At 50.8% G+C, this 60,948-nt stretch overlaps 5 protein-coding genes and 1 non-coding gene across 8 annotated transcripts in view; 2 read left to right on the top strand and 4 right to left on the bottom strand.

Annotated features, from left to right (window-relative positions):
• The window catches only part of Birc5 (baculoviral IAP repeat containing 5), a 7,844-nt gene extending 4,667 nt beyond the window's left edge, over window positions 1-3,177 (bottom strand). Inside the window, exons 1-2 of the mRNA XM_032914019.1 lie at window positions 2,983-3,177; window positions 2,491-2,600 (exon numbers count right to left, since the gene is read on the bottom strand). Of these exons, the coding sequence (XP_032769910.1) occupies window positions 2,491-2,600; window positions 2,983-3,093 (221 nt within the window). The 5' untranslated portion in view covers window positions 3,094-3,177. The remainder of the gene's footprint in view (window positions 1-2,490; window positions 2,601-2,982) is intronic.
• Window positions 3,178-15,538: 12,361 nt separating this feature from the next.
• Window positions 15,539-30,484, bottom strand: Afmid (arylformamidase). Of its 2 annotated transcripts, XM_032912308.1 has the most exons (11): window positions 30,382-30,483; window positions 27,995-28,085; window positions 21,635-21,739; window positions 21,501-21,549; window positions 19,793-19,878; window positions 19,641-19,713; window positions 19,421-19,518; window positions 19,181-19,259; window positions 18,953-19,094; window positions 18,098-18,202; window positions 15,546-16,104 (listed from the first exon to the last, which is right to left on the bottom strand). In XM_032912308.1, exons 1-11 carry the CDS (start codon window positions 30,439-30,441, stop codon window positions 16,072-16,074), a joined length of 921 nt encoding a protein of 306 aa, XP_032768199.1. In that variant the 5' UTR covers window positions 30,442-30,483; the 3' UTR covers window positions 15,546-16,071. The 2 variants fall into 2 exon arrangements, with proteins under 2 accessions (XP_032768200.1, XP_032768199.1); XM_032912309.1 differs by lacking the exon at window positions 18,098-18,202 and having other exon boundaries at window positions 15,539-16,104; window positions 30,382-30,484.
• A 54-nt stretch (window positions 30,485-30,538) lies between these two features.
• Tk1 (thymidine kinase 1) lies at window positions 30,539-41,731 on the top strand. The gene is made up of 7 exons (XM_032912310.1): window positions 30,539-30,696; window positions 30,777-30,808; window positions 31,653-31,763; window positions 35,080-35,173; window positions 39,497-39,586; window positions 39,863-39,982; window positions 40,068-41,731. Exons 1-7 carry the CDS (start codon window positions 30,631-30,633, stop codon window positions 40,251-40,253), a joined length of 699 nt encoding a protein of 232 aa, XP_032768201.1. The 5' UTR covers window positions 30,539-30,630; the 3' UTR covers window positions 40,254-41,731.
• A 294-nt stretch (window positions 41,732-42,025) lies between these two features.
• On the bottom strand, window positions 42,026-46,555 carry Syngr2 (synaptogyrin 2). 2 transcript variants are annotated; one of them, XM_032912311.1, is made up of 4 exons: window positions 46,402-46,553; window positions 43,645-43,882; window positions 43,144-43,283; window positions 42,026-43,051 (listed from the first exon to the last, which is right to left on the bottom strand). In XM_032912311.1, exons 1-4 carry the CDS (start codon window positions 46,498-46,500, stop codon window positions 42,854-42,856), a joined length of 675 nt encoding a protein of 224 aa, XP_032768202.1. In that variant the 5' UTR covers window positions 46,501-46,553; the 3' UTR covers window positions 42,026-42,853. The 2 variants fall into 2 exon arrangements, with proteins under 2 accessions (XP_032768202.1, XP_032768203.1); XM_032912312.1 differs by lacking the exon at window positions 43,144-43,283 and having other exon boundaries at window positions 42,827-43,051; window positions 46,402-46,555.
• Window positions 46,556-48,128: 1,573 nt separating this feature from the next.
• C9H17orf99 (chromosome 9 C17orf99 homolog) lies at window positions 48,129-60,369 on the bottom strand. Its single transcript, XM_032914196.1, has 6 exons — window positions 60,333-60,369; window positions 59,529-59,561; window positions 54,260-54,547; window positions 49,998-50,267; window positions 49,725-49,848; window positions 48,129-48,207 (listed from the first exon to the last, which is right to left on the bottom strand). The coding sequence occupies exons 1-6, from the start codon at window positions 60,367-60,369 to the stop codon at window positions 48,129-48,131; spliced, it is 831 nt and encodes a 276-aa protein (XP_032770087.1).
• LOC116910772 lies at window positions 51,738-51,841 on the top strand. Its single transcript, XR_004389280.1, has one exon. It is a non-coding gene; the product is annotated as a U6 spliceosomal RNA (small nuclear RNA).
• Window positions 60,370-60,948: the final 579 nt, after the last annotated feature.

Raw genomic sequence — 60,948 nt, forward strand, 5'->3', positions numbered from 1 at the left:
GTATATTGTGCATGCATGTACCTGCTTGTACACACACACACACACACACACACACACACACAAAGACCTGCTAGAAATCATTTCAGTTTACAGTAATGTTTTTATAACGTTAGCACAGATTCTGAACAAGGTGCAATTGGACGGTAATCCAGGACTCTGCTAACTCGCACACGCCTGCAAAGGGACCATATCCTGGCTATGCTCTGTCACAACACTCAACCCAGGACTGCAGTGAGAACACAGCCACACAAACTCCAAACACAGGCAATGTTAAGTCTTTTTTTCCCCTTTTTTGAATTTTACTTTGGTGTATGAGTGTTCTGTGTATGTGTCCCATGTGTGCTTGGTGTCTGCAGAAACTGGACTCGGGCATCAGATCCCCCGGCACTGGAGTTGTAGTCGGTTGTGAGCCACCAGGTGGGTGCTAATCAAACCTAGATCTTGTGCAAGGCAACAAGTGCTCTTAACCTCTGAGCCATCTCTCCAGCCCCGGACCTTGCGTTTTTGACACGGGACCTCATTATGTAGCCCAGGCTGATCCACCAGTGCCTCCTGAGTGCTGAGGTAGGTGGCATGTGTGGGTCTCCATGCCCAGCAAGACATCTAGCCTTAAACAAACAGGCAAAAGAAAACACAGCTCTTGAGTATTCAGTCAGGTTGCTGTGTCTGTCTGTCATGCCTCCCATGTCCCCTCACCTTCTTTGCTGACAAAAGTGATGCTTCTATGGCCTCAATTTTCTCTCCAAGAGAAGCACCAGAGTTGTTTCTCTCTGGTCAGAGGGTGCTGCAGTTTTTAACCCCTAATGTGTCTTTTGGCTGCTCTTCCAGAGGTTCTGAGTTCAATTCCCAGCAACCACATGGTGGCTTATAGCCATCTGTAATGAGATCTGATGCCCTCTTCTTGCCTGCAGGTGTTATATATGCAGGCAGAATGCTGTATACATAAATAAATAAATCTAAAAAAAAAAAAAAAAAAAAAGAGCCAGGGCTGGAGGTATAATGGGCAAGCAGAAGAACAGGTGTGCATAAGGACGAAACCCAGAGTAATGACGAAGCGAAGACCCGAAAAGTGACTTCTGCAGTGTGTGGATTCTATTTCAGTACAGCTGTTTCTAAAGAATCATGGTCAGGGGCTGATAAATCATTTCTCTGCTGGTGAAATGAACCAATTCAAGCCAGATTAGATGATATTAATTGCAGGCTAATTGGAAGGCTGCTCTCAGGTGAATTCACTGGCCCCAAGGACAGAGGCCAGGGGAGTCACCATGAGAAGGGAAAGAGGGGGTAAGGGGAAGAGAAAGAGCGCACATAGAGAGGAGGGGGAAGAGAAGGAAGAGCAGGAGAGAGAAGATCAAAAAGTCTGGATTATATAGGGAGGAGTCTTGGGGGGGAAAGGGCAGTCTGGCCCCTGGGCTGAAAAGTTCAGGGGTGGGGGTGGGGTATGCCCGTGAGGCACCAAGGGATGCTGGGAGAACCTGGAGGCCAGGTCTGTTTTTGGTATGTAAAATATGCACCTCAGGGGTTGGGGATTTGGCTCAGTGGTAGAGCACTTGCCTAGGGAGCCCAAGGTCCTGGGTTCAATCCCCAGCCCCAAGGAAAAAAAAAAATATGCACCTCAGTCCTGGGGTCTGAAATCAAACTGGGGCCACAGAAATGGTCCAGCAGGTAAGGATGCTTGCTGCCAAACCTGCTCACCGGAGTTCAATTCCAGGGACGCATACAATAGGAGAGAACTTACTCCTCAAAGTTGTCTTTACTCCGACATCTACCATGACACCCACATCCAAACACACACAAAAGAAAAACATAAAGTAATAATAATAATAATAATAATAATAATAATAATAATATAAAAATATCTGGGACTGGAGAGATAGCACAATGGTTAGGAGCCCTTTTCCACAGATCTTCAGTTAGGTGCTTTCCCACAGAACCTCAGTTCCCAGCACCCCACATAAGGGGTCTCATAACAGAATCTAACTCCAGCCCCTAGGGATCTGATACCCACATGCACGGCAGAAATTGACATACATGTGCACATTAACAACATCGACAACAGCAAATCTTTAAAAATCTCAGGCAGGCCGGGCAATGGTGGCACACACCTTTAACGCCAGCACTTGGGATGCAGAGGCAGGTGGATCTCTGAGTTTGAGGCCAGCCTGGTCTACAGAAGGAGTTCCAGGACAGCCAAAGCTACACAGAGAAACCCTATCTGAAAACAAAAACAAAACACAACAACAACAACAACAACAAAACCTCAGGCAAAACAGTGCATGTTGGCAGCACTCAGGAAACCAAGGCAGAAATTAAGAATTCAAGACCAGTCTGAGCTGTGTAACAAGTTCAAGACCAGCCTGGAACACATGAGTAAGAAGCAGGTTCTTCTACCAAATACAAATGGTTTGTCCCAATTCCAGTTCTTCCCAAAAGACTCCCAATGGGAGGGGGGCACCAGGAAACCCTCGGAGGGTAGCCCGCGGCACTTACATAGGGTTGTCATCCGGTTCCCAGCCTTCCAGTTCCTTAAAGCAGAAAAAACACTGGGCCAAATCAGGCTCATTCTCGGTAGGGCAGTGGATGAAGCCAGCCTCCGCCATCTGAAAAGGACAGCTCGTGAGCAAGGATCAACAGTCTGACCTTATCCTAGCATCTCCAGCAATCATTCCGGGCCGAGAGCTGAGGCAGCCTCTGGGAACAATGGGAAGAGGCCAGGTCTACGGGGCCTAACAGTAGGGATAGGGCAGCCTTAGTGGTTCAGGTAGAGGATGGGGAGAGTGGAGTGGCCTCGTGGAGAACAGAGCAGTCTTTCCCCGTCCTGAGCAGAGCAAAATAGACTGGCTAACAGAGCGAAGCGAGGTTGGGGAGTTCTGATCCCGGGTCCCACCACTAAGGCACCGTCCGGCCCAGGATGGAGTCGCTTGAAGCTGGGACGGAAATGTCTGTGTACGGACGCCGAGGTGCGAGTAGGGGGCGACTCACCCGCTCTGGGGTGCAGGAGCAATCCTCCAGGAAGGGCCAGTTCTTGAAGGTGGAGATGCGGTGGTCCTTAAGGTACAGCTGCCAGGTCGGAGGCAGCGCCGGAGCACCCATGATAGCGCCGCCACAATCCCTAATTCAAAACCCGCGGGCGGAGACGCGCCGCAGAGCAGGCCGGGAGCGCCCCGCCCCCGCGTCCTCGCCCGTAGCCTTCTGGGAGCAGGCGACGACTGTAGCGCCTCGCAGGCCACGCCCTCTGGAAAAAGTCGCCTTCCGGGAGTGGACGGCGCGAGGCCAGCCCGGAAAGTCCCGCCTCATGAGCCTCCGCGCGTGGCCTTCCGGGATTGGCAGGCGCAGGGCTTGCTGGGAGTTGTGTCCTCTGCGGCGATTCCTTCTTGTTGTTCGGTCTAGTATCAGCTGGAGCTACTCAACTGCCTTCCAGAAGCCCCGGAGAGAGTCCGAGAGTGGCGGACTGGCCTAGGGTACCTCTCTAAAGCCTGTCGGCTGCAGGTCCCACGTGCTCTGCGGGTTCTTCCTCCTTCAGGGTTTGCAGGCCCTGGCCAGCTAGATAGGTTCAGTGCTCCACCCAGCTGATAGAGTGCCTCGACCCACCCACAGGCTGGTGGAGAGGGCACCCTTAGGAAGATCCTCCCTGCAGCCGCCATCCTTCCTGTAGACACCTTGGGATGGAGGCGGGGTCTGTATACATGCCTCAAAGCTGGAAAGTCAATGGGTGTGTATTTCTGAGTCCATCGGCCTAGCTCAGACTAAAAGGAAGCAGCCGTACACCTCAAGCGAGTCCAGGCGCAAAAGAAAAATATTGCTTCCTAAGTATGACTGTTGGCTGAGCCTAGTGGCGATGCGGCAGCCTTGCAGTGGGTCCGTTTACAGTGTTTCTGTTCGGGCTACCTGTGGTTGCAACAGCTTCTAAAGAGCCCCACACTACAGACAGCAGGCTGGGCACATCCCGAGCACAGCCCTGGTTGGCGTGGCAAGCGAGTGCCCAGTAGTTTGGTTTCCTCTTCAGTTAACCGCAGTAGGCTCCCCGCCAGTGGGCCTCCACTGTGGACCAGGCCACTTCACAGATTGTGAGGAAGAACAGGTCATACCGCGTATGTATGACCAGCTGGAACAAGAGGGGTTTTGTCATGTCCCAAAGAAACATGGGTCAAGTATCAGTTCCTGTACCTCCTCCCAGCGCTTCTCACCCTGCCCCCTACCCTAAAGCTCTCCAGCCCAGGGGTTGAGCATCTCTACCCTGTATAGTCCAGCCATGTCTACCACTTGCTCCCAGACTCTCCACTTCTCTCTTGGTTTGCTTCCCCTCTCTTGCCCTCTCTCATCACTTCCTCTCATCTCTCATGGCCCGGTTCAGACAGGACTCTTCCAGATGCCTGTGGTGTACTTTACATATCTACAATCAAACCCTTCTCTACCACCAAACGTGGAGTGGGCATGTCCTCATTTTCATTCATTCATTCGTTCATTCATTCATTCGTTCGTTCATTCATTCATTCATTCGTTCATTCTTAAAGGTCTCAGGCATTGCTCTTTATCCTCCACCCAGCAGTTGATTCAGGTGGTTGGACACACCCACAGCCAAACATTGGATGGAGCTTGGGGACTCTTATGGAAGAATAGGGGGGAGAGTATGGACTCTGAAGGGTATAGGGACTCCATAGGAAAACCAAAAGTATCAACTAAACTGGACCTTGGGGCTCTCAGAGACTGAACCACCAACCAAAGTGCATACACTTTGCTGGACCTAGGCTTCTCCCAGCATGTGTAGCAGATGTGCAGCTTGGTCTTCATATGGGTCCCGAACAACGAGCGGGTAGCTATCCCAAAAGCTGTTGCCTGTCTGGGATATGTTCTTCTGGCTGGGCTGCCTCGTCTGGCCTCAGAGGGAGAGGATATACCTAGTCCCATAGAGGACTTGATGTACTGGGGTACTGGGGTAGAGGGATACTCAGGGGGAGCCCACCCTCTCAGAGGAGAAGGGGAGGAGTATGGGGGGAGGATTTTGGGAGCAGATGACCTGGAGGGAGACAGTGAATGGGATGTAAAATGAATAAAAATAAATATAAACATTTGAAATAGCAACAGGTGTATGTACCGTGAGTCCCAACTTAAGTTGTCTTGAGTCAGCCCTGCACAGACAGCTCAGATTCCTCTCCTGCCCAATGTTACAGTAGTAACTTTCTTCTGAGTCCCTGACAAGGTAGGTGAGCTTGCTAATTTCATGTCAACTTGTCAAAGGCTAGCATCATCTGAGAGGAAGGAATCCCAATTGAGAAAACGGGCTGCAGTCTATAAAGTGGGCTGCAGGCAAGCCTGTAGAGTATTTTCTTAATTAGTGATTTATGTGGAAGGCCCAGCTCGTTGTGGGTGGAGCCACCCCTGGGCAGGTGGTCCTGGGTTCTTTACGGGAGCAGGCTGAGCAAGCCAGTAAGCAGCACGCTCCATGATCTGCATCAGCTCCTGCCTCTCGGATCCTGTCCTGTTTGAGTTCCTGTCCCGACTTCCTTCAGTGATGGACTAATGAGGTGGAAGCATAAGTCACATAAATTCTTTTCTCCCCAACTTGCCTTTGGTCTGTAAGAGTCTAAGATTCGCTGAAGAATGATATTCTGGACTCAAATAGTATGTAAACACAAAGAGTGTTTTATTCTGCACTAGTCCAGCATGCTGGGGCCTCCCATTACCAAGATGGACAACCAAGTGAGCTCGCAGGCTCCTTTTAAAGCACATTGGAATTCCGGGGTATAAGATCTTTAGTTTACTCTAGCTCTAGGCATTCAAAAACCATTATCAGGGCGTGAAGGTTGGAGCCTGGAGTTTTCTATTAGTAATTGGCTTGCATGGACTTGCCCAGTTCTTAGGCCCAGTCTTCTTTTTTTTTTTTCCGGAGCTGGGGACCGAACCCAGGGCCTTACGCTTCCTAGGCAAGCGCTCTACCACTGAGCTAAATCCCCAACCCAGGCCCAGTCTTCTTAACTGCCAATTCGAAGTCTGTCACAGAATCAGCCTAACCTCAGGTCTCTCAGGTCTCTGTGTTCCATCACAGCAATAGTAGCCCTAAAACAATAGGTTCTTTGTTTTATGTCCTCATCTCCATCTCCTGCCCCATCCTTATCCTCCACCGCCCCTCCCCCCACTTAGGCATAAGTGCTTGATCCTTTGTCCTAGTTCTACTTTGCTCCTCAGCCTTTGCTGAGAGATATTAACTCCTAAGGGGACTGCCAGGTGTGAGACTCCACAGCTGTAAAAAGTTTAGTAGCAAGGACAAACCTCTGTCCTTTCCAAAGTATCTGTCACTCAATCCCAGCCACTTGGGCTGAGGGTTTTCTAGAGGAACATTCCTTTCCATGTGAACTCTGTGTTTTCTAGCTGTTGACTAGAGATTCCATTGTAATCAATACTGTGACGATACAACCAGTTGTAGGATCATAAAATATTCATGTTAGACGGTCAACTTTTAGACCACGGAGTCCAACCCAATCTTTCAGGAACAAAGCTCTTTATTATTACAAAGTAACATTCGTGGTCCAGTGAAAAGCCCCTAAGCCAGCATTCCAACCAGCAGCACTAATTGAACGCAGTAATTTACAGAAAGAAGAAAGAAAAAAAAAAAAAGACACAGTGGTGAGGTGTGCAGCTGTACACCGCAGAGGCAGAGACAGGCGGATCTCTGTCAAGGCCAGGCTGTTCTGCAGTGAGTTCCAGGACAGCCAGAGCTACACAGAGAAACCCTGTCTTGAAAAACCAAAAGTAAGATACATGTGTACGAGTGTTTTGCTTGCATGTATGTATATGTTACCATCTGCCTGTGCACTGCCCATGGAGGCCGGAAGGATTCACATCCCCTGAACCGGGTTACAGGAATGTGAGTCACACGTGTGCTGGGAACTCAATGAGGGAGAGTCCTCTAGAAAAGTCATAGAACTTAACCACTGAACCGTGTCTCCAGTCACCGCTACTGTTTTCCCTCTATCACGCTTATGCTTGTGTGTGTGTGGGAGAGTGTGAGTGTGAATGTGTGTGTGTGTGTGTGTGTGTGTGTATTTGGGTTTTGTTTGTTTTTGTTTTGGTTTGGTTTTTTGAGACAGGGCCTCTCTATATAGCCCTGGCTGGAAGCCACTATATAAATCAGGTAGAGATCAGCCTGCCTCTGCCTCTTCAGTGCTGGGATTTAAAGTGTGGACTTTTATGTCCCCACCCCATCTCCCGTGGGGGGACATCCACCACTACAACTGTCTAGGGTTTTATAAGGTAAACTATACTTACTGTTTCAGAACTGTTTTAAACACAAAGGCTGAAGGCACCGAGCACATTGACATTGTTATACACCAGGCAACAGGGTCTCATGCATGCTCGGCCAGCACTCTGACAACACAGCTATCCCCCTGGCCCAGGTCAAATGTGTGTGCTTGTATGTTGTTGTAGCGCTAGGGAGTGTTGTGTGTGTGTGTGTGTGTTTTGTGCTGTTTTATTGGGTTCTTACACTTCTGCTTCCCTGCCAACCCCCACCCCCATCCCCCAACGCTAGTGAAGGAGTAAAATGAGTGTCATACTCTAATGCTCTCCACCTTATTCCCTTGAGACAAAGTCTCTCACTGAGCCTCAACCAAACTGGCTACCAGAACCTCCACAGGTCCTCCCTTCTCTGCCCCTCACAGTTCTGGGTTTACAGATACACAGGGGCGGGGCCATGCCTGGCCCTTAGCAAGCGCACTGGGGACTCAAACTCGAGTAAGAACACAGGGCTCACACTCACTGAGCCATCTCCCCAGCCGAGTCAAAACTCTTAAAGATTCGTTTATTATGTATACAGCGTTCTCCTACATGTATACCTACAGGCCACAAGAGGACACCAGATGGTTATGAGTTACCACGTGGTTGCTGGGAATTAACTTAGGACCTCTGGAAGATCAGACAGTGCTCTTAACCACTGAGCCATCTCTGGTAGGTCCTCCCTACCTGCCCCAGTGTTCTGGGCTCCTGAATGGAACACACACACACACACACACACACACACACACACACACACACACACGGCGCCTTATATTTTAATATGCCATAAACAGCTCAATGGTTGGGCCACTCCCAAACCTCCACGTGGCTAACGCGCTTTCCTGATTTCCCTGAGGTATTACTTACTGTATTTCATCTTTGTTGGCCTAGACAGGGTTGGGGGGTGGGGCCTCTCTTCCCCCGCTCTTACATGTAGGCTGTCTCTCTATCCTGATTTCTTTTTTTTTTTTTCGTTTTTTTTCTTTTTCTTTTTTTTTTTGGAGCTGAGGACCGAACCCGGGGCCTTGTGCTTGCTAGGCAAGCGCTCTACCACTGAGCTAAATTCCCAACCCCTCTATCCTGACTTCTAAGGCCTGGTCTTTACTTCTTTCCCAGCATGGGGATTCTCTCCTCCTGCACCTCCCTGTTTCTTCCCTGGGAATCCTTAAGTCCCACCCTTGTCTCCCTGCCCCGTCATTGGTCACTGGCAACTTTATCAATCAAAAACCAACTGAGAGCAGGAACCCTCATCATCTTGCTGTGGATTCTCTGGGGGAACCCAATTAACATAATACAAGTGTTAGACCAAGTCCACAGCACATCTCTCCAGCCAGAGCCAAACGTCTTCTAGCCATCACAATTTAGTGTGTAAATTTCTTGAATTTTTATTTATTTTAGCAAAATCCGCTATGTGCGATGTTCCCGTTATCTGATATGTTGTGTTCACCTCTACCACTGAGATCACCAACTCTGAGTTGGGTAAGAGGCTGGCGGACTGGATTTATTTCTCAGCTTAATCATAAAAATAAACTATGAGAGATTCTGTTAAACAGGGCTGAGATGAACAAAAGGACAACAGGGAAGGCCAAGGTTGGCTTGGCACTGTCCGGCCGCTGTTTGATGAGTCCCGATTAGCTAAGAACACTGCAGTGTCACCGCAATGTCACAACAGTTGGAGGTCAAAGCATTTGGATCCTCCTCCATCTGAGAGAATAAAACAACCAAGCAACTGATAATTTATATCAACCCAAAAGAGGCTCCTCTACTCTTCCGCAGTCAAGTGACTGCTTGATTTCTTCTCTCTGTTTTTAAAATGATTTATTCTTATCGTACGTGCATTGGTGTTTGCCTGCATGTGTGTCTGTGTGCCATGTATGTGCAGTGCTTGAGGCGAGGCCGGAAGAGGGTATTGGGTCCCTTGGAACTGGAGTTGCAGATGGTTGTGAGCCACAACATGGGTGCTGGGAATTGAACCCGGGTCCTCTGGAAGAAGAGCCAGTGCTCTTAACTGCTGAGTCATCTCTCCTGCCTCCAATTTCTTCTCACTTGCTGCCCAGGCCTGCCTGTTCTCTGTGTCCCCTCCCCAGCCGGATTATTCAGTAACATGCTCTGAGCAGCTAAGGTCGCTTATATAACAGAACCACAGTTCTGCCCACCGCTGTCTGTTGACTTGCCTGTTCCTGCTCTAGCCAGGTTATTCAATGGGTATGTGGAAACTCAGAGCTCCTGGGGAAAATCTGGAAGGTTCCTGAGGCCAGGTGAAATCAGATTCTGGAGTTAACCTATGGGCAGCTCCTGGATGCTAGGCAACCAGGCCCTGATTTCTCAGCTAGTGTCAGAGAGCAACTTGATAGGGCCTTATCTCTAAAAACCCAAACCAACCAAAAACAAAACCCCCAAGGTCTCCACAAGTATCCTAAGAGCCAGGGCACGAGGTTTGCATCTATGAAAGAACCATTTCTTGTAGTCTGGGTCAGTGCAGGGTCACTGGGGAACCAGGAAAAGAGTAGGGGCCTAGTCACTGGGCCAACTCTCCTGCATTTTCAAAGCAAGGAGACCAAGTAATGGTAAACCCTTCAGTCTATCTATAAATAATCGCATGGAAATCTAGAGAAAAAGATAAATAAAGTAATTGTTGCCTTGTCTACTGCACCAGGCTGCTGAGAGTTGTAGGACAATGTGTCTCCTGTCCTGTGAGGTACAGGGGGAAGGTAAGAGGCCATTGGTTGTCAGCTCCACGCTAGGCCACTGACTTCTTTCAGTCGATAACTTCTGGGTTTTATTTATTTATTTATTTATTTTTGGTTCTTTTTTTCGGAGCTGGGGACCAAACCCAGGGCCTTGCGCTTCCTAGGCAAGCGCTCTACCACTGAGCTAAATCCCCAACCCCCTGGGGTTTTTTTTTTTAATTTATTTATTTTTATATATATGAGTACACTGTAGCTGTCTTCAGACACACCAGAAGAGGGCATCAGATCCCATTACAGATGGTTGTGAGCCGCCATGTGGTTCCTGGGATTTGAACTCAGGACCTCTGGAAGAGCAGTCAGTGCTCTTAGCCACTGAGCCATCTCTCCAGCCCAATAATTCCTATTTCGTAAGGGGGTTGGGGATTTAGCTCAGTGGTAGAGCGCTTGCCTAGCAAGCGCAAGGCCCTGGGTTCGGTCCCCAGCTCCGAAAAAAAAAAGGAAAAAAAAGAATTCCATGCTTCCCTATTTCGTAAGGGGAAGGGATAACTTTTTACGTTTTAAAGTAGCATCTTTAATTTTTAAAAAGTATTGATTTTGGAGATGGGAGAGTTGGCTCAGCAGTGAAGAGCACATGATGCTGCTCTCCTTAAGGACCTGAGTTCAATCCCAGCACCCATACTTCCTGTTACCCCAGCTCCAGGGGGATCTGGGACCTCGGACCCCTGTGGGCACTTGCATTCAGGTGCACATACCTCCCTATATACATAAGAGTGATAAATTTTAAAAAAAAACAACCTACTGATTGTTCTTGATGTTTATGTATGTGTGATGGATGTGTGTGTGTGTGTGTGTGTGTGTGTGTGTGTGTGTGTGTGTGTGTATGTGTGTGTGCAGAGTGTAGCTCCCGTGTGGGGATCAGGACAGGTTTTTTTTTTCCGGAGCTGGGGACCAAACCCAGGGCCTTGAGCTTGCTAGGCAAGTGCTCTACCACTGAGCTAAATCCCCAACCCCCAGGACAGGTTTTGAGAGTTGGTTTTCTCCTTCCACCTGGGGATCCCAGGTGGTCAGGCTGGTTCAGCAAGGGCTTTCACCTACTGAGCCATCTTTGGCTTTGGCCAGTCTAGCTAGCCCCACCCCCAATGGCCTAAAGCTCATTCTGTTGAACTTACTATGTTCCTCCTGCCTCTGCCTGTTCGATGCTGGTATTACTGCCTAACAGGCTCCCAGTCCCTTTCTCTACGCACGCATATTTACATATAGCAGAGCACATATGTATATGTTTGTGTGTTTATTTACATTCGCTTATGCCTACTTTAGGGTACAGCCCAGGAGTAACTCAGGTGAGAGAGATCCCAGGAATGGGTTACAAACAGTCACTGAGGTCCTATGGCCCTGACTGACTTCCTTTGTAACTCCACAGTGGATTCTGGTCACAACTATCACATTCCCATCTCCCAGCTTCCAACAAGGTTTCTGAGAGTTTTGATGTTGCTAATTCAAAGAACACCGAAGTCCTCTTCCAACTCTCATGTAAAGACTCAAAGAGGGCAGGAGAGGTGGCTCAGTGGTTAAGAGCACTGACTGCTCTTCCAGAGGTCCTGAGTTCAATTCCCACAACCACATGGTGGCTCACAACCATCTGTAATGGGATCCGATGCCCTCTTCTGGTGTGTCTGAAGACAGCTACGTGTACTTATAAAATAAATAAACCCTTAAAAAAAAAAAAAAAAAAAAAAAACTCAAAGAATCCAGAGAAAGCAAGCACTCCTCTACATCTTCCTGGCACTCTACCCTCCAGAGAGACACAGAGACCTTCAGTGCGGCTCTTTCTAGACTTCTCCCTTTATATTCATTGTCGAGTGCATACAGAGACTCATGGGGTAGTGTGCTTCTCTAGTCCCAGGGGGGCAGAGGTAAGTTGATCGCTAAGCTTGAGGCCATCCTAGTCTAACTATGAGGTGCAGGCCAGCTAGGGCTGCATAGAGAAACTGTCTCAAAAACAAACAAACAAACAAACAAAAAATAGATAGATGTAGATATACAGATATAGATAGATCAGATATATACATAGATGTATAGATACATATATACATAGATAGAAGCTCAGGAATTTTGTGGCTTCCTATGACAGTCGGAGACCGTCCTGCAGCATATGGTTGAACATTTCACGTATGTCACTAAAAATGCATCTTAATGTTCCACTAGGAATCGATATCCCAAGGCAAAGATGGACTCCTAGTCCTGACCACTTCAACATCCTGGCTTAGCCCAACATACCTTAAAGCCTCTCAGAAAGCCAGGCATGGCGGCGCAGGAGACGACTCAAAGTGAAGAACACGTCCTGCTTTTCCAGGGCATGAGCTCAGTTCCCGGACCCATGCCAGGCAGTTCACTATGTAGCCCAGGCTAGCTTCAAGCTGGCAGTGTTCATTATTCCTTGGTCTCTCTCCCCAGTGGTCGGATGACAACAGGCAGGCGCTCCCATGCTTGGCTTATGTTTGGGGCTGGAGAAGGAATACATGCCAGCCACCTATGCGGTACTAATGGCAGCCGGAAGAGAATGCCAAGAGCTGGAGCCACCTAGGGAGTCCCCCAGCGTGTGCTACACAAGGCCTTGCCTCAGGTAATGAACAAATCTGTTCAGAGCCCTCACACAAGGCTACAGCTGGCAAGTTCACAAACGCAAAGCTTAGGGAATGAATGAGAATGTCCCGGTAACTTACAAATACCGGAAGTGAGAATCAGAGCTCTGTGGCTCTGCTACGGGGCTGCCCATACTCGATCTTGCTATGGAGCCCAGACTTGAATTCATGGCAATGCCCCGGTCTCAGCCTGGCTCACTTTAAATATTCCTGACTACTAGGTACTCAGAGAGAAGCCCAGGCTGTGGGGTGGCCTGGACCGAGGTGACATGGCTGACTCCGCACACGTGACCCTCTCGGGATCTAGGAAGCCTCCCTCCTGGTCTTTGGACGCTAGAGTCAGCAGCCCCGTGCTCCATGCCTCTTCACTACAGTGGACTCCATCTCTGCAAACCGAGTCATAAAATAGGCCGTCCTTGAGTCGGGAGGTGCTTGGAGTTGAGTCCTAAGAATGAGAAATTCATCCACTATGAACGCCCGATGTCAGGAGGGACCCAGCCCAGACTGAAGCACAGAGAAAAGCCTTCGCCGGGGCCAGACTGACTGTGTCGCAGGTACCCCACCTGCCCCGGAGCACAAGGGCCACCATGAACAAGGCCATGTTCCAATACAACTTATTTGTAGTCACCTGAATCTGAAAGTTTATGTGAAAGATTTATTTGTACTTTGAATCACTCTGCACAGTGCCCCCAGAGACCAGAGCGGTCCTGTCCTCCTGGAACCGTAGCTACAGGCAGTTGTGGGTGCTAGGACTAGAACTCAAGCCTGCCACAGCCAAACTGTGCTTTGAACCGCTAAGACACCTCTCCGGCCCTGATGTTTGACCCTTTCTAGATGGCTGTAGTTAGCTATCTCCTCTAGGTTGAAACATTCGCTCCTGTAGGGAGCCAGAAGGCTCAGCAATGCTCAGCTCCGAACCACAGGGGAGCTTCGAGGTCTGGCTCCTAGCTTATAAAGTCAGTAAATGCTGAAAGGCCTGAGCTGACCACACGCCACCCATGCTGTGAGGGCTTTTCAGGGACACAGCTGCCCTGAGTCAACCATGTCCCCTGTCAGTAATAAACACCCTGGGTACTAGACTCAATGGGACCTTCCTTTGGTCTGTTGCTGGTGCCCTTTCTGAGGTAAGTAGATGCATTGTTCATATCCTCTCAGAAAAGTCATATGATACCATTGATACCCGGATAAGGACAGACAAACCCCAAAGTAGATGGGGGAGAACTGGTTACACAGTCCCCAGTGGGTGATAAGACACAACTAGGGCTTAGCATGTCTGCCCACAAAGGACTCGCACACAAAGGAGCAATGATAGAACACGCAGATACTCCACATGAATTCTCTGCTCAGCATGAGCCTCCGATTTGGCAGGAAAGAATGGGAAAGGGGAAGGCATGGAAACTCGGCCTTTCTGCTGCTTACAACCTTCAGGATGTAAGATGTTGTAGATGGTGTCACCTGTCAACGTCACACAAACCTGAACACACATCCAGGCAGAGAAACTGTCAGCTGAGGAATTGCTCATCAGAGTAGCCTGTCGCCATGTCTGTAGGACTCTGTCTTAACTACTAATTCATGTGAAAGGGTCCAGACCACCATGGGCGGTGTCATTCCTAAGCAGGTAGGGCTGGACTGTAGGTGGCTGAGCATGAGGCTGGGAGTGAGAGTACACAGCCTTCCTCTGGTCGTTTCTGCCTCAAGGTCCTGCCTTGGCTTCCTTGGATGACAGACTGAAACGCGTAGGATGCAATGAATTTTTTCCTTCTCAAGTTGCTTTGGTCATGGCCTTTACCACAGAAACATAAAAAGCAAACCAGACATAGAGAAACCCATCACAAATTAGACCTGAGCTAAAGAGCCCTCAAGTGCTGGGATTGCTGGCAGGCCCCACCAGGCGTGTTTGAGAGAAGCTTTGGAAAGGAAGCAGGAATGCCCACCGTAGTGAGAATTTTTTATTTCTTTGAAAACCCAGTTGTGTGACTGTGCTTCTGTTTTTGATCCCAGGTGTGGGGTATGGCGTTGCTTCAGACTGTCCACAGCAGCGGTCATTCGTCTTGTGCCCTGGCAGAGGCGTCGGTCAGCCAACTGCACATAGCTCACGTTTGGAATTCTGGGGACTTTTGAGGGGGTATAAAAAGGCTAGAGCTCCAAGAGGAGGTGGCTGCTGCATCCCCTGCGGCTGATTTTACTGTCTGATGACTTGCAGGTCAAACTTGCTGCCTCAAGGATCTTGACACCCCTAACCAGCAGGGCATCTACTCCCCCCCTTTCCCCTCTAACCTTCCTAGTGCTGGGGGTTGGGAAGGGGTTGGGGTAGGAAAGGGTGGTAGCTACAAGAACCCAATAGAGTATCCCACACCCGCTGTTTCAGAAGGACCAGTGGCTACGGGGTGTGCTGCAGAAACAGGCATTAGGTCTGGGGAAACCTGCCACACACAGGTCTCAGTGCAGGCGGCCTCACTGGGATGGTGCAGTTCTGAGGAAATCCTTGACGGTTCACACAGCGGGCACAGACATGGGTTCTTTTTTTTTTTTTTTTTTTTCTTTTTTTCGGAGCTGGGGATCGAACCCAGGGCCTTTCTCTTGCTAGGCAAGCGCTCTACCGCTGAGCTAAATCCCACCCCGACATGGGTTCTTTTTAATCGTCATCATGTATGGATGTGTGTGTGTGTGCTAAACACATATACATGGCAGACAAGGGACAATGGGGGGAGGGGCATGGTTGTTTGCTTCCGTATGGGTCCCCAGGACCCAACACAGGTTGTGAGGCTCAGTGCCAGGCACTCTGTCCCACTGAACCATCTCTCCAGCCACTTTTCTTTTTTGAGACGAGGTCTAGCGTTGTAGTCCAGGCTGATCTTGAACTCACAAGCAATTCTCCTGCCTCAGTGCTGGGATTCAGATGTCCACTGGGCATGCTCCCCCCACTCACCTTTTTCTTTTCTTTTTTTCCTTGTTAATACCAGGTTTCCTTGTTAAAACCCACGATCCTATGCGTGTTGGCTGGTCATTCTACCAGTGAGTTACTGAGTTACATCCCCCAGTGGTTGGCCGGTCTGGCCAGTCTGGCCTTCTGGCTTCATCCCTTCTCCCCACCCCACCCTCTCTTGCAGCAGGAGATAGGCAGAACTCCAGCACTCGGCTACAGCCTCAGCCGCAGCCAGTCCACACTGATACTGCTAACTCCCATAGAAAGCCAGCCAGAGGGTGATTGCCACGCCCTGTAAGCAGGCTCGGGGTGGGGCTGGGGGGACAGACTTGGCCAGGTGGTGGCTGTGTGTATCTCCCAGTGACAATCTGCAGGCTTTCCCCGGAGTTCCATCTCGGTGGGGCGAAGAATGGCGGGAGAGGAGAGTGTGTTCACAGCAGGGAGACTATACAGGGTGGACAGGCAAGCCAGCGTGAGGTGGAACGGTCACTTCATTTTTGGAGGCTCTCTGAGGTGCATGCAGGCTGGGGACTGGGTGTCCTCACAGCTTCTGGAAGATCATTTTCAAAATGATCTGCACGGGGAAGAGAAGACAGAAAAGCCCAGGAATGGATGGCTGTGTAAATAAACGGTTGTTGGTGCTGGCACACAACTTTGGTCCCAAAATTTGGGAGGCAGAGGCAGGTGGATCTCTGGGTGTGAGGCCAGCCAGGCTACATAGTAAAACCATGTTTCAATATAAATAGACAAGCAAATAAAAGGTCTAAACTAGTCCAGGAGTCCACAGGATGTGGAGGCAGAAGGATTACAGGTTCAAAACCTTAATGAGATGGCTCAGCGGGTAAAGGTGCTTGCCACCAAGTTGACGACCTGAGTTTGATCCCAGAACTGTTGAAGAGAATACTCAACTCCAGCAAGTCAGCCTCTGACCTCCACACATACACAGAGTAGACAGGCAAGTGTAACAGAAAGGTGTTTTAAAAGTCTGTCAGGGTCGGTCCCCAGCTCCGAAAAAAAAGAATTTAAAAAAAAAAAAAAAAAAAAAAAAAAGTCTGTCAGGGGCTGGAGAGATGGCTCAGTGGTTAAGAGCACTGACTGCTCTTCCCAAGGTCCTGAGTTCAATTTCCAGCAACCACATGGTGGCTCACAACCATCTGTAATGAGATCTGATGCCCCCTTCTGGTGTGTCTGAAGACAGCGACAGTGTACAGTGTACTTATATAAAATAAATAATTAAAATTTTAAAAACATGTGTCTGAAGATGCCTCATGTCAACACACACACACACACACACACACACACACACACACGTATATACAGTACTCAATCCCCAGCACCTGAAAATAAAATCAAGCCAGCCAATCCTATCAGCAAAAGGAGAAAAAAACCAAAAAGAATTATCCCTGTCAGCTTTCTGGCAACATTTTTCTATTTATCCTTGGCCCCTCTCACCTCAAAATGTTTCTCTGGGTAGCCCTGGCTGTCATGGAACTCTATAGGACCAGGCCAGCCTCAAACTCAGAGATCTGCCTGCCTCTGCCTCGCCAGCATGGGACTAAAGGCATATGACGCCATGTCCAGCTTTATCCTTGGACTTTTACTTTTTTTTTTTTTTTCTTTTTTTTTTTTCGGAGCTGGGGACCAACCCAGGGCCTTGCGCTTGCTAGGCAAGCACTCTACCACTAAGCTAAATCCCCAACCCCTATCCTTGGACTTTAAGAGGACTATTTATCGTATGTTCACACAGCATGGCACGCATGTGGAGGTTAGAAGACAACTTGCGAGAAGTGGTTCTCTCCTTCCACCACGTGGGTCCTGGGGGTCAAACCCAGGCTCTCCGGTGTGACAGCAAGTACTTTTTTTCTCTCCAGGAGCTGAGGAGCGAACCCAGGGCCTTGCTCTTGCTAGGCAAGCGCTCTACCACGGAGCTAAATCCCTAACCCTAGCAAGTACCTTTCTTTACCCAGTGAGCCTTCTTTTTTTTTTTTTTTTAAGATTTATTTATATATATATATATATATATATATATATATATATATATATATATAAAGTACACTGTAGCTGTCTGCAGACACACCAGAAGAGAGCATCGGATCCCATTACAGATGGTTGTGAGCCACCATGTGGTTGCTGGGATTTGAACTCAGGACCTCTGGGAGAGCAGTCAGTGCTCTTAACCCATGAGCCATCTCTCCAGCACTTAGTGAGCCATCCTGCTGGCTTCTCTGAATTGCTCATGGTATTCTCTGTGTCAAAGTTGTAGCAAGCCTGATATGGTTGTATACACCTCTAATCTCAGCGCCCCAGGAGACTGAGGAAGGAGGATCACTACAAGTTTGAGGGCAGCTGCATCTATTTAGAAGGGCTATGTAGTGAGACGTTGTCTCAACAATAATTAATAAACACTAGCCACATGCCCTTCTGTGGAGCTGGCCTTGGCTTTTGCATCTAGACACGGGTCAGTGTTTCTCCCCTGCTCTTGCCGCCCTGGCCACGGTGGCCATGTTAGGGAGTGGGATCCACGCAGTCCATGTAGAAAGACTGTTGCAGGGAGGGGTGAGCCTCACCTGGGTGAGGACATAATCCTCCCGGGTCAGATTCTCTATGATGTCAAAGTGATCCACACCACACAGTTCCTGGAAAGAGGCCTTCCATCCTGCAAGGCGTAGTGTCTGGATAGAAATGGGGGTGGGGCGGGCATAAGAGTGTGGCTGGGGAGGTGGCTCTCAGTGTCTGGTGCACGGCAAGTTTATTTGGATGGTTTCATTGAATGAGAAAATGACTGTCCTGGGGTCTGGGTGGACAGGATTTGTGTTTATTACAGTCCTTGGGGGATTCCACCAGAGCCTGGCTTATGTTTACCAAGCCCATTATCACCGAGTTACACCCTAACCTCTCTCTTTTCTTTTAATATTTTTTAAAAGATTTATTTATTTTTTATACACTGTAGGTGTCTTCAGACACACCAGGGCATCAGATCCCATTACAGATGGTCGTGAGCCACCATGTGGTTGCTGGGACTTGAACTCAGGACCTCTGGAAGAGCAGTCAGTGCTCTTTTTTTTTTTTTTTTTTTTTTTTTTTTTTGGTTCTTTTTTTTGGAGCTGGGGACCGAACCCAGGGCCTTGCGCTTCCTAGGTAAGCGCTCTCACCACTGAGCTAAATCCCCAGCCCCACAGTCGGTGCTCTTAACCATTGAGCCATCTCTCCAGCCCCGCCCCCTCTTTTTTTAAACTTTGAAACAAGGTCTTACTAAGTTCCTTAGGCTAGCCCTGAGCTCTCTTTACAGCACACCCTGACCACATGACCCTCTCGCCTCAGCCTCTGGAGTAATTGGGAGTACGTATGTGCACCACCAGGTCCAGAGAGGGAGACGAGATCACGCGATGCTGAACAGGGGCTAAGCTGGTTGTGGGTGGTACCTCACAGAACTCCTTGGACTGTCGGTGGAACTCTGGAGAGTCGTGCTGAGCCACAACCACCAGCACAGGGTAGGCTGGAACCACAGGCCGTGCTGGAGCCATCTCCAAGAGTCGCTGCGGACTGTTTCTCTGAGCATCTTCCCTGGGATGGGACAGTGGAGGTCAGGGCAGAGGGGAGACAGGCCTTGGGGTGGGGGTACTGGAGGAGAGGGAGGGCAGGTGACTCACAGGGTCATGTGCAGAAGGTCATTTTGGGAGGTAAATACGAGGGGCTCCAGGTCGTAGATCCCACTCACCAGGAGAAGGCCTGTGAAGGAGAGGAGCTCAGGCCCGGGGCTGGGCCTAGACGGAGCTGCCCAATCCTCCATGGCTCCAGAGAGGGTAAGAGCTGTCTGGCCAGCTCTTCCCGTACCCACAGAGCCCTTATAGGTCAGATACCAGATTCTGTTTTGACAAACAATAAGGAACCTTGGATGTTGGGTGTGACGCCATGCTCGGTCCAGCTGGCCAGGAGCATCATGGCGGCCAGTTGAGCTCCCGCAGAGTGTCCACAGAGGTAGATTCCCCTGGGTGAGACAGAGACTTGGATTACGGCTACTTCCCTAAGGCATCGGAAGTCCCAGTCCGGGTCGGGCTCCACAGATCTACCCCTCCCTTGGTCTACAGAGGGCCTCCATGAGACACCTACTCATTGCTCGGATAGCGTCTCTGCAGAAACACAACGCTGCGGCTCACCTGGTCCACCATCTGGTCCAGTGTGCCTGAGAGCAAAATGCTCGGTCAGAATCCACCGGGGAGGGGGGCTCTGGCCCCCAAATCTTCAGGGGCCACCCTTATTACCTTTGGGTGCAATGTCATAAGCCACGACGGCCACCACAATTCCCTGTGCCGTCAGTGGGTTTACCATGAACGCCGAGTCATCTTTACTGTGGAAAGACAAAAGCGGCCAGGGGGCTGGAGGCTGGCCCGTGGGTTAAGAGTGCTGGCTACTCTTCCAGCGCGCAAAGGTTCATCCCTCAGTTCCCACATGGACGTTCATGAACATCTGGAACTCCTAGTTCTGCAGGCACCAGGCGGGCTCGTGGCGCCCACACACACATGCAGGCAAACACGCTACACACAAAATGATGCTGATGCTGATGATGCGTATAATATGTACTTGGGAAGGAGAGGCAGAAGAATAGGAGTTCAAGGCCACCCTCAGCTACTTAGTGAGTTTGAGGCTAGCCTCAGCTACGAGACCCAGTCTCAAAAAAACCGAAGCAACAGAAAATGAAAGATAAAGACGTGATAAGTGGAGACAACTTGACTGTGACGTTGGGTCCCTCAGGTCCTGGACACACACGCCCTGCGGCAGATAACCCCATGCACACAGGACACTGTGCCGAGGGAAAGAACAGGCTGTGCTCACTACGGACTTTAATCTCCAGGCTGGCTTCCTCCCTTGGAAAACAGGACAATTATGTTCCCTGTCTTTGCAAGTTGTGAGAGTTGAAGGTGAAAAGCACAGCACAGTGGAATAAATACAACGGCCAAATAAGACGAAAAATTAAAGAGATGAGTGCGCTGTGGGGCGGGAGGGTTCCCTTGACAGGCATCTCAGGACGGTCCTCAGAACAGCGGTGTCCTCCGAGACCCCAAACACCCTTCTTCTCAACACAGGGACACCAAGTCTATCCATTTAGTGTGTATGCAGCATGCGTGAGTAGACACAAACTTCCTGTTTTCTGTATCCCAGCCTGGCCTCAAACTCCCTATGTAGCCCAGGATAACCCTGATCCCGACCTCCCCAGCTCCCGAGGGCTGGAATCGGAGGTACGTGCCATCATGCTAAATTTGATTCAGTACCAGCAATGCAACCCAGGTCCCACTGACCCACTACACCCCACCTTGCTTCGTGTCTACTGAGACAAGGCTGGTCTCGAACTTGCTGCCTTAGCTTCCCTGCTCTTATTTCCAAAGCACCAAACACTCCAAGTCCCTTGCCCACCGGGCCATCTTGCAAATTAGAAATTGATCATCTTGAGATCATCTAAATAGGGATAAGGACATCTAAATCTAAGACGATGCCTTTTTAAAAAACATTTTTTGCTAGCTTTTTATTTATGAGTACACTGTAGCTGTCTTCAGACGCACAGAAAGGGGGCATCAGATCCCATTACAGATGGTTGTGGGCCACCATGTGGGGGCTGGGAATTGAACTCAGGACCTCTAGAAGAGCAGCCAGTGCTCTTAACCCCTGAGCCATGTGTCCAGCCCTGAGGTGGTGTGTTTATGAGAGGGAGCTCTGGGACACACGCATCAGTAACCATGTGAGGACGAAAGCAAAAGCTGAGACAGGGCCACAAGTTGAGGAACACCCAGCCAGAGCACACCACTCCCTTTGCACCTCTAGCCAGGCCCCTCAGCACCTCGATTCTGACTTCCTGCCACAAGATGTGAAAGGTCGAGCTTCTCTTCTTGCAGTCTGGTAATGTGTCAGCTCCGGAACACTGTCCTGGGGAAGGGTGACTCATGCTCACTAGTCAACCTACATCTTCCAACTCACCTTCCACTCTGCCAGTATCCTCCATGCAAGAACATGAAGAGGGGGAAAGCTGTAACAAACGGTAGGGGGCGCTGGTGAGCCAGACACCCGGCAGTCTCCAGGGGACCATGGGCCCCGCACCCTGCCCATCTCACCTTTGGAATCCTCATCCAGAAAGTAGATATCCATTTTCTCCCCTACACCATCTCCATAGGAGACATCCAGCTGGTTCCTCCTGGTGGCCCGGGCCTTCTGGGTGGCTGCAGAGGCAGATGAGTTGCTGTCAGTTAAGCCCAGATACTGCAAGCTCTGGGCAGTTTGCAGCAGCCTCCTCCTCAGCGGTTAAGTGGTCAGCAGAGGCAGCTTCCGCCTGGAGCCCCGCCCCCACCCTGACATCTGCGGGCAAGTGACCCCCGTGGTCCCAGAAGGCATTGCGGCTGGCTGCCGCCACTTCAGTGCCCTCTGATTCCGTTCGCCACTAGATAGCACACACCTACCTAGGTGTTGGGAAAAGCGGCGTATTTTCTAAATTATTTTTATTCATTCAGTGTGCTTGTGTGTACATGTTAAGGTGTCAATGTGTCGGGGTATGCTTGTGCAGGTCAGAGGACAACTTAGGGGAATTTATCCTTTCCTTTCGTCCCCACGGTTACTAGGGATCTAACTGAGGTCAGCAGAGATCTCGTGTGTGTGGAGTGTGATTGCCACCAAGTCTGAACGCAGGTCCTCACGTTCGACCAGAGCACGTCATCAACTGAGCCAGAGACTCAGTCTTTGCCTTACTTTTATTTATCGATTTAAAAAGTGTTCGATGTGGGGGTTGGGGATTTGGCTCAGTGGTAGAGCGCTTGCCTAGGAGGCACAAGGTCCTGAGTTCGGTCCCCAGCCCCGGGGAAAAAAAAAAAAAAGTGTTCGATGTGTGTGTTTCCAAGACAGGGTTTCTCTGTGTGGTCCTGGCTGTCCTAGAATGTGCTCTGTAGACCAGGTTGGCCTTGAACTCTGGGATCGGCGTGCCTCTGCCTCTGGAGGGCTGGGATCAAAGGTGTGCACCACCACACCTGTCTCCCTGTGGGTCTCAAAAAAGGTCCATCAAACTCAGGTTACCAGGCTCCCGTGGCAAGCACCAGTTACTCACTGAGCCATCTTTGTCACCCTGAAATGGATAATCTTGAGACCATCCAATTAGGGACAGGGACATTTGAATTGGAGACAGTGCCTTCTAAAAAAGGTTTTTATTATGTTAAACAAAAACTGGCTGTGGAGAGGTAGAATCTCGGCGGTTAAGAGCAACAGTACTGGGAGAGTTAATATCCAAATGATTCATACCTCACACCACAAAAGATCAACTCCAGATATGTTAACCATCAACCAGACTTTGAGAAAGCACCTTAGGGGGCTGGGCTCAGTGGTTAAAAGCACTGACTGTTCTTCCAAAGGTCCTGACTTCAAATCCCAGTTCACGACCATCTGTAATGAGATCTGATGTGTCTGAAGACAGCTACAGTGTACGCTAATAATTTTTTTTTTTTTTTCCAAAAAGAAGGCACCTTAGGAGCCAGTGATATGGCTCAACAGGTAAAGAGGTTTGCCACCAATCTTGAAGATCTGAGTTCAATCTCCCAGACCCACACACTCCGCACACATTCATAAAAGGACAATAGCAAAACAGACTTTCATGAACCTGGAGTCAACAGAGACCACACAGAACCAGGGCCCCAGGAGAAGAGATTCAGCTGTGACTTGCCAGCACCCGGTAGGTTGGGGCAGTTGGGTCTTAAGACAGCCTGTGCTACAGAGCAAGCCTGTCCCAAGACAAACAGAAGTATTTCCTTAGGTAAAGAACAAGCATAGGGCTGGGGATTTAGCTCAGTGGTAGAGCGCCACCTAGGAAGCACAAGGCCCTGGGTTCGGTCCCCAGCTCCAAAAAAAAGAACCAAAAAAAAAAAAAAAAAAAGAACAAGCATAGATCACACAGGTCCCATACAATGGTCACAGTCATTCTCTCTACCAGCCACAAGGCTGTGCCCTGCCCCGCCCCTGCCCCGCCCCTGCCCCGCCCCCTGCTCCTCTCTTTGAGACAGTTGCTCAGGACTTTCCCTTCACAGCCTATCTCGATTCAGGGTTCCCCCTCCCACCAGCACTGAGACTCCCTGGTGGGTTCTGCCTTCTTTTGTCCCTGGAAGGTAGTGACACCCCCTCTATTCTTCCTGTTCCTCCTTGAACCCCTGAAACCTGCGACATCAGCATCTGTCACAACCAGCATCCCTTGGGGCCACTCCCTGGCTGAGATCCAACCACGGCCATGCATGGGGTTAGCTTAGGGTGTCACAAACCTCCTGACCCTGGGACTAAGCACCTCCAGGAAGTGTGACTATTGGCCCTGTTTGCCAATAGGAGGGAACCGGTGGTGTCCTCCACAGACGCTTCCAACCAGGGAGAAGTGTGTACCTCAGGGTCTCGTCAACACAGGGGTTGATCAAAAGCTAGTGATTTTATTAAGAGTCCTGACAACTTTCCTGGCTGAATTAGATTATCTTGGTGCCAAAACCACACTTTTGTTCTTGGCTGAAGTCTCAGATATTCAAAGCACCGCTGACCTAATTAACAAGGAAGGACCAGCCTCCGGCTGGGACGACGCTCACAAATCTGAGGTGATGCACAACCTCCCCCAGAGTGTGAATACCCTCCAGGCTCTGAACCCATAGGTAGGAACACAAGAGGGCTTTCTCAAGACACTCCAGAATAAACTTCGTAACAAAGAGAGAAGTAGACTTTAAATATTCATAACCCAAAGAGCCAAAATGCTTACAGACAAAGCCCCAGGTTCTAGAAGTCATGGTCCAGAGCCAACTGGAATGCTGTGTTGGCAGTCTAACAGTGCAAGCAGGGGCCAGAGGCCATGCAAATGAATCCAAGCATGCAGAGGGACTGGTCAGTGGGAAGCAGAAACCAGAGCTCAGTACAGGTTATACGCACGGACTCAAGCATGCTGTCTCTCTCTGGAAACTTCTGTTGGTTTGAGACAGGATCTCATGCAACCTCGGCTCGCTCAGAGTCCTACCTAGCTGAGGGTGACCTTGAACAACTCCTCCTATCTACAAATTTCAACATCTGGGATCCTCGGATGGCAAAGTACACTGTTTTGTTCTGCAGTTTTGAGACACATTTATCTAGGATGACATGGAACTGCTACGTACCCCAGGCTGGCCTTGAACCTCCCACTTCAGCCTCTTGAAATGATAAGACTCGATTTTTGTGTTTTTAAGACTTATTCTATTTCTATTTATGTGTGTATATGCGCCTCTCTGTGCGCACGTGTGCAGTTCTCTGTGGAAGTCAGAGGAGGGCTTCAGATCCCCTGGAGCTGGAGTTAGAGGCAGTTGTGAGCTGGGAACTGAATTCTGATCCTCTTCCAGAGCAGTGCATGCACTTAATCACTGAACTGTCTCCCCAGCCTTCAGAGTCTGGTGCATTTTGATTTTTTTACTTCATTTAGTAAATATGCTTTTTTTTTTAAAAAAAAGTTAATTGATTTTATGAGTATTTTCCTGAAGGTATGTCTGAGCGTCATATGCATACATACATGCCTGGTGCCTGAGGAAGCCAGAGAATTCTGTCAGACCCTCTGGAGCTGGAATTACAATTGTGGGCTGCGTGCTGTCCCGCGCTATCGTCTCGCCAGCAAGAACGCACGCGGACACCAGGATCCTTTTGCAGCAAAGCGTTTACTGTACAGCTCTCTTGAACAGGGACAGGGGGGAACCTCAAGCGCTCGCCTTATATAGACAGCAGGCTGAGGCTATGCTAATTGTCCTTCAGGGATTGGTGGAGCATGAGTTATCTTATTAGCATGGTGCTGCTCCCTCATTAGCATAATACCGGCCAACTGATGCCAGGCGCAAAGCCTGCGCATGCGCAGTACCGTTGTTCACCACAGGAGGGCGCCCTACAACGTGGGTGCTAGGAATCAAACACAGGTCCTCCGGAAGAGCTGCCAGAGATTAACCACTCCCTCCAGCCGTCTCCCCAGCCCCTGCAAACAGGTTTTAATGTCAGCATCAGTTATGAGCTGTACCAGTCTCTATATCTTGTTTGTTTTGGGGGCTGGGGAAGGAACCCTGGGATTGAACGTGTGTGTGTGTGTGTGTGTGTGTGTGTGTGTGTGTGTGTGTGTGCTGTTCCGCCAGTCCTTGTTACAGACTCTGGAACAAATAAAACACCAACCTATCGGGGTAGTCCTGTAGTGACAGGAGAGTTGAGGCAGGAGGATCAGAAGTACACGGTCATCCCCCACAAGATGGAGAGGTCGGGATAAGGCTAGGGTAGAAAACAGGGCCTGCAGCTCAGTCTCAGAGTTCAGTCAAATCCAAGGATCATGGGGAAAGGTAAGCTTGTGAGCAGGGAAAGCACAGAGCATTGGAGGAGCCTGTCTGTGAGCGCTGAGATTGGGGGTGGGGGTGGGGAGGGGAGTGTGCACCAGCAGGACAGCCCTGCTAGCACTTCCTGAGAGCTGACCACAGAGGGTTCTGAGCGTCCAGCACAGTGGCCTAGTCTGAGCTCTGGGCTTTGGCTAGTGAGTTCCTTCCCCTGCTGGGCTGGCTTTTTAACTCCTGCTGGGCTGGAGAGATGGCTCAGTGGTTAAGAGCACTGACTACTACTCTTCCAGAGGTCCTGAGTTTAAATCCCAGCAACCACAGGGTGGCTCACAACCATCTGTAATGGGATCTGATGCCCTCTTCTGGTGTGTCTGAAGGCAGCTACAGTGGACTTATATATAATAAATAAATTTTTTAAAAATAAAGAAAGAAAGGCGAATGTGCTCACTCCAAGCCCACACATCTCCGCATACCTACTGTGACAGCCACAGTGAGGACTCTTCAGAGTCCAGAAACAGCTCCAATCCACACTAAGGGGCCAAGGAGAATATGCATGTGGTGGCCCCCAAAGCCTGATCCTCCCCACACCCCTCTCTCTATTTGGAAAACTTCCAAGGGCAAGGGTTTGGTCAGTCTGCCGAGACCTGGCACTTGGCCAGCGTTCAGATTCCCACTCTGAGCAGACAGACAGCTGTCTCCACAGCCTACTTCCACCTCAAAGCAGTTCCCCACCCAGCAAGGACACCTCACCACTGTTCCCACAGCCTACTTCCACCTCAAAGCAATTCCCCACCCTGCATGGATGCCTCACCAAGGATTGCAGCTACCACAGCACCTCAGCACCCTGGGGCAGAGGGAAGACCCAAGCTCTGATTGCTTTAAAGGGAACAAAGGTTTGATCCTCCCCCCATCATGGTCTCACGTATCCCAGTCTTAGCATTCACTATGTAACTGAGGATAACCTTGAACTTCTGGTCGGCCTCACTGGTGCTAGTATTACAGCCATGCACTACCGTGCCAGTTCTATGACAGAGAGTTTAACCCAGGGCAGTGCATGCTGGGAAGAATCCCACCCATCATATTTCTGGGCATAGTGATTGGCACCTGTAATCCCAACACTCTGGAGCCTAAGGCAGGAAGTTAATGAGTTCAAGGCCAGCCTGGGTTACATAGTAAATTTGAGGCCAGCCTAGGCTACTCAGAAAGGTCCCGTCTCAGAATAAAATAAAAAAATTAAACTCAAAACAGCTGGGTGAGGCGGGTAGTGGTGGAGCACACCTTTAACCCCAGAACTTGGGAAGCAGAGGCAGGAGAATCTGAGTTCAAAGCCAGCCGGGTCTACAGAGTGAGTTCCAGGACAGCTAGTGCTACAAAGAGAACAACAGCAAAAAAAAAAAAAAAAAAAAAACAAACAAAAAAAAAAAAAAAAAACACAAAAAACCAAAAAAAAAAAAAACAAAAAAAAAAAAAAACAAAAAAACCTTTTAAAAAAAGTAACAGTACCCCGCTTTCTTTGCTATTTTTAGTTTGAATTTCCGTGCCAACCATAGAATGTCCCTTTAAAGCAGTGGTTCTCAACCTTCCTAATGCTGCGACCCTTTAATACACTTTCTCGTGGTATGGTGACCCCCGACCATAAAATTATTTCCAATGCTATTTCAGAACTGTAATTTTACTACTGTTATGAATCGTAATATAAATATCTGATATTTCCGATGGTCTTAGGCAACCCCTGTGAAAGGGTCATTCAATCCCCAAAGGGGGCCTCAATCTATGCGTTGAGAACCATAGCTTTAGAGCTTAAGGCCCTTAGCCAACCAGGAAGTCTCATTAGAACTTGGCCTCCTTCAAGCCTCTTCTGCCTCCAGCCACACCTCCACCTCCTGCCCCAGCAGAGGCTCACCCATGTGCCCAATATAAGAGTAATGCCCGGGCTGGAGAAATGGCAGAGGCTCACCCAGAGGTCCTGAGTTCAATTCCCAGCAAACATGGTGGCCCAATCTGTATAAGATCTGATGCCTATCTGAAGACAGCTACAGTGTACTGAATAAATCCCCTTCCAATCAGGGGTGCAGCCCCCTCCCCAACCCCAGAGAAGCGGCCGTACATCGAGGTCCCTTTGGGACAGTCCCACAGTACCCTGGCTTCCTATCTGCATGAAATTCCGGACAACTTCCTCTGGTTTCATGCGGATGACCCATCTGCTGGGTGAGTACTGCTTCTCCAGTTCCTGTGGACAGACAGAACCCTGTGAGACTCTCCCTCTCAGGGGGTGCATTGACCCCACCTGCCCGTGATGGCTGATCTTCTCTACTTCTCTGCCCTGAGAAGACCCTGTAATGCAAGCAGCTTTCTCAAGCCCCATCAGCTTCCATTCCCTACTCCCTCCACTAGCTGCCCATTGGGTATCTCAGCAGAACATCTAAGATGCCTCCAAAAGGGTGACAAAGGGGTTCCCTAGTGGCAACCATGCCTTTAACCAGCTAACAGCCTTCATGAGACATGAGGTTTGTAAATGGCACTGGGGGGGCCACATTCCTATAGGAACTGAGACCACAGGAGGTGAGGCAGCTGTGTGGCCATAACCGATCAAGTGGTACGGACTGTTTTCCTGGGAGGACAGTAGTCTGACCCCAGGCACGTACAGGGTCACAGGGTCAGAGGTAAGGAAGAAGAAGTCAAAGGTCAGTTTACAAATGTCGCTCAGCCAGATGGCTGATGCAGGAGGCTATGCAGCTGAGGTGTGGCTAAGCGGCCGCTGTAATCCCAGCTCTCTGTGGAGGCAGAGGCTGAGGCAGGAGCAGAGCAAGTTTCTGGATATCCAGGCCTAGAGAGTGAGACTCCGTTTATAAATAAACGAAGTAAAAGGTGGGGACATAACTCAACGGCGGAGGGTTTGCCTAGCACGTGTGAGGTGCTGGATTCGATCTCCAACATCACTCGGGGAGAATGTGAGACGCCCACACGTAACAGAGAAAGCAAGCAGGAGACAGATTCCTGAACAACGGAATCTTGAAGACACTGCGTCTTCACACAAAGGCCCGGGGCTGAGCACCGTCAACCTCCACCTCTAACTGGTTGTCTCCAGCTTAGGACTCCTGCTCTTTGGTATGATGGGCGTGCTAATCGCCTAGAGGGCTAGAAGGGAGGTGTGCGAGAAGCCTTGTTGCTCAAGCACAGTTGCCTCTTCCTGTTGAGTGTACGCCTTAGGTGCTATACATCCCTCTTGATCAGGTCGGTACCGGTAAGGTACCTTGCTGGATGCCAGGGCCCGGGCTTGGCACTGGACCGTCCTCATTTTTTTTTGTTGTTGTTGTCCTTTTGTTTTCTGGAGATAGAGCCTCTTGTGACTATGTGGCTGTCTGAGGACTAGCCTCCAGGATGTGCTGAGATTATACACATCTGCCCAGAAATCTTTTTTTCTGAAATGCATACATCATCTGGGCGTCTCACTAGAACTTGTCCTCCCTCAAGCCTTTTCTGCCTCCAGCCACACCTCCACCTCCCGCCCCAGCAGAGGCTCACCCGTGTGCTCAACATAAGAGTAATGCCCTTCCACTCGGGGGTGCAGCCCCCTCTACAACCCGGGAGAATTGGGGAGTAGTCCCTTCTGGGGCTGGAAGTTGTGAGCTGTCTGATGGGTGGAATCTAACTCCGGTCCTCCGGAAGAAGAGCATTGAATGAATGTTCAACAGTAGAGCCATCGATCCAGCCCTTTCTTTGCCTTCATTTTTTTAATACTAGGATTTATGACTGATTTTTTAAAAAAAAAAAGTCTATTTTTTTTTCTTTTTTGATTTTTCAATAGGGTTTCTCTGTGTAGCCCTGGTTGTCCTGGAACTGGCTCTATAGACCGGGCTGGCCTTGAACTCAAGTCGCCTGTCTTCGTCTGTCTGGAATTGAAGGCATGGGCCACCACCGACAACACAATGTTCCTAACTTTGAACAGTTTCTAAATGATGTCTGTCTGCGACCAAAACGAAGAACCCCGTTTAATACAAGCCAACCAGTCAAGAAATCATAACGGAATGGTAATTAACTTCAGAAATCGCCAAAATGGGTTGTCGTGCTTTGTGTACACCACCGTAGATAACTCTTGCAGCAACCACGGTCAGGCAGAGTAACCAACCCCAAACTCCTGAGTGCAAAGGTTTCTGGGCATGCTTAGTGTGAGCCAGAGGATTTTTAGCAGGGAAATTCTCAAGACTGTCTGTCTGTCCCAGAAGGTGCCTGCTTTGCTTAGCCACTCACAGCAGGGACCCCTGCCTTGGCATCTTTCAGACTGTGGTTACAGAAACATAGACCCCTACACTGCACAACCTCAGAATAAGGTCCGAACCCTCAACCCCTTAGTTCTGCAGGACTTCAGTTTTCGCTGTCTTTAAAACCAGACTAACAGGCTAAAATTACCCTGTAACGAGGAAAAATGAAGAAATCTGGCACTCGAGGTTAGGAAATCTGGTTTGTGGGCATCCTAAAATTCCTAAAATTCCAGTCTCGGCTCCGGGCGGTTGCACCACACCTACCTCTGAAGACAGGGTCCTCCACGGAGCCTGGCCGGGAGAAGGAGAGGAAGGAAGAGCCATGGCCAGATCCCGAGGGCTTAGTCGAGTCCAGGGTTTTCACTGGACTGAGAGGGGAGGCGGGTCTCACCAGGCTCCGCCCTGCCCGGCGATTGCTCCGTGCTTAGGCGCGCAAGGGACCCTGTGGGAGGCGTTGTGTGTGACTAACGTACTCCACTCAAGGACCCCGGTGCTAGGATTTACCCCGTCGCCATGAGCTACATCAACCTGCCCACCGTGCTGCCCATCTCCCCCAGCAAGACTCGGGGGCAGATCCAGGTGCGGGGTCTGGGTGGGATCGGGTGGTGGGTGGTGAGGGGTGTGCAAGGGGAAACCCCGTAAGATGACTTCTCTTCTAGGTGATTCTCGGGCCAATGTTCTCAGGGAAAAGGTAATGAATGAATGCGCCTTCGGGGCGGTGGGTCTCCCTCTCTCCACAGACCCTGGCTCTCCTTTCCCACCTCCCCCATCTTTCCAGAGGCCTCTGACTAGGCGGAAAAGGCCGCTCCACCTCTGAGCTTACTTTCCCGCCCAAAATCCTCTTTGCTGGCTTCCTGGCTTTCTGCCTCCCTCCCGCCCAAGCCTCTTCTCTCAGGGAACCCTATTTTGCTGAAGCGGATCACATCGGGGTACAATTGAAAACACTCAGTCCACATCCCCAGGAGCCCACCGGACTCCCAAGTGTGTCCCTTGGGAGTTGGGCACCTTTTCCAAGACATTTTCCTTATGCATTCCCCGTGCGAGCTCTCCTAAAGACTTGGAGCCCAATTAACTCTCTGAGGTGAGGGTCTGACCTCTGGAAGTCCCACCCCGAGTAACACCCCCCCACACACACACACACTACTCGGGGTTACTTTGCTTTATTTTTTACTTTGTTTTAACTTTTTTAACTCAGAATCTTTTTATGTGGCCCAAGCTAGTTCCGCTTGCCTCCTCATCTCTTGTGCTGGGATTATAGGGGTGCATCACCACACCAGGCACCCCACTCTTCTTGAACGGCCTGGTGTCACCTCACTTTTGTCCCTCACCTGAGGGTGAGGCCGAAGCTCGAGACCTGGGGCCCAGAAGCAAGCTCTGGCGATTCTGTCAAAGAAGTTCATTCATTATAAATGGAAATTTGTTCAGAACAGCATGTGGTGAACGCGTGCTGTTCCGGCTGTTCGGCTGCCCCACACTAGGTGGCGGTGGCAGCCCGAGTTTGGCTCGGGCCTCATCTTGCCTGGTTACTCTTGCAGCACGGAGCTGATGAGGAGAGTGAGGCGTTTCCAGATCGCCCAGTACAAGTGCCTGGTCATCAAGTATGCCAAAGACACGCGCTATAGCAACAGCTTCTCCACACATGACCGGTCAGTCCTGCCCCCTTGATCCTGCCCTGCGGGAACCCCTAAGGCACAGGGCACACCTTCGCGTGCATCAGGGCTGGGGTAGAGAAGGGATGGGCTGCGCTTCGCCTCTAATGGATAGGGATGAGGGCTCAAAGCATGGGAGAACCTGGGTTCCACTTGGGTAGAGGCTGCAGCAACCTTGACTCCAGAGGTTCTTTCCCCCTCTTGAGTTGGCTTTCTGTCATCAGGTAGCTGTCATCATTCCCACTTGTGTGTCTACCAGCCCTAGCACTGAACACTTGTCTCTGCTGCTGAAGGGAAAATTTGGGGATTCGTGCTCTGAGGCACTCTTTTCTGAGTATCCTGGACTCAACCCAGAGTCGAAGTCTGACCGTGAGGCTGGGGTAGCCCCTCAGGGTGGCTGGAGCCTGGACCGAGGGTGAACAGCCTGGAGCTGTAGGAACAGGTCTCTGAAGCAGAACAGGAAGCGGAGCGGAGAATAACCAGGACTTGGAGTTGGGTCGGGAACTCTAGCCGTGGTTCCTGGCAGGCGCGGTGCTGAGATCTTTACTTCTCTGTCTCTGTAACCATGGTGTCCAGCACACAGGATGGGATGAGCATCCAGGAGGGCCGAAAGCAGGGACGGAGGCAGCAGAGTGTCGGCCACAGCCGGCCTGTTGCCTGTCCTCCCTTGTCTGCTCTACTAGGGGAGGGAAGAGAGAACTTCAGATTCATGAGTATTGTGTTGTGCACACATGTGTCCGTACACACGCGTTCAGAGGACAGCCTCAGGTTGTAAGTTCTGGGTTCCAAACTCATTGGTCATACTTTTCAGTTTTGTTTTGTTTTTTTTTTTTTTTTTGAGACAAGATCTCTCTAGACCCATGGTTGCCCCAGAACTCTCTCTCTCTCTCTGTAGACCTGGTTGACCTTGAACTCACAGAGAACCGCCTGCCTCCGCCTTGCCGAACCCCTGGGATCAAAGTCGTGGCCACCACACCTGGCCCAGTATACTCTCCCAGCAAGGCCTTTACACATTCAGACATCTCAATCCTGCTTTTGATTTGTTTGGTTTTTTTATTATTATTTTTTCTTGCATATGGGTATTTTGTTGTTGTAGATCTGCAAACTACTTGCTTGCCTGGTGCCCTTGGAGATTCCCCACGACAGGAATTGGAGATCATTGTAAGCTGCCCCATGGTTGGTTCCTCTGCAAGGATAGCACCCGATCCTATCTCTCCAACCTTGAGACAGGTCTCTTGTAGCCTAGCTGGGTTGTAACTTGTGACCTCCCCTCCTCTTCCTCCTGGGATTACAGGCAAGCAATCCCACACCCAGCCCGCACCCCCATCGGCTCTATATAGATAAACGGATTGCAGACATGTTTGGTTACACCCAACTTCCCAGATCTTAAGATTGTGGGGTAATAAGTAGGCCTGGGAGGTTCTTTTGTTTGTAAGGACACCACTGCACGCTGTTGCCTGTGTTTTGGGAAAGAGCTTTCTCTGAGTTTGTTTCTAAAAACGAGGCAGAAACCACAGGGAGAAGGCGCTGGGTGCAGCCCAGCATTCCACTCCTTAGAGAGCAGAGAGGTTCCTGGCATCCTTTAATGGTGTTCTGGAGCATGTCCAACCTGGCCTTCAGAGGCCAGGGTGGGTTCTTCCTTCCTGGGAAGCGGTCCACAGTAAGACTGTGAGCAGAGGCTTCACAGCCTGACTCTGCCCGCAGCCAGCCACATGGCGTGCAGAGTCCTCCAGTCTGTGGAGATCGATGAATAGAACCGGGTTCCAGAGCATCGCTCTGCTGTCTGGTTTCCAGGACGCTCCTTATCCTGGGCTGCTCGGGGCAAATCCACAGGCCTGTGACAGTCTCCCTTCCCTGGGCACTGCACTCTTGCTTCTGTGGGCTGGAGAGGTGGCTAATAAGAGTACTTGGTCTTACCAAGGAGGACCCAGGTTCCATTCCAAGCACACACTTGATGGCTCACGACCGTAAGCGACTCCAGCTCCAGAAGTTCTAACACCCTCTTCTGACCTCCGAGGGCGCCAGACGTACACACGGTACACAGGGTACACAGATGTACACGCAGGGAAACCGCTAATCCTGTGACTAAATTATTTAAATTTTCCCCGGTGTGACTTACACTTTTAATTCTAGCTAGCACTTGTTGGGCAGAGGCAGAGTATGGGGCCAGCCTGGTCTACAGAGAGACCTTGACTCAAATGAGTTGTTTTGCTTTGTCTTTTGGTACTAAGGGATAGAACCTCAGGCAGAAGCCACCGGGTACTCTGCCTCTAGGCTACAAATTATATTTTATGATGGCAGTGACATATGTTAATATCTCAGTTTATTTATTTTGAATTAAGAAAAACATATATATATGTATATGTATATGTATATATATGGATTTTGCTGCTCAGAGTATCATGTCCCCTGAGGACTGTCCCTCATGAAACACTTGGGTGGCTCCGTAGTTGAGAGCTTATGTAGTGTATATAGCTGATTGTCTGGAAGGTAAGTTTTTGGACTGTTTTGTTTCTTGTGGGGGAGGGTAACTTGTTCGGGGTTTAGATTTTGGTGTGCACATTGGTTTTTGAAGCATTCCATAGCCCAGGCTGACTTGGAACTTTACTTGCTTGGAGCTCCTGAGTGTTTCAGTTACAGCGCGGGTGTATTCCCATGCTCACTGTCAACCTCGTGGCGTGGCTTGGTTAGCGGCCTGCTCTCTCTCCTGTTCTCAGAGGCCTTGGGCCTTTCCTGATAACCCTAGTACCTAGGCCAGGTACCACATGTCCTGTTGAATAAGAACTGGAGTCGGGTTGAAGAGATGGCTCAGTGGTTAAGAGCACTGACTGCTCTTCCAGAGGTCCTGAGTTCAAATCCCAGCGACCACATGGTGGCTCACAGCCATCTGTAATGGGATCTGATGCCCTCTTCTGGTGTGTCTGAGGACAGCTACAGTGTACTTATACATAATTAATAAATAAGCCTTTTTTTTTAAAAGAACTTTGGGGTCTTTGTTGACCTTAGTAGCAGACACTACCCATATTCAGTTGAGGGAGGTAAGCTGTAATAACTGGTTTTCTGAACAAGGCCTGTTTTCTGGTTCTTTTTTTTTTTTTTTTCGGAGCTGGGGACCGAACCCAGGGCCTTGCGCTTCCTAGGCAAGCGCTCTACCCCTGAGCTAAATCCCCAACTGAACAAGGCCTGTATTCCCCGTTCCTCCCCCCATAGAAGCCTCGGGAACAACACCTCAGGCTGCTCTGTGGGAACGCCACAGTAGCACTCTCATCCGGGCGCCTGTGGCCTTGCTCATCCTCTGGCCTTATCTTCCCAGGAACACCATGGATGCACTGCCGGCCTGCATGCTCAAGGATGTGGCCCAGGAGGCCTTGGGTGTGGCTGTCATTGGCATCGATGAAGGGCAGTTTGTAAGTTAGCTTGCGGCACAACCCCTACCCACCCCTGGCCCTTCATGCCCTGCAGGCTCAGAAGTTCCCTTCATCTTTTCAGAAAGATGGGTCATTGACTTGTCTTTACTGGTGTGTGGATCCCCTTGCCTGTGTGCATATTGTCATTTGGGTGGCTAGGGTTGCTTTTGCCAAAGTAGCTATGAGGGAGAGAGCTCCAGTCTTGGCCTCGTTGGTGGCCAGACCTCCAGTCCTTTGACCCCAGCCTTGCTTTGGTCTGGGGGTTTGTTTGTGGGGTTTTATTCTTCTTTGGGAGGTGGTGTTTGTTTCCAGGATATGCTCTGACTGGGGTGGGAATTGTGTCTTTCATGGTCTTAAACACCACCCCCAACCCTCACCCCCACCATGCTTTGGAAGTTTGGCCATTGCTAGCAGTAGAAGTCCTCCAGTGAGGGCCCGGGCGGGGCTGGCAGAGCACCCGCCTAGTTGAGTACAAGGCCCAGCCCAGCATGGCATGAACTGGACAAGCTGGAATGCCTCTGGGTCTAGCACCAGAGATGAAGGCGGGGTTCAGTTCAAAGTATCATTGGCTCTGTGTAGCCAGTTTGGAGTCAGCCTGGGCTCCAAGAGGGCCTGCAACCAAGTAGGGCCTCGCCACACCTACTTCATTGCCAGTTAAAGGCTGTCTGTATCCGGTCCACCAGAGAGAATGAGGACAGAGGCCTAACAAACCACACTCTAAAACTTGACATCATAGACGTTGTCAAAAGTATTTGTTGATGGGTGATGAGGTGATGCTGTGATCCCCATACTTGGGAGACTAAGGCAGGAGGAGGGTCAGGAGTTCAAAGCCAGCTTTAGCTATAGAGGAGACCTTGTCTTAAATCAAAAATAGGGCCAGTGAGATGGCTCAGTGGGTAAAGAAGCTTGCTGCACAGCCTGGAGGCCCAAGTTCAATCCCTAGAACCCACGAAAGGGAAAGAGCAGGAAACCACCTCCTCAGAGTTATCCTCTGACTTCCACGTGTGAGCGCCCACCTCCCATGTATCATATGTGATGATAGACATTGTAAAACGGTAATGGCTGGAGAGCAGGCTCGGTTGTTGAGAGCACTTGCTCACTTTGCAAGTGACCGGATTTGTTCCCAGCACTCACACTGGGCAGTTCATAGCCACTTACAGCTCCAGCCCAGGACCTCTCCCGGCCTGTGTGGGCATCTACACATATGCAGGTCCTCATACCCTCATGGATAGACATGTACACATGACTTTTTTAAATTTTAAAAATAGTGGTCACATAAAGATGGCGTGATGTCCCGAGCAAGCAGCCTATGACAACATAATAAACCACTCAATGGAAAATGAGTCCTGTGGCAGCAAGAGGCTTGTTCACAATCCTGGATGGTGGCCCTGGGTGGCCTGGGGTTTGGGCCAGAGGCTCTGTATCACTTGATGACTTTCTGCTAGACTTTGCTGTGGCTCTCTGGCCGCCCATCAGTCTTACACTCTACCCTGGAAGGAGAGAGGCTGTTTGGGTTTAGTGGAGGAATGTTCTAATCTGTCCCTTGTGTGCCCCCGACCCCCAGGATAGAATGAGAACGCTCTGGCCGTGATACCCTCGTCATGCTCTTGGCATCTGTCCATCCATTTGGACATGCCTGATCTGTTTTGTTCTCAGAGGTAAACCTTGGGAGTGCAATGGCTGTGCAGACGTTGACTTAGGACACAGTTTCCCCCCTCAGGCCTGAGGCAGTGGCCTGCTTACTACCTGTGCTCTCCTGGTGTTCCCAGAGGCCCAGCCGCACTCCCTAGGCACTACCTTCTTTTCTTTCTTTCTTTCTTTCTTCCTTTCTTTCTTTCTTTCTTTCTTTCTTTCTTTCTTTTTTAAAGATTTGTTTATTTATTCACTGTAGCTGTCTTCATGCACACCAGAAGAGGGCATCAGATCCCGTTACAGATAGTTGTGAGCCGCCATGTGGTTGCTGGGAATTGAACTCAGGACCTCTGGAAGAGCAGTCAGTGCTCTTAACCGCTGAGCCATCTCTCCAGCCCACTACCTTCTTTTCTTAACTCTTCCTGGTCTACCCAGGTCTGGCACCAGCCTACCAGTCGCCCCAACCCTCTTCCCCATCCTAACCTATAGGAGAGATTTACTTCTATGCACCCCACCCCCACCCCACCTTATGATTAAGGAAAACGAGTTCATTTAGTGGCTACTTGGAGTTTTGGGGTGGGGTCTTGCTTTGTGGTCCGGGCTAGATTAGAACTCGGGCCCCTGAGTGCTGGTATTGTGTAGTCATGGGCCCTCGCACAGGCTACAGTGAGTATTCAGTGTGCACTGTATAAACAACACAATTCTTGTGTGCTTCCGCCCCAGACTCTAGACCCTGCTCCTTACTAAGTTCAGGATCTCCCCGTGGTAAAACAAGGAGATCGCCCTTCCTTCCTGTGTCCTCGGACAGTGGGTAGAGGGTCCTGTAGGGTCCCGGAGCCAGAGCTGAGGACATAGAGCTTCCCGTGTGTTCATTCACCAGAAGCAGGGCCCACAGCTTCTGGGCAAGATTAGAAGCTTGCATCGTTAAGAACTTGGTTTCCCTTCTTTTTGACGCAGTAATGACAGGCTCAATGTAGGACACAGCAGGAGCACACCAGACAAAGGAGGCTTGCCACTTCAGTGTCTTTGAACCAGAAACTACCAGGAATGCCCTGCGAGCCAACATTGTGGGTTCTAAAGCCTGCCACGGGGCAAACACTAGTCGTGGAACAGTGGCCCTCCGGGAGGGGACAGGGCTCCTTTTGGCGGTAGGGTGGTGCTTGTTTGATTGCTTCTGGCATAGACTGCACCTGCTTTGTCAGTGGTCACGTGAGACTGAGGAAGGGTCTTTATTCATGCGGCCAGGGTGCCTGCCTTGCCTGGTGTTGGCCCAAGAGATTATGTTCAGCCAGTGCCAGGACTCTGATGAATGCCAGTCAAGCCTGGACGCTTCTAATTATACACGTGTGTTTTTATAGAGTAAGCCATGTCACATGCTGTGACTATTGTGGGAATGGCTGAGTCCAGGGACCAATCGCATCCATTCCAAGTTTCTGCCCTTTGGCTGCGGCATTCTAAGTCTGGAGATAAATCTGGAGCTTCCAGCTCACCTCCGTTGAAAGACTAAAACTGAGAGGGACCGTGGAAGAAGAGAAACGTTAGAACATTAAGGTGTAGGGCAGGGATATGTTCAAGAAAAGGTCCAAGAACCAGGCAGGCAGGAGATTGCTTTGCAACCCAGGCCAGCCTGGGTTGCACAGCAATAACCAATCAAAAGCGAGAGACAGAAGGGATGGGGAGACAGTTCTGTCAGTGAGGGAGACCCTGGCTCTGCAGGCATGAGTGCCTGAGTTTGGGTCCCTAGCACCCGTGTACAACACTGGGTATAGCCACATGTCCATAATCCCAGTGTGAGGAAGGCAGAGGCAGGCAGGCCCCTGGAGCTCCCTGACTAGGCAGCCCAGCCCAATCGCTGTGCTCCAGATTCAGTAAGAGACCCAGCTCAGAAACAAACTGGAAGCGCCAGGCTCATAGCATAGGCCTTTAATCTGAGAGCTTCAGGGGCAGAGGCAAGTAGATCTCTTGAGTTCAGGCTAACCTGGTCTACACCCGTGCTGTGAAAGGGGAGGCTGGCCTGAGAGACAGTGGAAGGCGGAGGGCAGCTATCCCTGCCAACCTGCTTATGTACGCCTTGTACTTCTCATTACCAAGAGTCCCCCTCCTTCCCTCCCTTCCTCCCTCCAGCTGTCCATGGGGGCTGAAAGTGCATGTGTGCATGTGAGGGTGGGTGCCTGCAGATGCCAAAGGAGGACATTAGCTGTCCTTGCATCTGGAGTTACAGATGGTTTGTAAGCTATCTGTTGTGGGTGCTGGGAATTGAATTCTAGTTATCTATAAGAACAAGCCATGCTTGGAACCCCTGAACCATCTCTCCAGCCCTGGCTTATTTTAACTTCCTAATCCTTCTACCTTTAAAGTAGTGGTATTGTGTTGGACACCTTGTCTGGTTCATTTGATATGGGGGTAGGGGATGGGGGTGGAGCCAAGGGCTTCATGCACACTGTTTAAGCTGTTCAACCCCAGGGGGGTCTCGACCCACTAGTTGAGAACTGCTGTTCCAGCCTCTCTGGTATGTAGAGGCCTCTGTGGGCCAGCCCTGGGTAGCAGAGGGCATGCAGGTGGGATGTTTCACAGGAGTGGCAGTGCGGTCTGATCTCCGGCTCTGGGCCTACCTGTGTGCTTGGATCCCTCACCGTCTTCATGAGGCCCTTGCTCAGGACGGCTCACTTCATCCTCTCTGAACTTTCCTAGTTCCCTGACATTGTGGATTTCTGTGAAATGATGGCCAATACAGGCAAGACAGTGATTGTGGCGGCGCTGGACGGAACCTTCCAGAGGAAGGTAAAGATGTCTGACCCATGGCAGCGGTCTTGAGAGGGGAGACAGCATGCAAGGTCTCCCCCTGCAGCTCTCTAGTGAAGCAGGACCAGTAAAGTCTGATGTTGCTGAATCATGGGGTTTAAAAGAGAAGCGTTGGGCTGGGGGCAGCCCAGGCTGTAACACACTTGCCTTGCACACAGGCTTGCGTCAGTTCCGCAGAACTCCCTCCACACGCATACACATGTGAACACAGGCAGGAGGGAAGTGCCTGGCTAACACTTTTGCTGTCCTGTGTAGGCTTTCGGCAGCATCTTGAACCTGGTGCCCTTGGCCGAGAGTGTGGTGAAGCTCACCGCCGTGTGCATGGAGTGCTTTCGAGAAGCTTCCTACACCAAGAGGCTGGGCCTGGAGAAAGAGGTATCTCCTTGTGCTTCTGCCCACGGAGTGGGGTGGGCTTAGGCTTTGGCTTCTGAGTCCTGCCCTCACACGCCTCTCCTACCAGGTGGAGGTGATTGGCGGAGCGGACAAGTACCACTCTGTGTGCCGCCTGTGCTACTTTAAGAAGTCTTCAGCCCAGACTGCAGACAACAAAGAGAACTACCCAGTGCTGGGGCAGCCTGGAGAGATCCCGGCTGTCAGGAAGCTCTTTGCCCCTCAGCAAATCCTACAGTGTAACTCTGCCAACTGAGGGGACCCGGGGCCTGCCAGCTCCTTCCCCAGGTTGGACTCCCAGAGAGCAGGGGAAGGGGCGGGGCCTGCCATTCCTACTGGACATTGCGCCTTGGCTTATCTGCTTGTTGAAACCTTTCTTAGTTCCCTTCTTATAATGGTTGTGAGCCCCCAACCCAACGCTTCTCTCTTAAACCCCGTGATTCAGGCAACATCATACTTTACTGGTCCTGCTTCACTAGAGAGCTGCATGGGGAGACCTTGCTGGAAATTGAACTTGGGACCTCTGGAAGAGCGGTCAGTCCTCTTAACCCCTGAGCTATCATTCCAGCACCTTTAGCTCCCTTCTTGGTTGCCAAGACACCTCAGCACAGACTGGAGCCCAGACCCTGCCTGGTGGCTCGGGTCTCACATTCAGCCAAAGGTGAGAACAGAGCCACCCAGCATTGTGACATTGGTGGTGCTAGCTTCTTCCTTGTTGGTGGCTTTCACTGCTGGGTTTCCGTCTCAGCCCCACACTTTACCAAGGCTCTAGCCCTCTCACAGCTCTCCCATATATGTATCCCTTGACCCCTACTGCCATTATAGCTCCAATCCCTCTCTGCTCAGCTCTCAGTAAGCCAAGGGAGTATGTTTCTTGTGCCCCATTACTTATAACTTACTTAGCCTGGGTTTCCCTAAATCTTGCAACTAGCACCCACATGACTTGGGGGTAGAAATTTCTTCTGTAGTACTAATGGCCTCCACCACAGCCCAAGAGGAACAGTCACCCACATTTCTATCTGGTTGGTTTGGGGACAAAAATGGCAAAGGCACCTGCCAGGAGAGTCAGGAGATGGTGTTTCTAGCTGGCACGGGAGGTCAGGTTTTGTGAGACAGATACTTGATAGATTGAGTTGAGGAAACGGCTCAGATGGCCTTGGAAAATGGGCAGGGTGACACTTGAGGACCAGAGACCTGGGTCTAAGGTGTGGGGTGCTGCTGGTGCCTTGCCCAGCTGCTCAAGGCGTGCTCTCCAGAGGAGGCCCACAGCTCGGAGCCCGGCCTGTCAGTTTATACTTCAGATTTTGAAAGACGCGGCCAGCGGCTCTCCACAGCCCCATTATTGCACAAGAGTTTACCTCAGGGGCATGGCTGCTTCCTGACAGAGATGGGTCCACTCCCTGCCAAGTCCCTGGAAGGTGTCAAGAGGGGCCAGAGTCAACCTCAGAGGGGCAACACCCAGGGGCCCCTGGCAGGCATCGGAAACCTGGCCAGCTGTCCAGAACAATCCGCCTCACAAGCTGTCATGGTGGCTGTTTTAGGATGCAGTAGAAGGCAGTGTGCAGACTGAGACCCCACTAGGGAAGCTGCCACCCCAAACTTAAAGAACATGGTCTAACTGGGCATGGTGGTCTGCAGCTTTACCCAGCACTCAACCACATGTTGGCTCCCACCCATCTGTAAGGGGATTCAATGCTTCTTCTTGTGAATATAAATAAAACAAAAATAAATCTTTAAAAAAAAAAAAACCATGGTGTAGAACTAGAACCATGTTGAGGCAGGAGGATTGCCTCAAGTTGGGGATTTACCTGAGTTACACAGTGAGATGCTGCTCTAGCCAAGCATGCACCATAGGCCTGGGCTATGCAGATATCATCTTTGAAAGGATGGGAGCCCAGCATGAAGTCCAGGGTTTGACAACCAGCACTTGGAGAAGGTCAGAGCTTCACCCTCGGCTGTGTAAGTTGGAGGCCTTGTCTCAAAGCAATGCATCCAAAGTATCTACCCCTAGCCTGAGACGCCACCAAGTACAACAGGCTGAGAAAAACGTTTATTCCATCTTCAAACTCGTCTACAGAACTGAGGGCAGGGCTGTCCCCACCAAGTCTCGGTACATTCAGTGCAGGGGCTCCTGCCCTCCCCACTAGTATCTAACAGCTGCTTGGGAATATTTACATAAAGCCAGGTGCTGTCTCCGGGCAAGTTCTGTCCTTCTGCCAGGGGTAGGAGCAAGAAAGGAGTGGTATCTCGTCCCTCTGCCCGCCCCACAGCTGTCAGGCAGGCAGCCTGGGGACGGTTGGCACAGTGGTGACCCCAGAAGACACAGCAGTGAGCATAGAACCCAGACGAAGCTGGGTCCTGAACCTGAGTGAGGAAGTGGGGAGCCGAGCACTGAGGAGACAGGTAGCACAAGGATCCCCGAGTTTGTCTTTGGAGAAAAAAAAGTTGGGGCTCCCGAGGCCTCCAGCTGTGGGGAAAGTGGCATGTGTCAAAAACTGCAGCGGGCACCTGCTTCTGGCTCTGATGGGGTTCAGTGTTATTAAAAGCAACGCGGAGCTGAGCGTACGGCTGGATGGCAGCGCTGGCTAAGCAATCCAAGGCCCTGGGTTCCATTTACAGTACTGGGGTGGGGGATAAGGCCTAGTAAAACCCTCTCCTCAAAGATGCCCTTGAGGATCAGGCGGGTGGCGGTGAAGCCCCTCTGGGCATGGGCACTTCAGGTGTGCAGAAAGGCACGGACTCGGGCTGTCAACTGTAACAGGCAAGGGACTACAGTTCTGGACAGCAAACCTTGAGAGATCCAGGGTGGAGGGGCGGCCCCACCAAGCACCCTCCTGCCTCTTTGTCCCTGGCTGCTCAGTACACTGGGGGAGGCTGGTAGCCCTCAGTAGTCTCCACATTCTGGGTGAAGGGCGGCTGCTGGTAGTTTTCCACCGAGGCACTAGGGTAGGAGGCGTAGGCTGTGGTGGGGTCCGGCGTGGGGTCCACATAGTTCTGAATGAAGGCATCCACTCCAGCCTTGTAACGCTGGTAGGCCAGGGAGGCCAGCACACCCTGTGGGTGGGTTGGGGGAGAGCCAAGGTGTGGGCAGGGCAAGGGACCTCAGTGTTCACCCAATCCTCCACTGCCTTCCCCGGTCCACCTACCCAGGAGAAGATGGAGAAGAAACTGAAGGTGATGGCAGCCCGGGCTGAGTCTGCTCCCACCAACACGTCATCAGGTTTGGTGGCTGCCCACTGGTTGGTCAGAAAGCAGAAACCGACAAACCACAGGAAGGTCCAGAGAGCTAGGGAAATAACAAGGGAGAGGTGGCCTCAGCGATGGACCAGATCCCCAGGATCCAGGAGGGACACAGAGGACTCTCCCAGGGCCTTGAGCTGTGCAACCTATAGAAGCAGAGGGATGTGAGAGTAAGGGGTCAGCTAAGTGGGGTTGATGAGCCCAGAAACCTGATGCCATCCTCACCCTTCTGTCCCAACACCCTTGAATTTCTGAAGCCAGAAAGCTTTGTGTGCCATCCCAGGGTACCGGGGACCTAGGAGAAGCCTCAGGTAAGGTTCATGACCCTCAGCTGCTGTCAGCAGCCCCTCCCAGCAGCACCAAGGGCTCAGTCATGAAGCCCCGGTATACCAGTGCCATGGGCATACCTGAGAAGAGCAGGTCACCAATGACCAGATACTTGCGGTCAGTGGCATTGCTTATCTGAGAGAAAAACGCATCCACCACAAGGAAGAAGGCTGAGGCCAGGAAGGCCAGCACCCCAATGGCACTGCCGTAGCGGCAGGCATCTTCGTTCCGGTTGAACACACAGTGTAGCTGATCAGATGAGTGAAGGTTGATGTAGCCCTCGCCGAAGATGCAGGAGAATACGATCAAGGCCAAGACCTGGGGAAGAGGAGATTCTGTGGGCAGTGGCAGACGCATGTGGGCCATATCCTGTACAGAGACCCCTGTTAGGGCCTAGAGAGGAGGGTCCTGGTAGGACAGGGTATCTCTTGTCTCCCTGCTGATGTCCTCATCTGAGGCTGTTGCTTCAACCCCTTCTGGACTCATGGGACAGAGTGATAGGGGGCTGGGGACAGAATGGGCTATTTATTCTGAGAAGGGGCTATCCCTTAGCTGCCTGACTCATTCAGGGTAGTGATTAAGAACAAAGAAAAATCTACCCGTCTCCATTTTGTATGAGATTAATTTTTTGTTGTTGATTGGGGGGAGGGGTGTTGGTTTGGTTTTTTTGTTTGTTTGTGATGAAGGGGTCTCATTTAGCTGTGTAACTCAGGATGATTCCTGATCCTCCTGCCTCCACCTCCCAATGCTAGGATAACCATGTGCCTGCTCGGGTCTCCCCCTCCCCTATCCTATCCTATCCTGATCGCTGGCAACTTTTTTTTTTTTTTTTTTTTTCAGAGCTGGGGACCGAACGCTTGCTAGGCAAGCGCTCTACCACTGAGCTAAATCCCCAACCCCGATCGCTGGCAACTTTAACCCAGGGCTTCACACTTGCTAGGCAAGTGCACCACCACGGACCTACATTTTTAGTCCTTGAGGTTGTGTGTGTGTAAGTTTCTTGTTGTTGTTGTTGTTGTTGTTTTTGATGGTTCTGTCTTGTTTTTGGATACAGGGCCTCATCAGGTACCAATGCCTGTCCTGGAATTCAGGGAGCTTGCCTCTGCCTCCAGAAGAGAATGCTGGGAGTCAATGCCTGTGCCACCACACCTCCCGCTTGGTTGTTTGAAGATAGACTCTCAGTCTGGAGAGGTGGCTCACAGTTAAGAGCACTGACTGCTCTTGCAGGGGACCTGGACACCCACGTATTAGCTCATAAACCACCTGTGACTCCAATTCCAGGGGACAAGATAACCACCTTCCGACTCTGAATGCCAGGCACGCAAGTGGTATGCCTTCATACAGGCAAACACTCATACCCATGAAATAAAAATAAAAAGAATAAAAAAAAGACAGGATCTCACTCTGGTTCAGGCTGGCCTGAAGTTCGTGACAATCCTGCCTCAGCCTCCTCAGTGCTGAGATACTGGGTTGAGCCACCACAACCCACTTGGATGAGTTTTAAACAAGATGGGCCACAAAGTCACGGAGGCGAAACTCAAAGCGTTTCATCCAACGTTCACCGCAACACCCTCACTCAAGTCAACTCTACAGCATAGACCAACGTCTTCCAGAACACCCTTCAACAGCAGTCCTGCTCCCTATGGCAAGAGACTCCCCAGCTAGCCAGCCTTCTCCCTACAAGGACTTCCGGCTTCTGTGGCACGTCGGCCCTTCCCCTCCAGAGAACTACAACTCTCCAGCTCCACACTGGTTCCCCTCAGAACAAGGTTCTTGGGGTGATCAGATCCACAGATCTGTGAGCCAGGGCAGAGGTGGGAAACTCACCAGCAGAGACTGCCCAAAGTTTGGTAGGCAGCCCCTTTGGCATTTCGCCTCCTCCCTACACCCTAAGGCCACTGCCAAGCCCACGTGAACGCGGCAGATGCAACTGAGTCTGTGGGCACCTGGCTGCCTCCAGACTCGCAGGACAAGAGCGATCCTGCCGGGACGCTCTCAATAGGGCCGTGCAACTGACAGTCACAAGCCCCACCCCTAGCTGCGGATGAAGCCGGAACTCCAGGACTGGGTGCAGAGTCTGGGTCAGGACTCCTGGCACTGCCATCCTGACTGACAGGGTACAACCCAGGACGGAGTCGCTAGACTCCACCGCTAGGCTGGGAGGCTCCGGGGAGCCAGGGCACCTCCAAGGCTCCAGGCCCAGGTACTCTGGGTGCAGTGGGGCCACCCTCAATCTGGCAGCTAAAACCTCTGCGTTCAGTATTTTCGTCCCAAGATCTAGAAAGCCGTCCTGCACCCTGGTAGAGGGCTCGCCCCGCTCCGGGGGGAGGGAGTGCGTTCTGGTGTGTGAGCAGACTGTGGCCAGCCTCTGAGAGGGAAGGAAACCCTCCTTAGGGGCGCCGGACCAATCCCCCTCCTTGCACCCCACGTGGCTTCAGAAAGTCCCTTCCAGGTGAATTCCCTAGGCTGGGAGTCGCGGCGTGCCGGCCACCTGCTGCGGCGTGCCCCTCTCCGGCCCCTCCCACTGCCAGCAGGGCGACAGGCCTGCCTCCCCGGAGCACCTCGGGGACGTCCCGCACCAGAGTGGCCCGGACGAGTGGTCGAGGGTGCGGCGGGGCCCGGCCCCGAGTGGGAGAGACAAGGTCCAGAGCCACGCAGTGTAACAGACGACAGGACGCACCGGCTGGAGGGGACAGAGACGCGGAGGGGCGCGAGGCCCCGCGCTCTCCGCCAGGCCCCGGACGCGCGGCCGCCGCCACCTGTTGCGCTCCGCCGCTGGCGGCCCAGGGCCCCTGTACCCGGGACGCGCGGCTCCGGGTCCTCTCCTGTCGACTCACCATGCTCACGAGGCGCGTCACCACCTGAGGCTGGGACACATAGCGCCGCAGGTCGAAGGAGCCGCCCGCGTTGGCCGCGCCATAGGCCCCGCTCTCCATGTCGCCGTCGCCGCCGAGCCGCGGATGGCCGGGAACCAGCCGGATTGCCCCGCCCCGTTCAGCCCCGCCCATGGAGGCGTGGCCGCCCGCCGATGGGCGTGGCCAACAGCCGGGAACTCGGGCCGAGTACCCCTCTGTACTGTGCTGGAAGTTGGCCGGAACTTGAAGCTGCACCTGAGGTTCAAGGGGGAGGAAAAGCTCACCCCTGGGAAATCAGTCCTACCAAGTTCAACCAGAAAGGACCAGAGAGTCCCCAGGAAGAGACATCGTCGGCGGCCTCCACTTTACACTTACACAGTGCCCTGGTGAGGGTCCTCTTTCGTAAACCCTCCAGACACCCAAATCCCACCAATCCAGAACCCAGGCTCATAAATACCTAGGCGTCACCATTCTGCTCCAGGCCAAAGGACTAGGGCATAAATTCTTGCCTAGCACGTCAGAGGCTCCCGGGTTCCTCTCTGGACTACAATATTAATAAATATGGCCCCCACCATTTTGGTTACTCTTCGCTCTGGAGCTAAGCCTGGGATAGAGTGAAGGACAGTCCTTTACCCACTCTTCCTGAACCTGCCAGACAAAAGGTTCTGAAGGGCAGAGTGCCTGCACATCTCTAAACTTCAAGATCACATGCTGCAGGGAACCTGGTGGTTGTCTCAGGAGGAGAAAGAGGGCAGGAGAATAAGGAATTCAAGACCAGACTGAGCTATCTGAGATCCTGTCTCAGAACAAGCTCGCACACTCTAAGGAATGTAATTTTAAAAATTAAAACAAATAAAAAATTAAAACATTGGTTCACAGAACCCAGCTCCTCCCCCACCCCCGCTCCCACCCCCACCCCCACTTCCCCAAATAACGTCTGAAGACGTTGTGTGTCAACCCAGGGCCCCACATTGACTGCCAAGAAGCCCCCAGACACCCTTATGTTGACAACATGAATTTGTTGCCAAGGGAACCATGACTGTTGAGGTGTAGAGGGTTGAGAAGTGAGGAGGGGAGACACAGAATGGAGTTGACAAGATGATGTTACCATAGTCACGTCAATGGATAAAGAATGAGACAGATACACCTCAGTAATGAGAGGGGCTGGACAGTAAGGGGGCTGAGGCAGAAACCTGCGCCACCAGAAGGAGTGTCACTGGGGAGAAGACAGGAGTAGGCACAAGAGGGGCCGTGCCTTCTAATAATCTATCAGCACTCTCGCCACACGCACAGAGAGTGTGACAAGCTGCTGGTAGGTGAGCCCAGGGCTACTCCTTGCCATCCTAAAATCTGTCCATGTGGGTCATGAGTGTTTGATGAAGGAGTCCTGACTATCAGGACTCTCTCTCTCTCTCTCTCTCTCTCTCTCTCTCTCTCTCTCTCTCTCCCTCCCTCCCTCCCTCCCTTTCTCCTACACAGAGAAACCCTGACTCAAAAAGCCAAAAGCAATCCCATTTACATGTAATTGGTTTGTGCCTGGGGTGGGTGGAGAGCATGAAATGACACGTGTCATAAAAAGGACACCTTGTACACAGTGCTCACCTTCACAGTGAGGGTCCCCGGGATTGAACTCAGGCTTCCAGACTTGGCAGCAAACACCTTAACCCATCTCGCAGGCCCCTTTTCAGATTTTTGAGACAGAGTCTTCGCTATGCAGCCTGACTGTCCAGGAACTCGCTACCGTAGACCAGGCTGGGCTCTAGCTTGCAGAGATCCTCCCGCTTCTGCCTACCACATAGTGGAACCAGAGGCGTGTGCCAGCATACCTAGCCAGCACCTAAATTTTCATTTATCTTTTTGTTTGTCTGGTTCTTTGGAACTGGACTCATCCAGCTCCTCCTCCCTCCCCTCGGCAAGTTCTGGGATTACAGGTATGAGGCACCACACAGAGAAACCTTTTACTGTTGCCAAACTGTCAATGAACACCAGCTTGAGTGGTTACGCAACCCCAGGTGGGGTCGTGACCAGAAATTTAAGAAGCTGGGCTTCCGTGCATCAGAGAGTAGGAGCAGGCGCACCCACTCAGTCAGGCACTCCTGTGCTTTCTTGGAGCAATCACTGCTCACCAACGGCCACTCACTCACTCACTCACTCACTCCCTCACTCGGCAGGGATCCCACACAGTACGATTTTATTCCCTCGGGCCTCCTTCACACGAATGCTCTAGATCTCTGGGCCTCTTTTGGGGTACACTACGTTTGGTTCCTTGATCTGCACCCCGTCTATTTTTTATCAAGGTTTATTTTTTTAAAGAATTACTTATTTTATTTATATAAATACACTGTAGCTGTCTTCAGAAGAGGGCATCAGGTTCCGTTACACGTGGTTGTGAGCCACCATGAGGTTGCTGGGATTTGAACTCAGGACCTCTGGAAGAGCAGTCAGTGCTCTTAACCACTGAGCCATCTCTTCAGCCCTGCACCCCCTTTTCTATCCCCTACTCCCCAGGCTCTTTTTTGCTCCATTGGTGGGTTCTTGTTTAGGGCAGGGAGGCAAGCCCAAGGCTCTGTCTTCTGGTCACAACCTGATGACAAGGGAGTTAGTCCAGGTCAGACAGACTCACCAGATCCTGTGGTGCCGGGAGCACCGGTGAGCTCACTCACCCCACTAAGTGCACTGAATCACCAAGAGGCCACTCGTTGGTCCCTGGTCACATGTTAGTGGGAGCTAGGCTTTCGCACCCATTTTATAGAGGAAAACAATGAGTCTCAGAGAGGTAACACGCTCTCCTATGAGTCTGGCCCCTGGAGAAGATGGTCTCGGGAGGATGAACCATAAAGTCCAGCAGGTGCCAAGTTGAGATGTTCAAGAAAACAGAAATGATCATAACCCAAAGGCCAGTACTGGGTCTGCACAGAGATCGCTGGTGCTTGGAACCAGAGCACACAAATGCCCTGGCCACTGTCCATGTCAGAGATGTGAAGGCTTGAGAAGGGAACCTGGGAAGCTTTCCCTCTGCAGAAAGGCTGACCAGTGAGACTGTGTGGTGGGCAGAGCTCCTGACCCACCCTGGTCCCTAGAGGCCCTATGAGGCCCATTGGGAAATCCCTCACCAGATGTCGGCTGGGAGCCATGGTTAGGGTGGAGTGTGTAAGGATCTTTCCTTTGGCTTTAATAAGCAGCTTCAGGTCAAGCCTTGTTTTACAAACCCAGTCTCACAAGACGAACCTGCTGTTCCCACTCAGGACACTGGATTGTCACTGAGGTGGTCAGCCGCCCTGCCACACCAAGCTCCCACAGCTTACCTGGTCGAGTTCAGCATCCCGGAGGTAATAACTACAATGGAGATGAGGCTGCCAGCCAGAATGCAGGTGGGTGCCAGGGGTAGCTCCCCTGTGAGGGTGGTTACGAGCTCGGATCGGGCCTCTGCTATAAAAGGGGCAAGAGAGTCATGCAGCAACCCTTGGGCCTGCCCTGCCCTGCCCTGCACAGTGGCCAGGTTCAGCCGTTCCCCAGCCCAACCACCTTCCTGAACATGGGTGTAGCTCCCTGCTCCAGGCCCAGAAGGACCTGCTCACCTGGGGGCAGCGGGATGAGGGCACTATTGTCCACGCTGATACTGTTTTCAGCTACGCATTGGAACCCACCGGAGGTCTCGGACAGTGGGAGGGAGAAGTTGGCAGGCTTTCCGTGGAGTGGCCTTTGCTGTGCCAGTACACGCCCATCATTCCCCACCAGGCGGTAGGTGATGGGTGGGCTGCCTGAGGATGCCAGGCAGGACAGCTCCGCAGTGGGACCTGAATCCCCATCCCGTAGGACGAAGTCAGCCTGCAGCTGAGACACTGGCTCTGACGGGGTGGAAGAGGGTAGCATAGGTGTGGTGGAGAAGCTTTTCACATAAATTCTCCTCCTGATGTGTCAAGTGAACCCAGAGACTTAATGTGACTGCTACCTTCCCCAGCCAGCGTGCCCTCTGCACCGAATGTCCAGGCTTCTGGACAGTTTGTAGTATATATGATACAATTTCATCTTTAACATGTACTTTAAAGAAATTCTTTTTTTTTTTTTTTGTCCTTGTTGTTTTTGAAGCAGGGTCTCTCTACAGATAGCTCTGGCTATCGGAACTCCCTCTGTACACCAGGCTGAACTTGAACACAGGGATCTTCCTGCTTTTACAGTACTGGGATTAAAGGCGCATACCACCACACCGCCTGGCGTTGTTACGGAATTTTTAAAATTGTTTTGGACTAGGCTTTTGAGGGAATCATGCTGGAGAAAAAAAAGTGGAGGCCCAAGAGCTAAGTCCCACCTTACCAAGCTAACACCAAGCAGTTTATCTAAGAAGGTAGAGAGAACAGTCAGGTTTCCCAGGCAGCCAGCAGGGTGCTGGAGAGATGGCTCAGAGGTTAAGAGCACCACATTGCTCTTCTAGAGGTCCTGAGTTCAAATCCCAGCAACCACATGGTGGCTCACAGCCATCTGTAATGAGATCAGGTGCCGTCTTCTGGTGTGTCTGAAGACAGCTACAGTGTATGTGTGTGTATATATATATACATATGTAAATATGCATGTATATATATGTGTGTATATATATATATATAGTAAATCTTTTTTTTTTTTTTTTTTTTTTTTTTTAAAGATTTATTTATTTATTATATATAAGTACACTGTAGCTGTCTTCAGATACACCAGAAGAGGGCATCAGATCTCTTTACAGATGGTTGTGAGCCACCATGTGGTTGCTGGGAACTGAACTCATGACCTCTGGAAGAGCAGTCGGGTGCTCTCAACCGCTGAGCCATCTCTCCAGCCCGTAAATCTTTTTAAAAAAGAATCTGGGGCAGAAAATAACAAACAGGGGGTTGGAGATTTAGCTCAGTGGTAGAGTGCTTGCCTAGCAAGTGCAAGGCCCTGGGTTCGGTCCCCAGCTCCAAAAAAAAAAAAAAAAAAAGGAAAAGAAAAAAAGAAAAAAGAAAAAGGAAAATAACAAACAAGGAAAACAGAGGGCTGGAGAGGCTCAGCCATTGAGTGTTACTGATTTGCAGAGGACCTAACTTAGACTCCCAATACCCATGTCGAGTGGCTCCCAACAACTTGTAACTCTAACTCCAGGAAATGTAAGACTTGGCCTCCAAAGACACCTTTTCATACCACGCATAATTCTAAATAAATAAGCAGACTGGGCAGTGGCATCACATGCCTTTAGTTGGGAGGCAGAGGCAGGTGGATTTCTGGGTTCAAAGCCAGCCTGGTCTATATAGTGAATTCCAGGACAGCCAGAGCTACACAGAGAAACTCTGTCTTGAAAGACAAAACAAGTGCCCGCCTCGGCACCTACACTAAAATTGGAACAATACAGAGAAGATTATCATGGCCCCTGCGCAAGGGTGACACACAAATTCGTGAAGCGTTCCATAAAAACAAAACAAAACAAAACAAAGCTACTTTTCTTTTCCAAGGATCCCAGTTTGTTTCTCAGAACCCACACAGCAGCTCACAGTGATCAGCAGCTCCAGTTCCGGGATTGTTATCTGGCCTCTATGATGCCGCACACATGTGGTGCACAGGCAAAACACTCATGCACATAAAAGGAAAATAAATCTTTAAGCTGGGCTAAGGATGTAACTCAGGGATAGGATGCTCTCCTGGACTGACAGCCTCTGGCTCAGGGATGAGAGGTGAGAGCTGTGGAACAGGATGGCAGGGTTATCTCTCTGTCCAAGACAAGCTCCTTCAGGACAAGAAGAATCAGGTGCTGGAGTACTCAGTCGGACGCTCTGAGCACCCAGACTGACCAGCGAGAAGTTCTGAGCACCCAGACTGACCAGCGAGAAGTTCTGAGTGTCCGGACTGACCAGCGAGAAGTTCTGAGCACCCAGAATGACCAGCGAGAAGTTCTGAGTGTCCGGACTGACCAGCGAGAAGTTCTGAGCACCCAGACTGACCAGCGAGAAGTTCTGAGCACCCAGACTGACCAGCGAGAAGTTTTGAGCATCCGGACTAAACAGTAGCTACCTGTTCCTGATGGTCTCAGACCCATCAGGTCAGAACACAACCTCTCTTAAACCCTTATGCCCCCTGGGGTGGCTGTGTTATCATTTTGTCCCACAGAGAAAGCAGCTGAGGTCCAGATATTGAGAGACTTGTCCACAACCCCACAGCCAGCTCGAAAGAGACTCCAGCCTTCCTCCTACTGGGCTTCGGGACCTACACAACCTTTTGGGGTGGGGGGGGTTGGTTTTTGTTTGTTTTTCGGAGATATGGTTTCCCTGTGTCGCCCTGTCTGTCCTGGAACTCACTCTGTAGACCAGGCTGGAATTCAGAGATCCACCTGCCTCTGCTTCCAAAGCAGAGGGATTAAAGATGTCTCCACCACTGCCTGACCCGACCCTGTGCACTGTGGTGTTGATGCTGGGCTCACGGACGTTAGTGATACTTCCTTGTTCCTAATAACGAAGAGGAAGTGACCTCTGTGCTGGAAAGGGAAGAAAGAAAGGTCTAGAGTGGGTAGTGTTGGGAATGAAACCAGATGTGGCCACTTGTAGGTTGTCTAAGCAAGCCTCTCGAAGTCAGAGAACTTCAGTTTGCACAGTGACCGTGGAGAAGCTGACCATCCCCAGTGGGGGTGGGTGACGTAACCAACAGAACTAACAGCAATCCCCTGATCACCAGCCCCATGCCAGGCCCCACGGTGCCTTCTGGCTCCTGTAGGTTGATGTGGTTATGCAGGTGAAGGCAGGTACAGGATAGAAAGAGGCCTGTTGGGGCTGGAGAGATGGCTCAGCGGTTAAGAGCACCCAACTGCTCTTCCAGAGGTCCTGAGTTCAATTCCCAGCAACCACATGGTGGCTCACAACCATCTGTAAAGATCCGATGCCCTCTTCTGGTGTGTCTGAAGACAGCGACAGTGTACTTATATATAATAAATAAATAAATCTTTAAAAAAAAAAAAAGAGTAGAAAAAAAAAAGAAAGAAAGAAAGAGGCCTGTCATTGGACGAGAAGGACGGATGGGCGGGAGAAAAGTTTTAGAGAGGCAGAGCGAGGAGGAGGCAGCCGAGAGAACATGGTGGTGGATGTTAAGGTTTCTCTCTGCACATTTACAGGTTGTTATGACTATTCTTTTTTTTTTTCTAAAGATTTATTTCTTTATTATATACACAGTATTCTGCATATATAGCTGCATGTCAGAAGAGGGCACCAGAGCTCATTACAGATGGTTGTGAGCCACCATGTGGTTGCTGGGAATTGAACTCAGGACCTTTGGAAGAGCAGTCAGTGCTCTTAACCACTGAGCCATCTCTCCAGCCCTGTTATGACTATTCTTAAGGGGTGGATATGTACAGGGTTTTGTGTTGTCTAGATGTGAAATTATATCTTCTCTAGTGGGCAGTTTATATCCTTATCAACTGGCTGTGAGTTTATCGTGTGGATGTACTGTGGACTGAGGATTTAACATGTAAATCCGATTGTTGGGTTGCAGTTTGTTGAATCTTGATTTTACAAGGTGGCTGGAACCAGAGAATTCGTGGCTAGCAGAGAGCCGCCGGGAGAGACACTAATCTGAGATGAATTAGCCATAGTTCCAATGGCCCGCTGGAGCCAGAGCTAGTGACCGCCAGGGTGCATGCAGGAACCAGTTCCGCCCACTTTTTTATTTTTACTGCAACAGGCTGCTGCCTGGAGACTGTGTCCTCTGTCATCATGGATGAGTACAGCCTCAGACGCAAGCAGTCTGTCCCTCCCTCTGCTGGCCTCTTCCTAGGTCTCCTCTAATCTCCCCCTTCCCTCAGGCCCTCCACTGATCTGCATCCCACCGGCCTCAGCAGCCCAGTACTCACTAGTCCACAGTTCCGAGTACATCTGCAGCCTGCTGCTGGGCCCATAGGTGCCCAGGTTCGAGGCCGCCTGGCAGGAGTAGGTGAGCAGGTCCGGGCTGGACTTGAGCGTGATATTGATGTTGAAGGAGGCCGGCGTGTAGTCACGCACAATCTTTTTTGCCACCAGGACACCTCGGCTAGCTATGAGAGAGTATGTGATGGGCCGGGGTGCCTCACGGATGTCACAGGTTATAAGCACTCGCCGACTTCGGGGATAAACTTCCAGTACTTTGTAGGCAATGGTGATGCCTGGGTAGGGAACCAGCCAGAGAAAGAAAGAAACCAAGATGATCAGACGCCTAAGGGAAACTCAGGGTTGACAATTCTTCAAAGAGTTAAATAATCGGAACCGGAGAGGAGGCTCAGTGGCCCAGAGCACTTCCAACTCTTGGGTCAGCTCACAACCAACTGTCACTCTGGGTCTCAGGGATGGGCACACTCTCCTGGCCCTCTGAGGACAGCTGTAGGGTGGTTCACATAAACTCATGCAGATACATATACACATGAGCAAGTCGGTTTTTGAAAGAAGTGTAAACCTTAGTGTTGAGGGTGTATCTCAGTGATAGAATATAAGGCCATTGGGCTGGAGAGATGGCTCAGTGGTTAGGAGCCCTGACTGCTCTTCCAGAGGTCCTGAGTTCAAATCCCAGCAACCACATGGTGGCTCACAACCATCTATAATGAGATCTGATTCCCTCTTCTGGTGTACCTGAAGACTGTAACAGTGTACTTATAAATAATAAATAAGTAAATAAAAATTAAAAAAAGAAAAAGAAAAAGAAAAGGCTATCAATCTCTGGGTTCTGCCCCCCAGCACCATGAAAGGGGGGAGGGGTGGAGATAAAAGAATTAGCGGCCACTCCTGGCCTAAAAGGTTAACGATTGTAGTCCTAGACATCCCAACAGAATCGACGACAGCCTTAGACAGATCCTTACATGCCTGCCAGGGTGACTCTGGTCATGGCTACCTCTTGAGGTGGAAACAGCTTCAGAACTTAACACTGGAACAAGACCTGGGCAAGGACCACGATTAGGTCTCAGGGACGAATGAGGGTTGGGAGGTGTGCCGCAACAGCAGAACCTGTGTTTGCATTGTGCAAGGTCGCAGATTGATTCCAGCGAGGTCAAAAGAAAGAAATGAGCCCAGCAGATGAGCCCTTTGAGACCTGACTCCACCTCCGAGAAGCCGGACATAAGGGAAACTGCTACATAAGTATACTTTCCCTTTTGTTGTCTGAAGGAGCTGGAGAGATGGCTCAGTGGCTAAGACCGCTTGCCACTCCTGCAGAAGGCCCTACACCAGGCAGCTCATAACTGCCTCTATGTCCCATCCCAGGGGATCTGGTTCCTCTTTTGATCCTCTCAGGCATGCCTATGCAAGTGGCACTCACTCATATGGACGCAGAACACACATTCGTATAAATAAAAATAGCAAAAATAAATCTTAAGAAAGAAACACAAGCAGCTGGGGCTGCGGAGAGGGCTCTGCAGTAAAGAGAGTGTCACACAGTGGCTCTCAGTAGCCTGGTCACACAGTGGCTCTCAGATGCCTGTACCAACCCCACTATCAGCGGGAATCCAAGTCCTCTCCCGGCTTCTGTGGGTACCACCTGAATGTGGTTCACAGACAGACAGACAGACAGACAGATACACACACACACACACACACACACAGAGAGAGAGAGAGCATGTGACATACACCTTTAATAATCTCAGCCTTTGGGAGACAGAGGCAGGCAGATCTCTGTGAGTTTAAGGCTAACCTGATCTATATATTCCAGGACAGTCAAGACTACACAATGAAACCCTGTCTCAAAGAAGATGGAGGAGGGGGGGAGGGGGGATGGGAAGTAGGGAGAGGGGGAGAGGGGAGGAAGATGAGGATGAAGAGTAGTTAACCTCCCAGACTGTATACATTGCCCTTGCTCTACTGAGCCCTCGCCAGAGGACACCCATGGAGGAGGCATCCCAGGCTCCAGCAGACATTGGGAAGCCCCAGGCATCTGACCACTTTCTCTCAGATCCTAATTCCCATGACTGTTTCAGGGGAACTTTGCGTCTGCTGGCATTACAGCTGCTGAGTATCGAGGTCAGGGACCCACTCCCCACCCCACAGCAGCGGATGACCCAATTTTGTCTAGTTGCTCCCCAACACCAACAGAGCCCACTTCTGTAGCTTTGTGAAAACTTTGTAAACTACCCCTCTTTGAGAGTTTTTTGTTTGTTTGTTTGTTTGTTTGTTTTGTTTTTTAGATCAAAATAGATTTCCAACCTGGACCTAATGCTAAAGCTGGATCCTCTCTGAGCACTGTCTGGCAGACTTCTGACAAGACTTTCGCCACCTTAATCTTTAGGGACAACAGGTCTCTTTCGGATCCAAATGACGTGGTTGGGGCTGGACTCTGCCTCACTGAAGAAATGAGCTCAAGGCCAGGCTGTGATTCTATGTCTGTCTATTTTTCTACCCCCTTCACGAGAAACAATGAGCTTGACTTGTAAAATCGAGAAGAAAACCAGTCCCTCTCATTTCCATTTCGGTGGCCGGGAATAGAAGCTTGGTTTGCATATGTACCAACTGTAAGCATTGAGAAAATACAGTTTGCTCCCAGAGGAGAAAACAGGGATGCTCTCTTTCCACATGAAGCCGGTGTGAGGCCGACTGCTGGGGTGTTGCTGTTGCTGTTTGTTTGTTTGTTCATTTTATAGAATTAAAAAAAATATTGTTGTTTTTATTTATTTTGTTTTTTTTAAAGTTCTTGTCTTTTTAAATCTTTTTTTTTTCTTTTTTCTTTTTTTTTCTTTTTTTTTTTTTTCCGGTGCTGGGGACCGAACCCAGGGCCTTGCGCTTTCTAGGCAAGCGCTCTACCACTGAGCTAAATCCCCAACCCCCTGTTCTTGTCTTTTTAAAAAAGATTTATTTATTTTATGTATGTGAGTACACCGTCGCTGACTTCAGACATACCAGAAGAGGGCATCAGATCCCATTACAGATGGTTGTGAGCCACCATGTGGGTGCTGGGAATGGAACTCAGGACCTCTGGGAGAGCAGTCAGTGCTCTTAACCACTGAGCCATCTCTCCGGCCCTTGTTTCTTGAGACAGGGTTTGTCTCTGTAGCCCTGGATGTCCTGGAACTCATTATGTGGACCAGGTTGACCTCAAACTCACAGAGATCCTCCTGCCTCTGCCTCCCCAGTGCAGGGACTGTAGGTGTGAACCACTACACCCATGCATGTTCTTATTCCTAAGAATAAGCCTGGGGTGCTCTCTCCATACTCTGTCCCTGCAGGAAACTTGGGTTCTCCTTCTATATTTGGTTTTATCCTGAGGAGTCCTGAAACATTGCTAACAGCCAAACATCAGCCTCCAGGGGTTGTGAGGGAACAAGGGATCAGCCAGCTTTTCAGAGACCCGTAGCAGAGCTGCGGCCATGGGCTGAGAGGACAAGAAGACAGGACCGCCTCTGCCTGGGTACTTTCCTGAGACCCAGCCACCAGCTCTTTTTTTAGCCGAGACATTAATAAACTCTTTCTTTTTTTGCAGAAAATGAGGAAATGGTAGTATGGTCTGTGCCTCATCTGAGTGAGATCTGCGTCAACACCGCCCTTAAGCAGAACAGAAGGGGATGCCCAGGGATGCAAGGTGGACAGGGAGACAGGGAGGAGACTGCCTGCCTCCACCTTGAGGGGTACAGAAGCTGCAGACATGGTGATGGAGAGCCAAGGGAGGGGTCCATCTAGGGGAAGGAGGTGAGAGGCAGAGGAAGATGGATCGAGCCTGGATGGAGTAGGCCCTTTACCAGGACTACTGGGGAGGAAAAGAAGGGGGGGTAGGAAAGGAGAAAGGAGGGAGACAAAAAGAGGAGGAAAGCAGGGATTTATCTATCTATGCGTGTGTGTGTGTGTGTGTGTGTGTGTGTGTGTGTGTGTGTGTGTGTGTGTGTGTGTGTGTGTGTGTGTGTGTGTGTGTGTGTGTGTGTGTGTGTGTGTGTGTGTGTGTGTGTGTGTGTGTGTGTGTGTGTGTGTGTGTGTGTGTGTGTGTGTGTGTGTGTGTGTGTGTGTGTGTGTGTGTGTGTGTGTGTGTGTGTGTGTGTGTGTGTGTGTGTGTGTGTGTGTGTGTGTGTGTGTGTGTGTGTGTGTGTGTGTGTGTGTGTGTGTGTGTGTGTGTGTGTGTGTGTGTGTGTGTGTGTGTGTGTGTGTGTGTGTGTGTGTGTGTGTGTGTGTGTGTGTGTGTGTGTGTGTGTGTGTGTGTGTGTGTGTGTGTGTGTGTGTGTGTGTGTGTGTGTGTGTGTGTGTGTGTGTGTGTGTGTGTGTGTGTGTGTGTGTGTGTGTGTGTGTGTGTGTGTGTGTGTGTGTGTGTGTGTGTGTGTGTGTGTGTGTGTGTGTGTGTGTGTGTGTGTGTGTGTGTGTGTGTGTGTGTGTGTGTGTGTGTGTGTGTGTGTGTGTGTGTGTGTGTGTGTGTGTGTGTGTGTGTGTGTGTGTGTGTGTGTGTGTGTGTGTGTGTGTGTGTGTGTGTGTGTGTGTGTGTGTGTGTGTGTGTGTGTGTGTGTGTGTGTGTGTGTGTGTGTGTGTGTGTGTGTGTGTGTGTGTGTGTGTGTGTGTGTGTGTGTGTGTGTGTGTGTGTGTGTGTGTGTGTGTGTGTGTGTGTGTGTGTGTGTGTGTGTGTGTGTGTGTGTGTGTGTGTGTGTGTGTGTGTGTGTGTGTGTGTGTGTGTGTGTGTGTGTGTGTGTGTGTGTGTGTGTGTGTGTGTGTGTGTGTGTGTGTGTGTGTGTGTGTGTGTGTGTGTGTGTGTGTGTGTGTGTGTGTGTGTGTGTGTGTGTGTGTGTGTGTGTGTGTGTGTGTGTGTGTGTGATATCTTTATCCCCTCCTTTCCGATAAGCACACGCTAGAGTTCCCCAGACTTCTCTGGATTCCACTCATTAGGAAGAGCTGTGGGACTTGCTTAGAGCAGGTGAATTTTGTTTCCTATGAAGACCTGGGCCCTGTGACCGCAGCTGCTGAGGATCCCTCCTCCTCCCACACTCCAAACTTCTCCTCTCTCATGTACCCTAGAGGCCTCATAACGGCCCACCCTGCGCTGTAGGGGTAGAGGCCAGAATTATCCATCTGGGTGCTCTCAAACTGTGTCCTCACCGTCAATAACGTCTCTCCAGCCACACCTGCCACAGAATGCAGCTGTGACCCAGATGTCCCCAGTTAGATCCTTCTCCCTGCCGCGTGGGGGCTACTCACCTTCTGTCTGCTCCTCTGAGAAGACACAGGCAGCTATAAAAGAGGAGAGGGGTAAGGGAAGCCGGGTAGAGGAGGGAAACTGTCCAGACAGCTTCCTGCCCGGGCTGATTTCTGACAGTGAGGCCCCAGGGACCAGTTAGCATCTCTGAGTGTTTATCTTATCTTACTTTACCCAGGGTCTCTCTGTGTACTCCAGGCTGGCTTTGAACTCAGTATGTCCCTGAGGGTGGCCTTGGACTCCTAATCTTTCTGTCTCTAGTTCCTGAGTGCTGGACACACACACACACACACACACACACACACACACACACACACACACACACACACACACACACACACATCACACACATCACCCACACACCACACACACACACACACACACACACACACACACAGACACACACACACCACATCAACACCATACCACACACACACCATACCACATACATCACACACACAAGTCTTACACACACACACACACACATACACAAACCACATCTGCTGTCACATACACACACACATCACCCACACACCACACACACACACACAGACACACACCATACCACACACACATACACACCATCCCACACACACACACACACACACACACACACACACACACACCATACCACACTCCCTCACACCACACACAAATACACACTCCTTTGGAATCCAAATGGCTGCTCCTTATGCCTTTGGGTCTCTTCTCTCTCTCTCTCTCTCCTCTCTCTCTCTCTCTCTCCTCTCTCTCTCTCTCTCTCTCTCTCTCTCTCGCCCTTCCCATGATGTCTGCAGGAGACTCACCCAGCATGGCGAAGAAGAACAGCTGAAGGCACCTCATGCTTCTGTGGGACTGGAGCTGAGTGGAGCTATAGCCGTCAGAAGCTTCCTGGTGTGGCCTCTCCACCCTGAGGCCCCTGGATGCTCCTTGAGTGGATGCCTGCCTGCAGCTAGGAGATAACTTGAAGGCTATGGCTCTCCAGGGGGCCGATACCTTACTGGGCTGACTCCAGGGGCATCTGTGTCCTCCCCTCGTTACCTGCAGGGGGTGGAGGGGGCAAGCATGTGCCTACACTGGGTTTCGGATTTGTAATTATCCTGGGGCACCTGCATGGGCCTAATGTTAACACTGGGAATCAGTGGGGTCCTGCTAAGGGGCAGGGAAGAAGGTGCTTTAGTCTGTGTCGATTGAGCACCGTATTGAGCACCGTAGACCATAGCTGGTGCATTCTGTCTCCAAGTTAGACCTCAGGCCGGATGAGACTCCCTGTCATCTCTTAGAGTGTGGAGTCCTGTGCTTTAGTCTTGTCCTTAAAGGAGTCCAGAGAAAGGCAAGGTCATCCCTTAAGGACCTAGATCCAGCCTAACCTGGACAAAGCGGGCCATGCTACTGACATTGGTGTGGCCTGGGCAGTGCCGT

This window comes from Rattus rattus, chromosome 9 (assembly GCF_011064425.1).
Source record: "Rattus rattus isolate New Zealand chromosome 9, Rrattus_CSIRO_v1, whole genome shotgun sequence".
NCBI classification, from domain to species: Eukaryota; Metazoa; Chordata; class Mammalia; order Rodentia; family Muridae; genus Rattus; species Rattus rattus.

What these genes read in the sequence shown, in the direction of transcription:
- Tk1 (XM_032912310.1), top strand. Translation starts at nt 30,631, where the DNA reads ATGAGCTACATCAACCTGCCCACCGTGCTGCCCATCTCCCCCAGCAAG. An exon ending in AGACTCGGGGGCAGATCCAG is followed by an intron (nt 30,697 to 30,776) that starts GTGCGGGGTCTG and finishes CTTCTCTTCTAG; the next exon opens with GTGATTCTCGGGCCAATGTT. An exon ending in ACGGAACCTTCCAGAGGAAG is followed by an intron (nt 39,587 to 39,862) that starts GTAAAGATGTCT and finishes TGTCCTGTGTAG; the next exon opens with GCTTTCGGCAGCATCTTGAA.
- Afmid (XM_032912308.1), bottom strand. Translation starts at nt 30,441, where the DNA reads ATGGCTCTTCCTTCCTCTCCTTCTCCCGGCCAGGCTCCGTGGAGGACC. An exon ending in GGAGGACCCTGTCTTCAGAG is followed by an intron (nt 28,086 to 30,381) that starts GTAGGTGTGGTG and finishes GTCTGTCCACAG; the next exon opens with GAACTGGAGAAGCAGTACTC. An exon ending in GACCTTCTGCACATGACCCT is followed by an intron (nt 19,095 to 19,180) that starts GTGAGTCACCTG and finishes GTCCCATCCCAG; the next exon opens with GGAAGATGCTCAGAGAAACA.
- C9H17orf99 (XM_032914196.1), bottom strand. Translation starts at nt 60,369, where the DNA reads ATGAGGTGCCTTCAGCTGTTCTTCTTCGCCATGCTGG. An exon ending in CCTCATCCCGCTGCCCCCAG is followed by an intron (nt 49,849 to 49,997) that starts GTGAGCAGGTCC and finishes CCCCTTTTATAG; the next exon opens with CAGAGGCCCGATCCGAGCTC. An exon ending in GGGATGCTGAACTCGACCAG is followed by an intron (nt 48,208 to 49,724) that starts GTAAGCTGTGGG and finishes ACTATGTGGTAG; the next exon opens with GCAGAAGCGGGAGGATCTCT.
- Syngr2 (XM_032912311.1), bottom strand. Translation starts at nt 46,500, where the DNA reads ATGGAGAGCGGGGCCTATGGCGCGGCCAACGCGGGCGGCTCCTTCGAC. An exon ending in TGGTGACCTGCTCTTCTCAG is followed by an intron (nt 43,284 to 43,644) that starts GTATGCCCATGG and finishes TTATTTCCCTAG; the next exon opens with CTCTCTGGACCTTCCTGTGG. An exon ending in TCTTCTCCATCTTCTCCTGG is followed by an intron (nt 43,052 to 43,143) that starts GTAGGTGGACCG and finishes ACCCACCCACAG; the next exon opens with GGTGTGCTGGCCTCCCTGGC.